Source organism: Anguilla anguilla, chromosome 16, assembly GCF_013347855.1.
Source record: "Anguilla anguilla isolate fAngAng1 chromosome 16, fAngAng1.pri, whole genome shotgun sequence".
Classification (NCBI taxonomy): Eukaryota; Metazoa; Chordata; class Actinopteri; order Anguilliformes; family Anguillidae; genus Anguilla; species Anguilla anguilla.
In genome coordinates, this window is record NC_049216.1 from 34,546,157 (window position 1) to 34,616,771 (window position 70,615).

At 50.4% G+C, this 70,615-nt stretch overlaps 2 protein-coding genes across 4 annotated transcripts in view; one reads left to right on the forward strand and one right to left on the reverse strand.

The window, feature by feature from the left end:
* The first annotated feature begins 28,752 nt into the window (after positions 1-28,752).
* Positions 28,753-59,625, forward strand: LOC118214945 (SITS-binding protein-like). Of its 2 annotated transcripts, XM_035395251.1 has the most exons (11): positions 28,753-29,115; positions 29,401-29,851; positions 31,299-31,470; positions 40,952-41,159; positions 41,480-41,630; positions 48,761-48,955; positions 49,328-49,596; positions 50,644-50,780; positions 52,141-52,262; positions 56,601-56,780; positions 58,386-59,625. In XM_035395251.1, the coding sequence occupies exons 1-11, from the start codon at positions 29,111-29,113 to the stop codon at positions 58,560-58,562; spliced, it is 2,067 nt and encodes a 688-aa protein (XP_035251142.1). In that variant the 5' UTR covers positions 28,753-29,110; the 3' UTR covers positions 58,563-59,625. The 2 variants fall into 2 exon arrangements, with proteins under 2 accessions (XP_035251142.1, XP_035251141.1); XM_035395250.1 differs by having other exon boundaries at positions 28,753-29,851.
* An 8,344-nt stretch (positions 59,626-67,969) lies between these two features.
* cpt1aa (carnitine palmitoyltransferase 1Aa (liver)) overlaps positions 67,970-70,615 on the reverse strand; it is a 28,964-nt gene continuing 26,318 nt past the window's right edge. For both annotated transcript variants that reach the window (XM_035395589.1, XM_035395588.1), the window contains exons 16-19: positions 69,928-70,080; positions 69,468-69,581; positions 69,139-69,231; positions 67,970-68,252 (exon numbers count right to left, since the gene is read on the reverse strand). In XM_035395589.1, the coding sequence (XP_035251480.1) occupies positions 68,166-68,252; positions 69,139-69,231; positions 69,468-69,581; positions 69,928-70,080 (447 nt within the window). In that variant the 3' untranslated portion in view covers positions 67,970-68,165. The remainder of the gene's footprint in view (positions 68,253-69,138; positions 69,232-69,467; positions 69,582-69,927; positions 70,081-70,615) is intronic.

Consider the following 70,615-nt stretch of genomic DNA (forward strand, 5'->3'; position numbering starts at 1 on the left):
AGCATCTGCTGCGTACAGGAAACAGATGCGTGCGCGCGCCCCGAGGGGGGGGGGGGGGCGGGGGCGGGGTTTAAGGTGAGCGATCTGCAGACCGCCATCGCGAGCGGCCAGGCCGCCGCCGCCACCGCCAGGCCACGAAAAGCAGAGCGGCTTCTGCCTTCAGGAGGCGGTGCGCTGGGTGGCCCCCGCGGCCCCCGCGGCCCCCCCGGCCCCCGCGGCCCCCCCCGCCACGGGTCAATATGAGTTCTGGAAAATTCCGCGGACGCTGGATCAGTGTGCGAAGAACGAGGATGCTGCCAGGCCTCATTCTTACGCCTCTTCTGATGAAATATCGCAGGGGATTGTGGGTAATATTCCTGAGCAACTTATTCGTGGGGGAGAAATCCGACTGATCTGGGGCGGGGGGGGGGGGGGGCCCCGGGAGGGGGCCAGTAAATTTAAAATAGCCAGGATGTGCCATGATTCCACTCAAAAAAAGCCACCCGTTCCCCCCCACCCCAAAAAAAACACCAAAACAACCGTTCTTATCCAAACCGACCGCCTCCCCCTCGAAACCCCTACCACAATCCCTACTGTCCTCCTGCAGGGGGGGGGCAGACCAGTGAAGTCCCGAAACAGGCGTTTAACTGCGCATCACTGTAATCTCCCCCGCATCACAGCCAAGACCAGCAGGCCTCAAACGCCGCTCTCAAAACCGTCCGCTACCAGCGGGGGCGCCAGGCCGAGGTCAAACCCGAGACGCCCCCCCCCACCCCCCGAGACAGCATAAACACGAGCAGCGCTGCAGATACGGACCCGGGGTCCGGGGGGGCCGGGGGGGGGGGGGACAGGACGCACGCAGACGCGCTCGTAAACAGCCGCTCTCGCCAGCAGCGCTGGGTGGTCCCGGCCCGGCTCCCGCAGCCTGCTCAGATCTGGCCAGCGTCAAACGTGCCACACCCCTCGTCTTCCTCCTCCCGCCCCCCGCCCCCCCCCCCCCCCCCCCCCCCCCCCCACAGAAAACACACCGAGCCAACGGGGCGGGAGCCACACGATGAAGAAGCACTTTAACAGGAGCGTTCTCAAACGGGGGCGGGGGTGAGGGGTGCGGACTGACCAATGCTCTTCTTGGATGAAAACTGAAGAGTTAAGATATGCATGCGCACACAGGAAGTGCATGGTGCGAGGGGTGAAAGGTCGTCGCTGAAGGGGAATATCATCAGGACCCATAGCGACCGTGACCCCGAGCTGCTCTTCACCGGGCTGTGACCCCGTGACCCCGAGCTGCTCTTCACCAGGCTGTGACCCCGAGCTGCTCTTCACCAGGCTATGACCCCGAGCTGCTCTTCACCAGGCTGTGACCCCGTGACCCCGAGCGAGCTGCTCTTCACCAGGCTGTGACCCCGTGACCCCGAGCGAGCTGCTCTTCACAGGGCTGTGACCCCGTGACCCCGAGCGAGCTGCTCTTCACAGGGCTGCGACCCCGAGCTGCTCTTCACCGGGCTGTGACCCCGAGCTGCTCTTCACCGGGCTGTGACCCCGTGACCCCGAGTGAGCTGCTCTTCACCGGGCTGTGACCCCGAGCTGCTCTTCACCGGGCTGTGACCCCGTGACCCCGAGTGAGCTGCTCTTCACCGGGCTGTGACCCCGTGACCCCGAGTGAGCTGCTCTTCACCGGGCTGTGACCCCGAGCTGCTCTTTACCGGGCTGTGACCCCGTGACCCCGAGTGAGCTGCTCTTCACCGGGCTGTGACCCCGAGCTGCTCTTCACCGGGCTGTGACCCCGAGCTGCTCTTCACCGGGCTGTGACCCCGAGCTGCTCTTCACTGGGCTGTGACCCCGAGCTGCTCTTCACCAGGCTGTGACCCCGTGACCCCGAGCTGCTCTTCACCGGGCTGTGACCCCGTGACCCCGAGCTGCTCTTCACCGGGCTGTGACCCCGTGACCCCGAGCTGCTCTTCACCGGGCTGTGACCCCAAGCTGCTCTTCACCAGGCTGTGACCCCGAGCTGCTCTTCACCAGGCTGCGACCCCGAGCTGCTCTTCACCGGGCTGCGACCCCGAGCTGCTCTTCACCGGGCTGTGACCCCGTGACCCCGAGCTGCTCTTCACCGGGCTGTGACCCCGAGCTCGTCCTGCCGGCGCGCTCAGCCACCAACGTCTGCATTCCATTTCCCCACCGCACCGCCATCAAAACAACTCGGCTTGTGTGTGTGTTTTGAGTGTGTGTGTGTGCGCGCGCACATATGTGCAGCATGTCTGCCTGAATGTACGTAAGGGTGTTTGTGTGTGTGCATGTGTGTGTGTGTGTGTGCCAGAGAGTGTGTGTGTGAGTGTGTGAGCGTGTGAGTGTGCATGTGTGTGCGAGTGTGTGTTTGTGTGTGTGTGCATGTCAGTGTGTGTTTGTAAGTGCGTGTGTGTGTATGCCGGTCCTCACAAAGCTGACTACCACAGCAGGCGGTTTGGGGAAGGTTCTGGAAGGTCTTATGGTGAAGCTCAGAGAGGATGGAGTCTTGCTCCGCAGAGCAGCTGTGGGACACACAGCCCCCCCACCCCCCACCCCACCCCACACACACACCCTCCCCCCCCTCCTCCCCACAGCCTTATTTACTTCTCTTCTGTTTGGTTTCTGAGTGCAGCTTCACCGTTTGGAGTCTGGAGGAATGTGAAAACTCAGATCCACTCGCTCCGCTTCTCCACTGCAGCAGAGGGCAGACGATGGACGGAGGGGGGCTTTGGGGGGGGGGGGGGGGCAGGGGCACCAGTGGTGTGTGTGCGCCATTCCGGGGATGTCATACCAGGGATATTAAGCCCCCCCCCCCCCCCCCCACAAAACCCACCCTGCACCTGGCAAGACGACAGTTCCTCATCTCCCCCCGCCCGATCATTTGTGAGCCACATTTTTAAGGATGATTCACACTGGGGGACGGGGATGGGCACCCCACACCCCCAACCTCAGGCAAGATGTTGCTCCTCATCAGACAGTTGGAGGCGGGGGGGGGGGGTAACAAATGCTTAATTCCCTAAATCGCCGCTAAAACCAGTACCCACACACCAGCTGCTGGCACCAAAATGCGTGTGGGGGGGGGGGGAAGGAGTGGCATTTTCAAGAAATGAAAAAGCATCAAGTTTCCTCAATGAAGAGAGACACAGGTCCCGCTCCCCACCCCACCCCACCCCACACCGCTGCTGTGAGCAGTTGGCTAGTATGGGGGGGTCGCCACTTGTTAAAGACATATGAGTGGGGGGGGGGGGGGGCTCAAGTCTGTTTTTAAGCCGCTGAGTCATTTGGCCCAGGGGTCTTGAGACAGACAGACAGAGAGACACAGAGAGAGAGAGAGAGAGAGAGAGAGACAGACAGACAGAGACACAGAGAGAGAGAGAGAGAGAGAGAGAGACAGACAGACAGAGACACAGAGAGAGAGAGAGAGAGAGAGAGAGACAGACAGACAGACAGACAGAGAGACAGAGAGAGAGAGAGAGAGACAGACAGACAGACAGACAGAGAGAGAGAGACAGACAGACAGACAGAGAGACAGAGAGAGAGAGAGAGACAGACAGACAGACAGACAGACCTGCCATTTGTCCCAGCGTGTCTGGTCCTCACCTCTATGTTTTGGTTCCTTTGGAAACTGGAACCTGGCAACTGAGGGCCTGAGGGTTGCACACAGCCCCCCCTGACACCCCGTTTCAAACCCCACAGCCCCGCCTGCAGCCCTGCAGCCCCGCAGCCCCGCATGCAGTGTTCCGGCTGCCCCTTCGCAACTCCTGCACACAGACCCTTCAGCGCCGCACGCTCATCAGCGAAGGTCGGATAGCTGGTGAGAGGTCAGAGAGCGTTTGTACAGGAGGTCAGAGGTCAGAGCGCGTTTGTACAAGAGGTCAGAGGTCAGAGAGCGTTCGTACAGGAGGTCAGAGCGCATTGGTACAGGAGGTCAGAGGTCAGAGAGCGTTCGTACAGGAGGTCAGAGCGCATTGGTACAGGAGGTCAGAGGTCAGAGCGCGTTCGTACAGGAGGTCAGAGGTCAGAGCGCGTTCGTACGGGAGGTCAGAGGTCAGGGCGCGTTCGTTTCGACCGCAGTGACTCGGCCAAAGGGATGCAGAGTCAGAAAAGAACGAGGGGGAAAAAAACGGTCCTCTGAGCTTCGCGTGAGGAAGTCAGGAAAAACAACAACGGCTGTAATCCAAATAGCGAGAAATAATAAAATTCCAGAGTGAAAGCAGGATTTCCAGAGCGACACAGAACCGGCTCAGTCAGCGCGAAGCACTCCAGTCCGCGGGGACACACCTTGGTTTGGCGGGCGGGTGGTGGAGTCCTTCCTGTCCGGGACAGGACAGGGACACTGTGACTTTTACTGACCCCCGTCACCCGACATTTCTTGAAAATTCCAAATCATGCAATAAAAATAGTGAGAAAAAAAATTTCAATTTAAAATAAAATACATGGAGCTGAGGTCCAAAGGTTAAATAAACTATAGCCAGCGGCACAGCAAAACACTGCCCCCTAGTGTCAGTCAGAAGGGGGGACTGCCTTCTGCACCAAGGTGTTAAACGTTGCCCGGGGCATCAGGGAGTAGAGAAAAGGAAACCGTTAAAAACGAGGAACAGTTTGTTTTCCCTCCCTTTAGGGTTAGCACGTTCTCCACCTCACGCTGAAACACCTCCGTCTGGTCCCGCCATCGACCTTCTTACGATCAGAGACCCAGAAACACAACACAGAGGCCCAGAAACACAACACAGAGATAGACTCAGGAAACGTGGCGACGGAAACCAAAACAAAAACAAGGAAAATGACCGCCCAATAATCAGAGTCACCTGAACAAACAGTGGCTGGCCAGAAGTTCAGTCCTCCTTCCCACAGGGGGCAGTATCATGGTTGTGTTTAGCCTCCAGACAGCAGTCTTACGCAAAAACCTCACCATATTGTGCCTTAAATATGTTTTCACATTATGGGGGTACATGGCACATGGGCAGTCTGTTCCAGTGACCTTCGGTGTGCACTTATTGTACGTCACTTTGGGTAAAAGCATCCGTCAAATAAAAAAAAAAAAAGAAGAGAGTTGGAGGATCTTTGAACTGGACTGGATTGCACAGTATATTTGGTAAAAAATAAATACCTGTTCTGCACATGACAGCACAGAGAGGATAGCTTCCAAGAGCATCACCAAAAACACCCCCCCCCCCCGCCGCCCCAGCCTGACTGTCTGCCCTATCCCCTGCCAGAACACGAGAAAAGGTGATGTCATCCCATGAGCTTCCGTGTCTGTACCTGGGGGGCCCCGCGTCAGCCATACAGTCGGTTAAGTTCCATTCTGGGGGGGGTGGGGGGGGGGGCAGGGGCAAGGGGGGTTGTGACAATGTGCGGCTCCGTTAAAACATTTCAAATACCCCCCCCACCCTGTTCTGTGGCAGAGTTCCATCATGCCCCCACTCACCCCTCTGCCCTCACCAATGCCACCCCACCCCGCCGCTCACCTCCACACGGCTGAAGGCCGATCCTGTGAAGTGTGTGGTCCATCAGAAGCCTGTGTTCCCCTCCTCACCGCTCCGGAGGACAAACTGCAGAGAAGGGAGGGGGGTGAACGAGGGGCGGGCGGGGGGGGGGGGGGGGGGTGCACAGGGGAACCGTGTTGGGCATCGGACCGCAGAACACTCCCCCACATGTGGTGTCAATTAGGAACAATCTTGTTTTTACCCACCGCGGAAAAGAAAGGTTTTGTTCTTTTTTTTTTTTTTTTTAACTCCTTCTCCGCAGAGCTGCCGAGGGGTAAAAAAAAAAAGCCGGAAATTCGATTTCATATCGACGCAGAAAAAAAAGAAAAAGGCAGCGTGCGGCTCCAACGTGCGGCTCCTGCTCCAGCGTGCGGCTCCTGCTCCAGCGTGCAGCTCCAGCGTAGCGTGCGGCTCCAGCGTGCGGCTCCAGCGTAGTGTGCGGCTCCAGCGTGCGGCTCCAGCGTAGCGTGCGGCTCCAGCGTAGCGTGCAGCTCCAGCGTGCGGCTCCAGTGTGCGGCTCCAGCGTGCGGCTCCAGCGTGCGGCTCCAGCGTAGTGTGCGGCTCCAGCGTGCGGCTCCAGCGTAGCGTGCGGCTCCAGCGTAGCGTGCAGCTCCAGCGTGCGGCTCCAGTGTGCGGCTCCAGCGTGCGGCTCCAGCGTGCGGCTCCAGCTCCAGCGTAGTGTGCGGCTCCAGCGTGCGGCTCCAGCTCCAGCGTAGCGTGCGGCTCCAGCGTAGTGTGCGGCTCCAGCGTGCGGCTCCAGCGTAGCGTGCGGCTCCAGCGTGCGGCTCCAGCTCCAGCGTGCGGCTCCAGCGTAGCGTGCGGCTCCAGTGTGCGGCTCCAGCGTGCGGCTCCAGAGTGCGGCTCCAGCTCCAGCGTGCGGCTCCAGCGTGCGGCTCCAGAGTGCGGCTCCAGCGTGCGGCTCCAGCGTGCGGCTCCAGAGTGCGGCTCCAGCGTAGCGTGCGGCTCCAGAGTGCGGCTCCAGCGTAGTGTGCGGCTCCAGCGTAGCGTGCGGCTCCAGCGTGCGGCTCCAGCGTGCGGCTCCAGTGTGCGGCTCCAGCGGGGCTATTCTCTGTGTCGGTTACTCGCACTTGAAACGAGCTTCAAAAAAAAAAAAAAAATTAAATAAAAAAATTTGGCACCACCGCACCGAGGTAATTCGCCCGATGACGCACACGGCACTAATAATTTGGGGGGATTTCTAGAAAGGATTTTCTGTTTGTGCTCTGTGTATACACACATGCACTTCAGCAGATGTGTGTGTGTGTGCGTGTGTGCGTGCGTGTTTACACATGCACGCCACCGCTCAGGCTAGAAAGCAAAAGGTCACTGCTTACAACACGGAGGAACTCCTTGAATTTCTATGAATTCAGGAAATACCACTTTTAAATATTAAACATCCAATTAAGCCTCATATTTCTTAGCGTCGTCCTTAAAAGGGGTTCAAGTTATCCATTTCCTTCAGAACGGTTCCCTGAGCACAAGCAAGCTTCAGTTCACCACTGTTCCACTTAAAGCAGAATCCTGCACCTGGATATATCTGCACTTTTATCTCACAAAAGATCAAAACTCTGAGAAAGAAGTTTTTGTGTTCCTTGTGATGTCATAATGGAAAGAGGAAATGCACGGCATCGGCAAGAGGGCAGCATGAAGCTGCAATTTTTATTCTTCTTCTGTGGTTATGTTCTGAAGTACAGTGGGGGTGGGGGGGGGGGTTAGACAGGTGTGAACCCTGGCGATCTGCTGCACAATGAGCCTTAATGTTCTGACACTCCATCGGCTCCAGAATGAGTGGGGGGAGGGGGGGGTGGTTTGCACAATGCCTGGGATAGGAACCATACCTCTTTTTAACATTGTAGTGTACTTCCTGTTTGTAAGTCTGCCCTGTCATTAAATACAGACCTCTGCCCCCACATCCCCCCCCCCCAAAGAAATGTACAGTGATTTATCTGAAGGCCAGAGAGAGAGACAGAGAGAGAGAGTGTGCGTGAGAGAGAGAACAGTGTGTTTGTGTTTGTGTGAGTGTGTGTGAGAAAGCAGGTAAACAAACAGAGCCAAGTCCCATGGGCAGCTGTGGGTGTGGGTGTGGGTGTGGGAGTGGGTGTGGGCTTTAGATCAAAGCCGCTGTACACCTGAGAGGCACTTCAAAGGAGCGCGACCTGCCCCAGCCAGCCTGTAGGAGGAGCCAAACACAAAAAGCTCTGTGTTCGCACTGCCAAACGCATCCTCTCCCCCCCCCCCTCCCCCAGGCCTCTTTTGGGTTTTGTCTAGCAACCCAAACTCAATTTAACACACGAGCGAATAGGACGCTGGTCGGTCCCTGGTGTGGAGGTGTGATGACAGACGTGCTGGAGCTCCGCCCACCTCGCCGTGTCGGCTTCTGCTCCCTGCGGGAAACGCGCGGTCCGATCCCGCCGCGGACGCTAACGAGAGAGCCCGCCGCGGACGCTAACGAGAGAGCCCGCCGCGGACGCTAACGAGGGCCGCGCGACCAGCGCTGGACCGCGGTCTGATCCCGCCGCGGACGCTAATGAGAGAGCCCGCCGCGGACGCTAACGAGAGAGCCCGCCGCGGACGCTAACGAGAGAGCCCGCCGCGGACGCTAACGAGAGAGCCCGCCGCGGACGCTAACGAGAGAGCCCGCCGCGGACGCTAACGAGAGAGCCCGCCGCGGACGCTAACGAGAGAGCCCGACGAGGACGCTAACGAGAGCCGCGCGAGCAGCGCTGTATCACGGTCTGATCCCGCCGCGGACGCTAACGAGAGATCCCGCCGCGGACGCTAACAGGACGAGCCCTTTCTGCGTCCAACGTGTCTGCGCTCCACACCCGAACAGGAAGCTGTCTTTTCTCTGCCAGGAAGAGAGGTGCATGATGGGAAACGGTGAGAGCAAGAGGGGACGATCGAGCAGGGAGAGAGACGGCTCCCGATCGTGTCCGAGACGGGCCAGGGAATGCAAAGCCACCGTACCAAAAGACATCTGTCCGAGTGTCAGCCTCACTATAACAAGAGAAAGAGAGAGAGAGAGAGAGAGGGAGGGAGGAAAAAAGGGGGGGAGAGAGAGGAAGGGGGAGGGAGAGGGAGAGAGAGGGAGGGAAAGATGGAGAGAGAGAGAGAGAGAGAGAAAAGATGAAACTCAGCTCCACAGGGAGACAGGGAGTCTCTGAGCTCCATAGCTCACAGGTCCTGACACATCTCTGGCCAGACTGGAGGCCTGCAGTCTGATGACTCCATTTATCAACCAGAGACCTTTAACACACAGGCCCACGGAAAAGCAGTCAACGCTCACACGCGTGTGCACAGTACATAACACGCATGTGCACAGTACATAACACGCGTGTGCACAGTACATAACACACGTGTCCACACTACAGTACATAACACGCGTGTGCACAGCACATAACACATGCGTGAGCTGCGTGTGCGCATATTTGCATGTTGCATCTCAACGCCCACACTATTCTTCTCTGATTTCCCTTTTTTTTGGTTCGTGGTTCATGTTCCTCGTTCCTGCTAATTATTTTTGGCTTAAACTCAGCACACAACAATGCGGGTTCACGCACTATCCTATTAGGAGGCATACATTTCCACAGCGATACGCGTTTGCAGCTGTAGTGAATGAGGGCTAATTACAGAATTAAAAACCGAAGCTGGAATTAATGCGTGGTAAAAGGTCGGCTTGACTTACGCAGCAGAGCCTCCCGACCCCCCCACTGCCCCCCCCCAGGGTAAGATATCCACGCTGCCCTTCCAGCAGCTGAGCTGAGCCTTCCGTGCAGCACATCCACACTCTACAGGCCCAAACCACAGGCCAGTGCGCGGAGAGCAGAGGAAATGAGCTTAAATGAAATAAAGAGTAATACAGCTCCAGGCATCCCACACTTTGGACAGCAGCATGCAGTGCGTGTGTGAGACAAAGTGAGAGAGAGAGGAGAGGGTGAGGGAGAGAGAGAGACAGAGAGGGAGAAGGAGAGGGTGAGAGAGAGAAAGCGAGAGCGGGAGTCTGAGACACAGAGAGAGAGAGAGAGAGGGAGAGGAGAGACAGAGAAAGAGAGGAAGAGAATGTGAGAGAGCAGAAGAGAGAGAGAGAGGAGAGGGTGAGGGAAAGAGGGAGCAGGAGAGAGAGAGACTGTGAGATGGGGCACCCCTCGTCCCAGGACGGACTGAAGCAGGGTAAGACTGAGGGTCCTGTAGGAGCCCGAATGGGGAGGGGGGGTTGTCTAGGTTACTACCGCCCTCTGCACCATGCTCATCACCCCGTCTGTGGACTCGCCCCCCTGCCCTCCGGTCGAGCGGGACGCGGGCACCCCAAACTGCACTCTGCCTGCCCCGGATGAGGTGGGGGACCCCCCGACTCTGAAGAAGGGTCTGTTTTGTCTTCACGACTCCCCGTAACCCCTCAAAGCCCCTGTTTCGGGTAGCGCTGGGAGCCAGTGCGTATCACGTTACAAATCCCACACCCAAGGGGTCGCCATGGAAACCTGCTTCAAAATACCCCCGTGTCTGGGGGAGCTGGGGGGGGGGGGGACAATGGGACCTCTTTTTCCTGAAGAGGTGCCGACGGTGGTTCCCCAGTTTCCTCCTGGGGCTCCAAACAAGTGGAACCTCTGACACACCACCACCACCACGGCTCCTACAGTACTGAATGTGTGTGCGAGTGTGAGTGTGTGTGCGTGCGTATGTGGGCGTGTGTGTGTGTGTGCGCGTGTGTGTGCATTTGTGTGTGTGTGTGTGTGCGCATTTGTGTGTGTGTGTGTGTGTGCGCATTTGTGTGTGTGTGTGTGTGCATTTGTGTGTGTGTGCGTGCATATGTGGGTGTGTGTGTGCGCACGTGTGTGCATTTGTGTGTGTGTGTGTGTGTGTGTGTAATTGCTTTTGTAAACTATTACTGTAGGAATGAATCATACGGCACAATCATTAGCCCCAGAAAAAGAGGCTTCCCCCCAACTAAACGCTTAATAACAGCCTCTAGGAAACCCCCCCCCCCACCCCCATGTCCCCCCCCATCCCTACCTACAGTCGCCCCCTTCAGCAGCGAGCAGAAGTCCCCTCATACAGAGAGCGCGGCGTTTCTGTGCCGTTTCTCTGTGCCGATTCTCTGTGCCGTTTCTCTGTGCCGATTCGCCGCGGCCTGTCCTTGCCTGTAAACCCCGTACGCTCTCCGGCGCAGACCCGGGGGGGGGGGGGGGCACGGAGTCCGTCTGGCCCGGTTACTCCGGAGTTTGGGGGTTACTTCACGGAGGGGGGGTCACGGAGGCCGTCTGGCCCGGTTACTGCGGAGTTTGGGGGTTACTTCACGGAGGGGGGGGGGGCAGTCCAGGACGGGGGCCACAGAATGCGCCGCCACCGCTGCGAATTCGGAGATAATGGAGCACGGCGAGGAAACCCGACCCCTTCTGCGAATTCTTTTTCTTCCCCTCTCTCAATCAGGTCTTTATTTCCTTTTTCTCTGCCACCAACCCCCCCCCCCCCCCCATTCAGAATTTAGAGTGAGTGTGTGCGAGTGTGTGTGTGTGAGGGTAAGTTTGTGTGTCGGTGGGTGTGTGTGTGTGCGCGCGTGAGGGTAAGTGTGTGTGTCGGTGTGTATGTGTGTCGGTGGGTGTGTCTGTGCATATGAAAATAAATAAAAGCGTGCTTGACTAGGGAAAGGCAGTAACAGACATGTCCCCAGGTGCGACGCGAGCATGTAAAAATGTTCAAACACCCTGATATTAGGAGGACCCCCCCCGCCCCCCCCCTCTTCATTTCTGTTTCTCTTGACTTCGATCAATCGATTCGTTAAAAAAAGTGAAACCATCATGTCCCCGTGGTTCTCCCTCTCTCCGAAACGAAGGGGCGAGCGAGAGAAAGCAGCGGTGGAGGAAGAGAGAGAGAGAGAGCAGCGACAGCAGATGACACACGCGTCACATTCCGCGGAAACAACCTGAAACACATAACCCAGGGGTGCAGCAGACCCTTATAAAAGGGGCATTTAACTGGGCCAGTAAACCTCCAGAGGAGTGAAGAGACCTTTCCCTGGGTTCTGGAGCACGGGAGCACAGGAGGACGAAGTCTGCATGCACATCAGGAAGTACTCCTTCACACAGGAAGTTGCCCGTGAGGATTAGAGCTTTCCAGGTCGAGGTAGAGGCCCACGAGGGGGGGGGGGGGGTGCAGTGATGTGTGCTCTCTTGTGCAGGTACATGGTAAGCCTCAATCGCTGCACGGCCTGCTCTCCTCGTTACCAGTTCTTGGGTTTCCAAACGCGCGTCGCCTCAGATGAACTCCGCAGGCGTCTGCTCCGGCTCTCCGAGGCGGCGGAAGCCGAGGCTCGCTCGAGTTCCAGGTGACCTCTGACCCCTGGCGCGGTGCATGGGCGGGGTGGGTGGGGGGGGGGGGAGGGGGGAGTGGGGTGCACTGGCCTCCTCTCTGGATTAAATCCACAACGGGAACAAAACAGCACAGCATCAGGAGAAACAAATACCTTTCAAAGTGAGAGTGTGTGTGTGTGTGTGTGTGTGTGTGTGTGTGTAACAGAGAGACAGAGTGTGTGTGTGTGTGTGTGTGTGTTACACAGAGACAGAGTGTGTGTGTGCCTGCAGGTATGTGTAAGAGAGACAGACAGAAGGTGTGTGTGTGTGTGTGTGTGTGTGTTAGAGAGAGACAGAGTGTGTGTGTGTGTGTGTGTGTGTGTGTGTATGTGAGCGTGTGTGTGTGTGTGTGTTAGAGAGACAGAGAGAGTGCGTGTGTGTGTTAGAGAGAGACAGAGTGTGAGCGTGTGTGTGAGTGTGTGCGGGGGGGTGGCGTCTTCGTCAAAGGACAAGGAATCCTCTCGAAAATAACACCCTTAAAATAAAGGGATTCAAACAAGACAAACACCCCTCTTTTAAACAAACTTCAGATTCTTTTTTTTTTTTTTTTCCTTTTTTAAACAAATCTCCTTAGAGACGCGGCAAACAGACGTGAATCCAAAAAAGCTCTGAGCGCCGTCAACATCCCCGTGAGTCCCCCCGCTTGACTCCGCGGCCCGGGGCCCGGGGCCCGACGGGCTTCATGGAGCGAGCCAGACGCACATTAGTCTGCAGTTTTGTTTAGAGCGAAAGAGCGAGCAAGATGGAGAGAGAGACGGAGAGACAGAGCGATTCCTAGAAAGCGAAAACTCCCTGCCAGCACGCGGAGTTCATAGCAGAACAATGTTTCTTCTGTGCTATTATGCTGGACGGAGAAGCTGATCCTAATTTAAAAACCAAACCCCCCGCCCCCGTACCCCAAGCCTCCCAAAATCGCCCACCCGCCAGCCCGGACTGCACTAACCCCCATCGAGCTGATGGAGTGGTTTACATCTGCAGGCCAAAGGAGGAAGCGGGGACCGGAGGTCAGGAGAAATGAAGAGGACAGCAGATCCAATCGGCTGCCCCGATCCATCACAGATCCATCACAGATCCAATCGGCTGCCCACGATCCATCACAGATCCATCACAGATCCAATCGGCTGCCCCGATCCATCACAGATCCAATCGGCTGCCCCGATCCATCACAGATCCAATCGGCTGCCCCGATCCATCACAGATCCAATCGGCTGCCCCGATCCATCACAGATCCAATCGGCTGTCCCGATCCATCACAGATCCATCACAGATCCAATCGGCTGCCCCGATCCATCACAGATCCAATCGGCTGTCCCGATCCATCACAGATCCATCACAGATCCAATCGGCTGCCCCGATCCATCACAGATCCATCACAGATGCAATCGGCTGCCCCGATCCATCACAGATCCAATCGGCTGCCCCGATCCATCACAGATCCAATCGGCTGCCCCGATCCATCACAGATCCAATCGGCTGTCCCGATCCATCACAGATGCAATCGGCTGCCCCGATCCATCATAGATCCATCACAGATCCAATCGGCTGTCCCGATCCATCACAGATCCAATTGGCTGCCCCGATCCATCACAGATCCAATTGGCTGTCCCGATCCATCACAGATCCATCACAGATCCAATCGGCTGTCCCGATCCATCACAGATCCAATCTGCTATCCCGATCCATCACAGAACCATCACAGATCCAATCTGCTATCCCAATACATCACAGATCCAATCGGCTGCCCCGATCCATCACAGATCCATCACAGATCCAATCGGCTGTCCTGATCCATCACAGATACAATCGGCTGTCCCGATCCATCACAGATCCAATTGGCTGTCCCGATCCATCACAGATCCATCACAGATCCAATTGGTTGTCCCGATCCATCACAGATCCAATCGGCTGTCCCGATCCATCACAGATCCAATCGGCTGTCCCGATCCATCACAGATCCAATTGGCTGTCCCGATCCATCACAGATCCATCACAGATCCAATCAGCGGTCCCGATCCATCACAGATCCAATCGGCTGTCCCGATCCATCACAGATCCAATCGGCTGTCCCGATCCATCACAGATCCAATCGGCTGTCCCGATCCATCACAGATCCATCACAGATCCAATCTGCTATCCCGATCCATCACAGATCCATCACAGATCCAATCTGCTATCCCAATCCATCACAGATCCAATCGGCTGTCCCGATCCATCACAGATCCATCACAGATCCCATTGGCTGTCCCGATCCATCACAGATCCAATCGGCTGGCCTGATCCATCACAGATCCAATCGGTTGTCCCGATCCATCACAGATCCAATCGGCTGTCCTGATTCATCACAGATCCAATCGGCTGCCCCGATCCATCACAGATCCAATCGGCTGTCCCGGTCCATCACCTTGTGCAGTTTGGCACCTCCTACCGCTCAGATACCTGCACAGAAAGGTCACCCCACTCTGCGCCACGTTTCCATGGCCCCTGCATTATGGTACCTTGTGTATGCTGGCCTCCTCCGGCGGTGGAAAGAACCTCTCACAGCAGTCAATAATCGGCCATTTCGCAACACTAAGACTAAAGGCCCAGGTGCTCGGACGAGGCCCCTCCCACCCACAGGATCCCCTCCCACCCACAGCACTGCTAAATGAAGCACCGATTCAGACCGGGGAGGTATTTTTAAACCCAGCGCTGTTCTGGGAAACCTCGCCCCCCCCCCCCCCCCCGCTGCCCGGGTACCTCAGGAGAATGAACTGGAGTCACTCCGGATAGATTAATGTCATGTGAAGCAGGGGATTATGTTGACTTATTGTTTGTGATAGCCAAATCGGACCGATTAATCACGGGGGGGGGATCGCGTCTGAAACGAGCCAACGGCGCGCTCGCCGCGGGTCACGTGACCTTGTGAAGCAGGCCGAGCCGCTGAGTGTAAACACACCGCGGCTGCGTTCTGCTTTCACTCAGGGAACAGAATACACTCCTGTCTCCTGCGAGCGCCAGGCGCAAATACATCACCACTGCAGGAGGGGACGCATTTAACCTCCAACGCACACACACTCAAATACACACACACACACATGCACACACACACACACACTTACCCCAACACTTACCCACACACACACACACACTTACCCCAACACACTCACACACACACACACACACACACACTTACCCCAACACACTCACACTCACACACACACACACACTCATACACACACACACACACACTTACCCCAACACACTCACACTCACACACACACACACACGCACACACACACACACACACACTCACACACTCACACACACACACACACACACACTTACCCACACACACACACACACACACACTTACCCCAACACACTCACACGCACACACACACACACACACACTTACCCCAACACACTCACACACACACACACACACACACACTTACCCCAACACACTCACACACACACACACACACTTACCCCAACACACTCGCACAAATTTACACACACACACACACACACACACACTTACCCCAACACACTCACACTTACCCCAACACACTCTCACACACACACATTTACACACTCACGCACATACACACACACTTACCCCAACACTTACCCACACACACACACTTACCCCAACACACTCACTCACACACACACACACACACACTTACCCCAACACACTCACACAAATTTACACACACACACATTTACACACTCACGCACATACACACACACTTACCCCAACACTTACCCACACACACACACACACTTACCCCAACACTTACCCACACACACACACACACTTACCCCTTACACACTTATTTTGCTATATACTTAAGGCACTTGGATTTGAGATCAGAAGATGAATATGGGGACTAAAGCAAAGCCGATCAGCTTTTCTCTCACAGTATTTACATGCGTATGATTTACCATTTTACATAAACAGCTGCTTTTCAGTGCTGAGTCCTCCACATCTTCCGCTGTGAATAAACCTTCGAAGGGCACTGTGTGTGTAATATATATACACACACCACATACCCTTAGATTGACAGAACAATAGATTTCTCAACAGCTTTCAACACAAAACAAATCGGGAGGAAACCTGACACTCCACAGAGCGCTGGCAGCGTTCTCAGTCCTTTTGAGTCAGCCTCTGGAGGAGAGGGCAGGACGGGTAAAGTTACGAGCAGGACGGGATCCGATCCGTCAGGTGTCATCCCGATAGCACAGGAACTCACCCGCAGAAACGGCCGTTTACCTGTCTATCAGGTATCGCCAAGCGGAAACCACGCGAGATCACAGCGGACCCGACCCTGGCACCCTCAACCCCCGAATTATGGCACTGAGTAAACAACGGAACCCTCAAACTGTCAAACACGTATCCGGTGATCAGCAGCCTCCCCCCTGCCCCCCATCCCCACCCCCTGGCTGCACTGCTGTAGAGCAGAGCCCCCCCCCCACACACCCCCCCCCCCCACCCCCCCACCCCTCAGGGATTGTGGCTTCCTGGCAATCGGACTCCTCTCGCCTATTCTGCCCAAGTACATCCGAGTGGCGGAGAGCCGTGCCAGAGAAGCGAGAGCGGATTGCCGCTAACCCGCCGCCGATTTGAAAAGAGCGATTGTGCAAAAGCGCCTGTCTGCACCTGCGCTGGCACCCTCAGCCAGCACCTCGCCACCTCCCCCACCTCCCCACCTCGCCCGCCTCACCACCACACCACCACACCACCTCACCACCTCACCACCACACCACCACACCACCTCACCACCACACCACCACACCACCTCCCCACCTCACCACCTCCCCACCCCCCCACCTCCCCCCCCTCGCCACCTCCCCTCCTCGCCCCCCCCCCCCCCCCCCCCCCCCCCCCCCCCCGAGGACGGAACGACCCCCGCGCACCGGCTCCGTTCTGCGCCAGAGACGCGCAGAGGAAGCGAGCACCTGCACTTCTGCTTTCAGCATTATCAACTTCCTGTCCCCACAGGCTGCAGGTCCTGCTCCATCACCACCCACCCTCTATCTCAGCACACACACACACACACACACACACATAAATACAGTCTCACACACACACACACACACTCACCCTTTAGCCACACCTTTCACCCAGACACACGCGCACACACACACACACACACTCATCCACCCGCACACACTCATTCACTCACACACACACTATACACACAAACACATCTACACAGTAAAGTGCAGAATTTCTCTACTTTGACAGAAATGCTACACACAGATACACACACACACACACTCCTCCTTCACCCACACGCATGCACACACACATGCACACATATTCACCCTTCACCCACCCACATGCAAACAAACACAGACACACACACACGCACAGAGACACGAACACACATGCACAGACACACACAGACATGCACAGACACACACACACATTTGTGTGCATGCACACACAGCTCCCACATTCAGAAATACGGCTCTGCAGGACGCTGAAAAGAACGAAACGCGAGAGTGTTGTTGTCTGGGATGAAAGACGTAAGGAAGCCACCTGCATTGTTTGTCTGTGCGTCACGGCCCTCGTCGTGTGACGAGATCACAACGACTCTTTGATTAAAGGCGGGCGCGACAGACAAAGCGCGCGCTGAGAATCTTCAGCTAAATGACAACAAGCACCGGGCAAGGGACCAGCTACCGCGTTCTCACAAGGGAACGCGATTTGAAAACGCGCACATTCAGACAAAACAGGTTACGGAAGAAAAAAAAAAAGAAAAACGGGGAAGAAAATAGACAATAAATCTTCAAAACCATTACCGAGAAGCTATCCATTACCACCTCCTTTACATGCCGAGAATCTAAGGGCAGGAAGATCCGAATTAAAGGGGTTTGGAAATGACCTCGAAGTGATCCCACTTCTCTATAGAAAACAGCTGTTTCCATAGGGTCCGACGCACCGCGCTGTAAAGAACCGCGAGAAAACACCGGGGCCGGAGGGGGGGGGCAAAACACACACCCCAACACTGTTTACCTCTCTTTTAGGGCCGGGGTTACCCTCCTACAACCGTCCTCTTTGGGGCTCGTTAGGCGGAGTCATGCGAGAAAAAAAAAACAGGCCGCCTCGATAAGTTAAATGTACACTTTGCATTTTTACTGAAAAAAAAAAAACAAACCAAAAAATCCCCGGTGCAAAAAAAAAAAAGAGCACGCGGAATAACTCCCTAGACTGCATTAGCACAGCGCCAAACAAACTGGAAACGCTGACCTAAATTGAGGCCGAAGACAAACCCCCCTGACCCAGAGAAATGCCAAGGGAGGCATACATCAAAACGGCCCTTCCTAACAAATTAGCCCACCTACAGTAGGCCTACTACTTGATACGGGACAGCGGTCATAAATCAAGTAATCTGACGATGCCTCCAGAAGAGAAGGAGACACCGGACAATAAATCCGTGAACAATAAGAAAATTGCAACAAATAGGAGCAGCCGAAAAGTATTTCCGAAAATGACAATGCACTTCATAAACAAAAGCAAAAAAAAAAGAAAAAGAAAAACCCTTACAGGTAAACATGATAGCCTGCCGACTTGCGCCGCCGTCTCCTTTCAAGTTTACCGCAAAGGTAAGATTAAAAACCAAGACAGCCTCTGGCCTTCCTGGCGTGTGAAAACATCCGCCTCCGCATCAGCTGAACTCCCCGTGCACGATGTCTCGCTTTTACTAAGCTATAATGATTGTTTTATTTTGTGTTCGGTAGCTAATTTACTGTGTCACGTACAAATAATTAAACAACAAAGAAACTCTAATAGGCTACCGTGCGAGGTTGCGATCGATGCGGAGGAGTCTAATTCAGTAGCGTGTCATATCGTCTATGGGAAGTGCAGTCACCTTACCAATCTAGGCCTACTAACCAGGCCGGTCATGATCAGTACAAGAATGATAAAGTAAAAATAGTAAAGAAATCTAATGGAGAGATAGAATACATTACACCAAGTCACAGGCAAGTCAAAGCAAGACTGAAAGCCGTTTGGTTTCGGTATGAAGATGCAGGTGCCGTTGTGATTGTTGTAACTGCTTGTTGCATCTATCGATCGGTGCATTTTATCGGCGGATTTTATTTTTTATCTACCAATGACTTTTCCTAAGCACAACTTCGACGCTCGATTGCAATGCCCTCCTCCACCAAAAATTCCAGACATTCATTTGCATTTCTAAACCTTGCACACAACATCAATGAATTCCAAATGTGAAGGTTGCTGTATATGCTGACCTGTTCAAAAACGTCCGTCCCCCTCCTGAGGAATTAAATTTTAATCTTGGCGTTAGTCTTCCATCTCGTGGCCAAGACGCGGAATTACATGCGTACAATTAATCCACGTGTTTAATTAGTTGGTCCTGCGGCAGGTGTAAATGGGCAGTTAGCCGGCTGTTCAGACCGAACGCGATGGCCTTCGAAACTGTCGCGAGTCACCAATGTCGACTGAACTACTGTTACACTGTTCCTGACAATACACGTGACGCGTCAGCTAATAATTAGCTGTCTGCTAAATGAAAATAATTAACTACACGTCAGCTCGCGAAATTATTTAGTCTAACTTGGCATGAAATCCTGCGATGGATCGGCCCTTGTTGTGCACCAGTGAATTGGAATGTCATATAGAAAAGCAAGCTTGCGATAAAGCAGTGGTTCTGAACCCAGTTCCGGGTTTTCACTCCAACCCTAATTTAGCAGACCTGATTCTACTAATCAGCAGCACAACAAGATCTCTTGCCGTTGAACGAGGTGCGCTTTGTTAGGGTTGGAGTGAAAACATACAGGACGGACGATCTTCAGAAACCACTGCAATAAAAGTACATCGGTCCCGAGTGGCGTTGTAAGAATATATATTTGAAAAGCATTAGTTAATTCATCGAAGTTATTCATTTGTTTTGACAGAAGGAGCCCGATTAAGGGGAGTAATTTCCAGGACCTCATTGTTCCTACTTTAATACTATATTTCTTGTAAATTTAAGAAACTTTTTATTTATATTTGATGCAAATCATAACTGAACCAACTAGACCAACCGCAGAAAAACGTGGCTAAATCAACCCTTATTGATCTAATCCAAATCAATAGACCTGACAAAATTAGTCCAAGTGGTGTGTTTGACTGAGGTGTTAGTGATCACGGTCCCATGTTTGACAGAGGCACTGAAATGGGGGAAAACATGGCCTCAGACAGTAAATGAGAAACAGGAATTGTAATCAACAAGCCTTTGTAATCGATCTTGATCAAAGTAATCATATTGTTCAAATGCTGAATTAGCATTAAGCCTGTTATAACCAAGTACATTTAACGCCTGGGTTACAACAGGGTTGAGGTCAATTCGTGAATAAACTCATCGAATCTGATTTAACTGAGGAATTGTAATTAGAGGCCCAAGCAGCGAAGCTGCAGGAACTCTATTTTTATTTTATTTATTTTTTTTGCTGATATAATTATGTCTTCTGCACCCTGACCCAAAGTTAACCTCAAGTTTCTCTGAAAATATCCTAAATGAATGCAGTGTATTTAACGTGACCACATAACATCACACTGGTTTATCTCATCTCTGTAAATATCTGTTTTGCATGCCTGAAGTGTTTATAATGATTTTTTAAACCTGAAGTTCCCCTGGGAAAATGAAGTTATTCTATTGTACAGTATTGCTAGCAGCTGCTTTGCTTGTAGCGCACTGAATATGTTGCAGTAGCAGTGTGCTAACAGCAGGCGGCAGCACCGCTCCACATGTAAAGCTCTGTGGCAGGTGCTCCCATTGAACCCAGTTTGGTGCAGCTTTTATATCCTTTTGAAATATTCCCACAAACGTCTGTAAAAAAAAAATTTTTTAAAGGTTGGAATGCTTCGACAACCAAAGGGGTTTAAATAATCACCAGAGCTCAAATATGTACATACACAAAACAAAAATCAGGCTATGAAAGATTTAGGTTCAATCCAACCTCATTCTGTCCAGTCCCAAGGCTAAGGGGGGGCGGGCGGTGGTGGTGGTGGGGGGGTGGGGGCTCAGCTTGCTTTGTGGCTCCTTCCATTTACTCCAGCTTTTCACTCTCCTTCCTTCAAAACCAAATAAATCTACAGCTGCCACCTCCTCTTCCCTGTCCTGCACATCTCCAGAGATCCATTTTGTTCAACCAATCATGTGTCCCAAGGCAGTAGTCCTTGACCAATCGTGTGACCTGAGGCAGTATTCCTTGACCAATCGCGTCTCCTGAGGTAGTATACAACCCTGCAGCAGTGGGTCTTCACTCAACATAATACCAGGTCTCTGCGGGAGTCTCTGTGCTGGGGAGGTGGGGGGGGGGGGGGGGGGGTGATTGAGGGATGGGAGCTCGAGGGGGGTGGGGGGCAGTGCGAGGTCTTGGGTTAGGGTGGCACATCTGATTGGCTCCTAATGTACAGCTGCAGGGTGTGAAGATGACTAACAGTCATGTGAACGCAACACTGGCTCTGCCTCATCTTCCCACAGCTCTCTGTGGGGCGATAGCTTTACCCCCGTCCCGCCACATGCCAAAAACCTGTTCCATGTGGGGAGGGGGGAGGGGGGCTCCTGGCCATGCGCAGCCAAAATGCTATGACCACTGCACTCAACCAGCTCCTGGGTTAGAAAAATGCCCAGAATGATGAGTCAAAAAAAAGAACAAATCAACCTTCAGGGCAACGCACACACTGTGGAATGAATGAGGATGAGGCAGGTGGAGAACTGCAGGAGGGAGGAAGACCAGGAAAGATGAAGATGGGTAATGAGGAAGAGCAGCAGAAACCTCAGCACCTGTGTCAGAATGTGGGTGACTTTGGGGGGGGCGGGGGTTCTTGGTTCATATATTGATTAGCAAACCCAGTACTGGTGTTGGCAGGCAGCGTTCAGTACTGGGGTTCACAGGCAGTGCTCAGTACTGGGGTTGGCAGGCAGTGTTCAGTAATGGGGATTGGCAGGCAGTGCTCAGTAATGGGGTTGGGCAGGGAGTGTTCAGTAATGGGGTTCACATGCAGTGTTCAGTAATGAGGTTAGCAGGCAGTGTTCAGTACTGGAGTTGGCAGGCCGTGCTCAGTAATGGGGTTGGCAGGCAGTGCTCAGTACTGGTGCAGGCAGGCAGTGCTCAGCAACAGTGCTAGCAGCCAGTGCTCAGTACTGGGGTTGGCAGGCAGTGCTCAGTAATGGAGTTGGCAGGCAGCGTTCAGTGAGATGTGTGGGCTGCGCTCCTGTGAAACTCGAGCCAAAGGTCTGCTCACACACTGCCGTCCAGTTCTGCCATTTATAGGTCCAGCTGGTCACCCTGTGTGTGTGTGTGTGTGTGTGAGAGTGAGAGAAAGTGTGTGTGTGTGAGAAAGTGTGAGTGTGAGAGTGAATGTGTGTGAGTGTGTGTGTGAGTGAGAGAAAGTGGGTGCGAGTTTGTGTGTGTGCATGTGTGTGTGTTTGAGCGTGTGAATGTGTGTGTGCGTTTGTGTGTGTGTGAGTGTGTGCTTCTGTGTTTGTGCTTCTGTGCGTGTGTGTGTGCGTGTGTGTTTGCGTGCGCATGTGTGTGTGTGTGTCCCTGGCACTCCACCATCCCCTCAATATACAGGGGATGCTCATAACAATGAAATCACTGGTGTTAATTCACGTGGTGAGTCACTGAACGAGGAGCTTTTCACTGAGCAGTAATCCGACGCTGGACTCCGCCCACACAGCTATCTGAACAGTTTCAAATGTCACCAATGAAAGTGAAATAACAAGCCAATGTTATTGGGTTTTAATGACTCCTCTAAACCGGACGCCTGCATGTACACACAAACACACGCCGCACGCGTGCACGTACACACACACACACATACATACGCACTGCACGCACACACACACACACACAAACACGCACTGCACGTACACACACTCACACACGGCACACATGCACACACACACACACACATATGCACTGCACGTATACACACACACACACACACACGCACTGCACGTACACACAAACACACGCCGCACGCGTGCACATACACACACACACACACACACACACATACGCACTGCACGTATACACACACACACACACACGCACTGCACGTACACACAAACACACGCCGCACGCGTGCACGTACACACACACACACATACGCACTGCACGTACACACACACACGCACGCTTGCACGTACACACACACGCACATACACACACTGCACACATGCATGTACACACACACTAACACACTGCACACACACACACGTACATGCACAGCACTCCAGTCACACTTTCGCTTCCCAAACTTCCTTTCTCTCGTAATCTCTCCAGAGAGGGTGTTTGTCCGTTTGCTGTTGTCCTCGGGAAGGAGCCCGTTCGGGACGGGGAGCGTGACTGACCCCCTCCCCCGGGGAGATTCTGGCCTGGCGTTCTGGGGGTTTGGCGACGCAGAAGCGGAGACCACACAGGAACCAAGCGCGCTGCCAGGACAATTCCGCCGGGTCTTCGGAGCCGAGGATTCTGGGACGCTATCGTGAGAGACGCTTCCGGACAGAACAGGCATGACATCACCTCTCCGGTTAAAAACAGAGAGGATCATGGAGTGCGTTTGTTAGCAGCAAATTAATCAAGTTTGACGGGGGCGGCTGGATGTTTTGTAGTTTTGGGATCCCGGAGGAAATTACCAGGAAGCGTCCAGAAAGCTTCCAGAAATAGAAAGGTAACGTTCTGCTGGTCGTTACCAACGTGCAGGACTGGACCGACACGGACCAATGGGGCATGTGTAGCAGGGAGGAGGGGGGTGCGGGCAGGGGGGAGGAAGGTGATGGGGGAGTTGAAGGCTGAGGGCACTTGGAGATACAGGTGTGGGTGGGACAGGTGTGCGGTATGGGTTCAGGTGTGAGGTATGGGTTCAGGTATGGGTGGGACAAGTGTGGTGTGCAGGTTCAGGTGCAGCTGAGGGTAGGGGGTAATGGGGGTGCAGGTCTGGGTGGAGCAGGGTCTGGGCAGTGACTCAGGGATGGATGGGGGGGGGGGGGACAGTAGGACCCTGTCGTTTGGGGCGGGGGGGGGGCAGTAGGACCCTGTCGTTTGGGGCGGGGGGGGGCAGTAGGACCCTGTCGTTTGGGGCGGGGGGGGGCAGTAGGACCCTGTTGTTTGGGGTGATGCCGTGCCACACAGTTTTTACGGCACTTCAGGGCCGAGAAGCACGAGTTTGAAGCGGGACCCCGCGGCCAAGGAGCCACGGAAAGTTCCCCTCGTCTGCGGCCTCCCGAAGCAGGCCGGTATTAAATGTCTGGGAGGGAGGAGGCCGGGAAAATGGAGGATCCAGATGGGAAGATGGAAACATTTCGCCGCTCGAGCGAGCAGTCTCGCATGTGAGGGTCTTTGAGCCCAACAGCTCTGTTCTGATGGGGGTTTTATTTTATTTTAATTTTCCACCACACGCACATTTACCGCGCCGAGCAGGATAGCATATTACAGATACAGAACCCATCAGAGCACCACCCACACATCTACCCATTCAACGGTTAGACCAAAGCTAACAGGAAGGCCACAAATTCTCAATTAACTGTTTACAACAGTGATGTGCAGAAGGTCATCTCTGAATGCACCAGGTCACAAAGCACACATCATCTCCAGCTGGTTCCATGAATGGGACAGTGACTGCAGCTCACTCCAGTGGCCTGCAGGGTCCCTAGATCTCAGTCCAATAGAGCATCTGTGGGATGAGGTGGGACGGGAAGTTCACAGTATGAACGTGTGGCTGAAAACTCAGCCGGAACTGCATGATACCACCAAGTCATTGTGGACCAAAATCCCTAAGGAATGTTTCCAGCAGGAATTCAAGCTGTTCTGGAGGCAAAAGGGGGTTGTACCCGGTACTATAACCGTGTACCTAATAAAGTGGCCACCGAGTATACAAATACCATTAAAATGAACTTTACAGGATAACTTGATAATTACTTCATCAGTAAACATGAGGTAGTGTACGATTCTACCACTCTGCGTGTGTGATTATTTCATGGACAACTATAGTTGGAATGACTGCCAGCTCGATACATAAACCTCATTAAATATATCCGAAACTGCGTAAAGGAATTTGTGCCAGGCGGAAAGACTCTCGCTGCTCGTCATGTTTGTGCGTGCGTGAGGTCTGCTGGGGGGTGCTTCCCGGTCGCGTCTCTCTCCCCCGCCCCCCCCGCCCCCCGACAGAGGAACCGCGTGCGGTGCCTCAGCTCAGTGCGAGAGGCCGAAATATTTCACGCAATTATGTTTTCTGGCTTCCGCTAACAAAACTGTTTTCGTTTTCGTTTTTTTTTTTTTTTTTTTCGTCGTGACAATCCGTAGCAGATGTTTTACTGGCAGAGACGGGCGCGCCCGCGATTTATAGCCCGAGTCTGTTTTTTTCGGCGGACGGGGAGGCGCGGAGAGGTCACTGCTGATGCGCGCGGGTTCGCAGACTTCTGGTAAGAGCTCTGGGAATTTCTCTAGATCCGTTTTCGATTTTACTGGGGGTTTTTTTGGGGGGGGGGGGGGGGGCGGGTTGTATCCGAAAGGACGGGGGACCTGACTTCCCTCAAATTTCGTGTGACGTCTCCGCCTCTCGGTCGGCCTCCGCGCTCTCGCGTGCGCCGAGTTTGCGGTCCCCGGGAAGGCGCGCTGCCCACCAAACAGCCGAAGCCTTTATTTATAGGTTCTGAATGGAATGAGGACAACTGGGGCGTGGGGTAAATTTAGCGCCTGCGCCCCGGGTGACGCAGCCCCGTCCCGCGAGCTTCCGCACAGGGTCGCCTCTGACCTGCTGCTGAACTTGGAAGGGCTGAGGAGCTACACACACACACCTATACACACACACACACACGCGCACATGTACACACACACACACACACACATACACGCACGCACACGCACGCGCACACACACACTCACGTGTCACGTGCTGGTGCTGGGTGCTGCGGCCACTCGGCTGGTAGCGGGGTAGCGGGATTTTGAGGAAGAGGGGGATTGGAAGGCTGAATTCCCACAGCCTTACCCTGTAACACCCCCCCTGCCAGTGGTGTGGTGTGGGACAGGGGGGCTAACACACAGGTAGCCCATCCTGCAGGCCTTTAACAGCTCCTCTCCTAATAATTCACTTCCCAATTAGTTCTTTGTGGGGGGTCTATTTGTGATTGCTTTTCAAGTGAGGGGGGATGATGTCAGACAGAGGGAGCAGGTGTTAAAATGTGTGTGTTTAAATGAGTGTGTGTTTAAATGAGCTCTTAAAGGGAAGTCATTCTAGCATATTAATGAGCTCTTAAATGGAACGGTCATTCCAGATTTCTTACATACACTCAGGGACACAACTACTGTAAGATCTGCTGCCAATCCAAAGGAGCTTACAGTAGTGTGTGTGTGTTTGTGTGTGTGTGTGTATGTGTGTGCGTGTGTGTGCATGAGTGCGTGTGTGTGTGTGTGTGTGTGTGTGTGCGCGTGTGTGTGTTTGTGTATCTGTGTGTGTGTGGGGGTGTGTGTGTGTGTATGTGTGCATGAGTGCGTGTGTGTGTATCTGTGTATGTGTGTATGTGTGCGTGTGTGTGTGCGCGCATATGTGTTTGTGTGTGTGTGTTTGTGTATCTGTGTTTGTGGGTGTGTGCATGAGTGCGTGTGTGTGTGTGTGTGTGTGTGTGTGTGTGTGTGTGTGTGTGCGTGTGTGTGTGTGTGTGTGTGTGCGTGTGCGTGCGCGCGTATGTGTGCAGGCCGGAGCATCAGTAATTCAGTAATGATCAGGCCCAGCTGTTACTCTCAGTCTCCCTCCTCACACTGCCATAAACCCCCCACCTGCCGCCCCCCTCCCCCCCCCATCACCCCTGAGAGAAGAGAGTCCCACAATTTGGGGGCCCACTGACCTTCTACCTACCTGTGTCCTTACACAGACTCCCTACCTGACTCTGAACCTGCCCAATGTGATCACCCCCCCCCCCCCCCCCAGGTTAACTGGGCTGATGAGTGCTTATTATTATAATTATTATTAGGAGAATATTAATGAGGAGCCAGGAGACTAAGTAATCTCGCCATGGACAAATCTGCTGGTCAGCAGTGGGGCCCACAGGCCGTGCTCCAGAACTACTGCATTTGCCCAGCGCAGTCAGAAGGGCCTTAAGGTTTATCATTAATGCACACTGCACTGACTTTTTGCAATAATACAATGCTGACATGCTTAAACACATTTCATGTATCCCTTGGTAGAACAATTTGAGTCTGGGATAGTTTGGATAATGAAAATTAGTAGTTAAATGTGTCAGACAATCTACATATAAACTTAAAACCAGTACAGTGGTTTGTCTGGTTACTGTAATTGTCTATGGGAGGGTCAAAAACATGTTTACATCTGAAATGGACCCACCTCAATATTTTACCGCAGTGTCCCAACCCACTGAATACCCACCAGAGGTTGGTTTTCCTCTGCCGAGGTTGGCAAAGAAACCAACCACTTTTCAGCATTGTGAATCTCGACACCGCTGCTGACGAATAGCACACCAACGTATTCTCCCGCCTCCTGCGTCCTCAATGCTGATGATGCGGCACCCAGTCGTAAACAACATTCTTTCTCTCTACAGCGAGCGATTCATACCTTAGCACTTTCCATTATGCTTTCCAATCAGATCCTACGGCTGCGATGACGGACAGGCAGAATGAGGCGCGCCAGTGACCTCGGACAGCAGTCGGCGAGTAAATCTGCAAGTTGACTTCTGCGTGGTCTATTTGGATTGGTTATTTCCGTTATTCTTATCGTGTAGATACTAAAAGGAGGGACATAAGATAATGGCATCACCGGTTCTCCCTTCTTTGACTGGAATGATGGAAAAATGCTTTGCAAAAACTGCAATAGTCAAATGCATTTCAGATGAGCGTGGGCCAGTACAACAACAATTGTCTCGCGCGGCTGTTGCAAACAAATAACAAAGGCCGTTAAATTCAATGTCAATAGGGCGCATAGCCTCAAATAAGTTTTGCGACCATTATAACCGCTCTGTGCTCGCGAGGGCTAAATAACGAGATTAAATATAGCGCCATTACCTTGGATACATACGCAGGAGCGCGACTATACACGTGTATGCACACGAGACAGCGCGAATCTCAGGTTTCCAATTTGGAAAAATCTGGGGGGAAAAAACACATTTAATAATAGGCTAATAATAATAATAATTGTAATATTTTTAATGTACAGACGAATCTGCAACATAAAAGTGCAACAGAAAATAAGGTTTTACGAGGTTTTCTGACATACTCAAGAGAACTAAAAAACAGAGAACCGTTTTGCGGTTGGAAAACTTTCCCGAAAGCCCAGATTCACTTGGCGTCCCTAATAACCGGAATCCCTAAAGTTTCCATGTTGTTAAATGTCTTTGTTTTATTCATTAACGGCGCAATCAATTGAAAAAATTTAGATGCGCTTTGATTATATTTATTTATAAGGCTTCCTGTCCTTAGTAAGGTTCAATTTAAAGACCCAGCCCCTTAAAATTAAAAAGAAAATTCAAATCTGAACCAAAAATTGGCAGGCACGTGGTAACTCCTTCCTGACACGACACTGATTAAAATATATTAAATCTACAATTATTATTATTATTATTATTATTATTATTATTATAATATAACAAACCATGAGGCGTATTTTATTTACGGATGTCTTCCATTTCTGCAATTACATTTTGCGCATTTGAATCGTTTCAAGTGGAAGTTTGTTTAATATTATCATAAGCGATAAGGAAGTTTTCAGTATTTAAAAAAATTGCCTCAATTATCTAATTTCTCAACAACTTAAAGGGTAATGAATTTAACTCATGTTGGCAATGCAATATGTGTTTCGCAATGCAGCCGTCGTTTTCTATTGGATCGAAATGTTATTGGTTGTCGACCTGTTGAACGACTGTTTTAGTTCGAGGAGCAGTGTCTTATTTCATATTTTTCATTCCTTTCAAGACTGACAACCCGAGTTGGACAGTGAAAGCAATCTGGCCGGGTGACAAAAACGTCTGTTACCGAAGGGTAACGAAGTCATGCTGTGTGCGCGTAGAGCGGGGGAGCAGTGGACGTTCCCTTCCCGCCGCTGGTGGCCCGCTCGCCCTAACCTGCGGCGCGAGATCCGCGAAGCGGGTCCGCGTCCCAATCGCCCTCGCGTCTCCTTTTCGAACGGCGGTCTGGGGGTTACGTCAGACACGAGCGGAAAAGTGCAGGGCAAGCAAATAAGCTTCTAAGGAGCTATTCGCAGGCATTACTGCCGAACCCCGGTAAGACCGCTCACGGCTCAACGATCAATGCCATTACAAAGCAAACCTATAAAGCAACATGTGGTAAGTCATCTCTTTTACTGCAAATTTCGGCAATGGGGATGCCACCGCTCTAGCTGACACGGCTGCTTTCAGTAGTTGCCATAAATGCGCATGAATAACGGATGCATACGCTACTAACTTTTCTCACAGGTGAAGTAACGTGACATGGTGAAACATTTACGATTTTTGGCTTTTTTAGTTCTTTTTTTTTTTCTTCTTCTTCGTTTTTGATTAAATTTTGTTTTGTATTTTTTATTTTATTTTTTTATTTTCATTTGAAAACAATATGCCACATGCGCGAAACAGGAACCCGAGCCCCATCCCAGAAGTAACATGGGACACGGGACTGAAGGAAATGAACGAAACTTGGAAGGGGGCGATCGCTTGTCTCGGCGTTGCCATCTTCTTCGTTATGACCATCGGGATCATCTATTGGCAAGTGGTGGATCAGCCCAATAAAAACTGGATCCTGAGAGGGGGTTTCAGCGGACTGATATGGGAGAGACGGACACATTCTCTGGTCATACAGACACTGACCGAAGACAAAACCTTTGTGGAGATTGACGTGGGGAACGTGGAAACGTCCGACACGGAGGTTCCCTTCGTGAGAAACCTTTGCTGGCTTAACAAGACCGAGTTCTGTTACACATGGGATTCGATGGCAGACGTAAAGATAGCTCTGGAATCGGATGACACGTCGGAGACGGAGTGCTATACCATAGTATGGACAGCCCTCCATTGTCAAGTGGATCTGAAGGTAAGCGCGCGCGCTGTTCGTTTGCCATTAGAATTTCATAAGGTAACCTGTTGCACCAGCTGTCTCTATAAGTAAGTTATAAGTGATCGGCGGGCAACGTAGCACCTTTAAAAAGTAGTTTTAGTGCCATAAATGTTATGCAAATTGCCATTAACTCTTGTTTTGTGACAATGTAATAGGCTACTCGATATTTGATATTTAGTTCATGGGGAGATTTGCGCACCTTAATTAAATCTCCCCCAAATCTCTCTCAATATTTCCGATGTTCCGAAACAAATCCTTCAATTTGTACATTCCTGGATTAAATCTATCACGTGCTCATTTAAAACTGCAGTCTAAAACTGAGCTGAATAGAAAATCCTGGCGCTGTTTTTTTTTTTCAGGTGACAGTCTCGCTCTGCGACGGGGAGTAGGCCCACATATCAAAAAAAGACGCAAATTAAACAGCACGAATCAATAAATCTGTCTATCAAAAGCCTCTTGCCAATAAAAAATAAAACAAAATCTTTTTTTGCAATTTAACCAATTTGTAAATTTAGATATATATGAATGAACGTGAATTCACGGCGGTGAGCGTAATTAAGACAATTTTCAGAATATGCTGTAAAATAGCATGAAGCGTATCGCTGTTCAACTACTTGAGGGGCGGTTTGTCTTTGCAGACAAAGTCACAGACATTCCGGTGACTTAAGACAATTGTGTAGCGATTTGCAGCCTATCTTATGTCTATTTTTCCGTTTCCCTCAGCTAAATTGGCTCCATGTTGGCATGGGTCAAAATCTTTCTGCCAAATGTCGCTTTTAATAAAGAAAGAAAAATTCCCGCAAATCACAACGGAATGGTAACATTCAGGAGTATATTAAAATTTAAAACTTTGTGACCGAGAATTCCTGAGACGTCTTCTGCGGCCACGGTAGACTGGTTTCTCACAGGTGTTATAGATATCCGTTATGATTAAATGGAAAGCTTTTCGAGTTTCCTTTCCGTCCCCGGGTATGTACCATACTGCTCAAGAAGTACCGAATTTCACTCTGCGAATGAAGCACGCGCATCACTGACGGCGTGTGGTTATCTACATCAAATTCTGTTCAAACTCACCACAATTGTAAAAGTATCGCATGCGCACTGGACATCACTATGATCACGTTTATTGTGGGTGACGGTTTAGTTTGCCGGTTAGGTAAATCGGCAGGTAACTCAAGAGATCGAAGGTTCTTTTCACTGGCGGAGCACACAGTCCTCTTGAGTGAGTTGCGTAACCGGAATCGATTCAGCTGTGTGAACGGGTAGAATCGGAGAATGTAAACTGTGCACGCGGCTCTGAATAGGGATACCTTCTAACCTAATAAAACATTAATTTTGTGACAGTAAATAAGGCAATTTTGTGAAAAAAGCACAGTACGCACGGGTAACGTGCCGACCCACAGCTGATCTCTCTCTCTCTCAGGACTGCTTCTCCATGACCAACGTGTCCTGGTACGGCGGCGCGAGCCTTCACGCGCAGAGCTGGCCCATCAACGGCGCCAACACGTCCATGCAGCCCTTCACCGTCAGCGACCTGCGGGAGAACCCCACCGGGTACGGGTCCGTCCTGGAGCGCTACTTCCTGGGCTCGTCAGGTGAGAAGCCACGCCCCCAAGAATACTTTAGGAAACTGGATTTATAAAAGCAGGGGTTGCAGGTTTGAGTCCCATGGTGGGGCGCTGCGGTTGTACTCTTGAGTGAAGGTATACTGGATTGCTTCAGTGAATGAACAGGGCTGTATTAACGGATCGCAGTGAAGGCACTGTAACAGCTCTTGGGACCTAAGGTTCACAGAGCCGCCATTGGAGGAGGCAGTCATGTGATCGGACAGCATAGGCCTGGATTGGCCAGCGGAGGTCTGTCCCTCCTGTGGGTGCCCCAAAGCCTGACTCAAATGCGGGGGTTTGGGCTGTTCTTTTGGCTCCAAGCGTGTTCCATTACACCCACCCACCCCACCCACCCCACCCACCCCACCCACCCCACCCACCCCACTCACCCCACCCACCCCACTCACCCTACTCACCCCACCCACCACACCCACCCCACCCATCCCACTCACCCCATCCACCCCACTCACCCCAAACTCACCCCACCCATCCCACCCACCCCACTCACCCCTCTCACCCCACCCACCACACCCACCCCACCCATCCCACTCACCCCATCCACCCCACTCACCCCAAACTCACCCCACTCACACACGGACCGGTGCAACTAGTAGACCGGGTGAGAGCGCACAGAGGAGACAACGGCAACGCCACAGAAGATACGCGCTAGCATTAGCCCCCTGCAGCTGCAGATGTGCACTTCACTTCAGGCCCCAGAATATTCCTTACATTACACCACATTGTGTTCGTTAAGCAGATGATCTTACAGGCTGGCTGACTCAACTAATGTAAATAGGCATGTCGCCACAGGAGCAGGAGGACTCTGGGACAGCTGGGTAAAAAGGCAGTTTAACCCTTGTAGGCGTACGATCACAAACACACGATTAGAATCTTCTTAACTGAACATTCCAATGCTGATGTCACAATCGCTACTGGTAACTGAAGGCAACGGAGTTCTAGTTCTTTAATCCTTGATAAAAATCATTTTGCGAATTATCAGATGGGGTGGAGATGGGAGTTCTCAAAATATACGATAAGGCAGGCACCTTATACAGAGAAAAGAGGAGCACGCGTCATCACAAAAAAATCCAGGGGCCGGGGAAGTATGAAGCAGACTCAATGACCTGTACTAAATGTCCTCAAACAACATTTCTACCTGCTAAGGTATTTGGCTGGGATCCAATCCACAGGTGTCCGTAACTTTAACATACACTTAAAAGAAATAATTATTGTTTTTCTTTTTCATAAACAAGTTAGTGTTCACTAAAACTGACAAATCAAAGTGAAGCACAAATTTGGACAGTACACCAGCCTTGGTCACTTCATCAGGTGGGCCTGGATGATAAACAGCTACACCTGCTGAAGGCCTCTGCAGGTAGAGACATTGTTTGCGCCATTAAACCTGTTTGGGGGCATCTTACAGCCTGTGTGTTTATCTCCGTTTCCTCAAGAACGGTGTGTGTGGCATCGCCCGGCTCTACTCTACCTCTAGACCACTGCGAGCGGCAGTTTAACTGCTTTAATTCTGATTTCCTGTAGTCTGCGGTCCGTACGCACACACGTTCGCATGCACACGCACATCCCCCTTCCCGTTGAATGCATTTAATACACGCTTTCACGTGCACACACACATGCCCCTTCCCGCTGAATGCGTTTAAAACACACTTTCACGTGCACACACACACGCTCCCTCTCAATTCTGGTGATACTCTTGGACTCATAATCAACTAAGCCTTATAAATGAACTGTAGTATTAGACGCCTTATTAAGCTTTATGAACTGTAGTATTAGATGCTTTATTAATATTAAGCTGTATGAACTGTATTATTGGTGAAATATTGTAAACAATCTTTCAGTATCTAGTGTTGGCTATGATTCTAAAGGTAGATGGGATAAGTGAATTTAGAAATAATGTATTAAAAAATAAATAAATTTAAATTTAAAAAAACCCTTAGAAGAAATAAAGAAACTTAATTGGCAGCACGCTCTGCAAAAGAGTTTTTGAAATTTCGAAATCTCCAAGCACACATCTCAACAGTGAGCCGGTTACGGATGAAAAAATAAAAACAGCGCTCTTACTTCTTAACGCTTTATGTAAGCGCTGAGCCGATGAGAGCTGCTCATATTTCTCTGCTAACGGGACGGTCCACCGTTCGCAGGACTCCTGGCCTAAGCGACATGTCCCAGAGCGCACCTTACCTCGCCAAAACCTGGAAGCGTCTTGGTGACGCAACAGGTTTCACCCCCGAGACTTAACGCAGAAGAGGTTGTTCACAGAGGTGAAGCCGACACGATGGAAACCTGCTTCAGAATTATGCTACCCACCACCGTGCGCCAACGTACGCCAGCATTGCGCCATCCAACACCATCCACTAACATCCCGCCATCTGCCACCAACTGCCGCCAACCGCCACCAACTGCCGCCAACCGCCACCATCGCACCGTCCGGCACCATTAGCCACCACCGTCCGCCACCGCGTGGCAGAGATATAAATCTGGTGCTTCTGGTATTAACCCCCCCCTCTCCTCCCCCCCCCCCCCTCCCCCACCCCCCCCCAACAGCTGCTCAGAGACAGATTACAGGCGGGGGGGGGGGGGGGGGGGGGGGTCATGACATGAGCTAATGAGCATAATGACCATCATGTGACGAAAGCACACAGAGCGGTACTGTGATTTCCCAGACGATTGTTTGGGCAGGCATTATGATTTATGTAACACTGGCGACAGGTTTTGGCAGAGAGAGCTGAGGCTCTTACGCAAGCCTCCTCCAATAGGACGGCCTCAAGCGCGGCCAATGCCCCCCAATCCACCACCCCCCCCCACCACCACCCGTCCTCTGTCCCCCCCCCCCCTCTGTCGAAAATAAATAACATGCTGTACACTACTTCAAAACAAAAAAAAAAAAAAAAGTTTTTTAACGTTGCCAAGTAACCCCAAGCAGACAAGGCATAGCTCCAAAAATAGCAGCAGGAGACAATGTTAGCATGACGATGTGTGCGGCATTAGGCATACAGTAAGTGTTAGGTAATACAATTCGTGTGCGGGAGACTTTCTGACCAGCTGTTGTGAGCCCAGCGAGATGACTGAGATAACGGCTAGCTTGCCGGGTCACCTCTGATCTCTGGTTACGTTTTTCTGCTTGTTTGTTTGTTTGTTTTTTGGAAGAAGTCAGTTGTTTCCAATAGTGTAGCATTAGCAGGTGTAAAAAAGGCTTTGGTCATCTTCCCTCCTCTGCCCCTACTGACAGTCCTTAAATAGGCTGAGCCAATCAATTGCACCTGGTTTCAGTTGCCTCAAATTAATGAATTAAATTCAATTAAACAATTAAATTGAATCAATTAAACAGTTGGCAAGCTAGTGAAGGGCCACTCCTTCACATCGGGCATAGGGGTTCCACAAGAGGTGCACCCTAAATCTGTACCTGTCAGGACAGGGGTGGTCTGCTGGTTTTCATTCTCACACTGAAGTCAGCAGCCAATGCACACCTGAGAAAGCAGGTGAGGGTCAGCTTACAGGGTAATAAACGGCTCCAAGAGACCATGACCCCAGTAACCAGGGACACCAGCAAGCCATGAGGTAGCAGCTGCAGGTCCCTGATCTACGAGGTTTTGCAGTTTCCCTCCATGGTGTGATATTTAAATGTTCACCTACTATTAGCTTTCCTTCCAGACTACGGAGGTCTGGCTTTGTTAAGAGTTCAGGCGATTAGCCATTTGGTTGCAAGGACACAATGTTCAGCATTTAGTATGAGAAGCTGATCTGAGCCATCTTGATACTGTAATCTGTGGCCTAACCTCTGATGACACCGTGTTCATGATCCCGATACTGCAGCCTTCGGCTTGGTTGAACAGATCTCTCCCTGCAGTAGTTCTTGCAGTAAATTCTGTGCAATAAAGGTCTTTTGTGCAAGCATAAGCCTTCCGTTGAACCACTGATAACTCCTGGTGAAGATAACCATGCAGGCTACTGTACATGCTGTTCTGTATCTTAGAACCCTCTTTGGTCCAACCTTTGATCACTTCTTGGGGTCCTATCTGTAAGTTAAATTAACTGAGGCAAGGTCTATTTTTTTTTTTTTTACACATGACAGAACTTATTAGCTATTCAATGGAATAGCGTCTGAGCGAACATCAGTCTTATAACGGGCCCAGTTCAGCCTGAAATTATACGCTGTTAAATCTGGACGCTGAGAGTCTCCGTAAAGTTCATTGAGTGCAGCGTGACAAGTTTCTTATGAGACAGCAATTAAGTAGAATTATGAAGTCGGCGCTAAAACTCGATTCGTGAGCGATCGGGGGCTTTTTCCATCCCCTTGTTTTTCCTACGAACTTACGGTTGAAGACAAAGGCTTTCTTTGAAAACCCAGCGCGCTGACGGAGCTAAATTAGACGGCCTGTTTGGCATCCAGCAAAACAGCTTCCCTCCCTCGCCTATCCTTACAAATATGGCCTGGAAAGATTTTGCCTCCTTCTGTTGTTTTTACAGTGATCATTTGTAAAGCACGGCCTGTTCGGTGCGCTAAAGAGATTACCTGTCTTTGGGAAAAGTCTGGAACCAATAATGCAAAAAATATGGGCTGCATCAGATTTATGGATTTTTCTTTTTTCTTTTTTTTTTTTCTTTTTTTTCTTTTCTGTAACTACAATCGGGTCCAAATGATTTGTTCTGAAAGAATAAATAAGGAATAAGGACCTGAAAGAGACACCTCCTACTTACCGGCAACAGAAAAATAATATTCTGTCAGTGATGTATTTTTGTGAGGTGGGCTGCCAGAGCCAGCACACGCAGGTTTCAGTCAGGAGCAGGGCTGGGGGAAGCCGTGGCGGCCGCAGAACGAGCTTCCTCCCGCGACCCCCGTCAGCGTCCCTCGGGCGCGAACCGGACGCCGCCGCAGTTCGTTTGCTCGCTCAGGGGGTCTTCGTTCGTTCACTTCCTGTCGTCCCGGGACGTGCTCAGTATCCGTCTCCGCGCGGGACCACCTCAGAAGCAGCCCTTCTTTGAAGTTTTTATTTTATTTTATTTTATTTTTATTTTGCACAATGTTTAGCGGTGTAAGTCACTGGCCACACGGAATGTTTTCGGTTTGGAGCTCTTGTAGATGACAGGCACGGGACAGCCGCCCAGGTCGTGTAGCAGAGGCAGAGACCATCGGGGTATTCAAGCCATTGACTGTAGAAAAATATGGACCAAGTCACTGTGACGTCACCCACTGACTCTCCATGGTCTCGATGAAAAGCGCTTTGAAGCCTGGGAAGTGTAGTTTGCGGGTGCCGCCATGTTGTACAAATTGGAGTCAGAGACTGCAGTAGTAGGGACATTCAGTTGTTCAGTTGTTCACCGAGAGCATGAGGCACAATGACTTGGCAGTGACGCAGACTGTCCCTGAATCGTCCACAAGATTAATTTAGCACCAGCCCGGGGTGCCAGGAAAAAGGAGGCATTGAGCACTGCTTATGCGTGTCCCATCACAACACCTCTCACAATATTAATCCTTCTCTGTGGTCCAGGGAAGTATGAAAAGTGTGCTGACTCCGCAGATCCTCCTCGCTTGGAGAGGTGAGACATTCGGGCCTCTGAATGCCCGCACGCGCGTGTGTGTGCAGCTGGTGTCACGGAAACCACGATCAATCTGACGATGAGTCATTAGAATACATCTCCGCCCCTCAGTAGCTCTGAATGCACCTCTAGTTAAAAGCTTTGGCGGGATTGTTTCCGAGTGGCTTTCCGCTGATCGTTAACCAATTCACAAAGATAAAAAGTACAGGATCAGGAGCCAGACAGGCTGGTCTCAGTACCTTCCGGAAGCCCGAAGACCTGCTGCTGTATAACGGCTATTGTGTGTAACAGCGTGGAGAGCACTGCATAAATGTGCCAGAGGCAAGCAGCACTGATCAGAGCAGAGTCCCCACTTCTCCTAACAAGTCCCCATAAACACCCATAAGAGCAACCACACACACACACACACACATGCACACACACACGCACACGCACACGCACGCACACGCACACGCACACACTTCCTCTCAAAGCAGAGTCAATGTTGACTTTTAAACATGCACATTTTAAAAAGTGTCAAATGAAACCAAATTGAGGTATATTCGTTATACAGTTTGTATTTACCACAGGTCTGAAATATGATTTCTTGTCATTGAGCGACTGCCTTTGTTACATTAACAAGGTATATCCTGTATGTCTTCGCTATTCCTCCCCCCTGTGTGTACGACCCCCTGCTTCGTCCCCTTCAGTAAACCTGCAGAATACTGGTCTGTAAGAGGCTGTGGACCAGAGCAGCTAAATGACGGTACAGTAAGTCAGTCGGTGTGCTGTGGACCAGAGCAGCTAAATGACGGTACAGTAAGTCAGTCAGTGTGCTGTGGACCAGAGCAGCTAAATGACGGTACAGTAAGTCAGTCAGTGTGCTGTGGACCAGAGCAGCTAAATGACGGTACAGTAAGTCAGTCGGTGTGCTGTGGACCAGAGCAGCTAAATGACGGTACAGTAAGTCAGTCGGTGTGCTGTGGACCAGAGCAGCTAAATGACGGTACAGTAAGTCAGTCGGTGTGCTGTGGACCAGAGCAGCTAAATGACGGTACAGTAAGTCAGTCGGTGTGCTGTGGACCAGAGCAGCTAAAGGACGGTACAGTAAGTAAGTCGGTGTCGGGTCAGGGTGGAGCGGAGAGCCGCGAGTCCGTTAAAGCAGAGCTTCCAGGGTTCAGGCGAACGCGCGAGGACACGCAGCCCAGGGAGCGAAGCAGCGGACTGCCGTCACACCGCCAAAACGGCCTCACAGACGGTGGGGGGGGGGGAGAGCCGGGGGGGGGGGAGGGGGGGGGGAGAGCCGGGAGCGAGGGGGGGGGCAGGTTGGCACAGTAGGGGAAACCGGAGAACTGAGAGGAATTCTTGTGAGGGCAGCCACATCTGCGGACACAATCATCTGGTTCACATAATCTCACCGCCACCTCACCAGAGACGCAGGGAAGGGACAGCGCGAAGACGAACAGAGCAGCAGCAGAGAGAGAGAGAGAGCAAGCAGAAAGAGAGAGCAGAGAGAGAGAGAGCAGAGAGAGGCTGCACTGCCTGACCCTCCCTCACACGCGTGCAATTACACTTACATTTACACAGTTAACAGGTACCCTCACCTTTACACATTTAACAAGTACACGTATATTTAACATTTAACAGGTAAAAGATGGCTCTCGCAAAAACCTGCCACCAGAAATCATCCCCAGATTTAATTGGCTGAAAAATGTTCTCTCCCTCTCCACCTTCACTAATGTGTGGAGAGCTTTCTGGCGCAAAATGGCTGCCGTGCATCACCCAGGTGGGTGCTACACATTGGTGGTGGGTGAGGCGAGTTCCCCTTCACTGTAAAGCACTTTGAGCATTCGGAAAAGTGCTACATAAATGCAAAGATATACGACCAATCAGGTGAGGCAAATACCTGATACCATCGCCTGAGGAGTCTGCTGTGACATCACAACAGCAGTTTGCATGTCTGTGTGCTTTTTGAGCTGCTTTTTCTGAGCTGCTTGGCATTTTAAAAAAAGGTCAACTGAAGAGCTTTTGGTGCCAAAGCCACAAAATACCCGACAAGCCTCCAGGACAAATACACTGTTCAAACCTCCACATCGCAGGATTATAGCAGCCGCATAGCATGCTGAGATAAAGCGATGCTAATGCTGCCATGCTACCGTTAGGACCTTAAGGGAACCTTTTTTTCCTCTGTGTACATTTTTTACTTTGTATTTGGCAGACGCTTCTGTCCAAAGCAACGTACAGTAATACCAAAGGTCATTGGAACAACTACGGACCACAGGTGCCCCGATAAGGTACAATACTCATTATGTAACAGGTATCCATAGCCGTGAACATCAAGTCCAGTTTAAGCAGTAAGTCAGTAGTAAGGGCAAGTCAAACCAGAAGGCACGATTGCAAGAGATATGATATAGAGCTATAATAACATCAAGATGATACGACAAGTGCAACGAGTGCTAGATGAAGATACAAGTGTAACATGAAAGTGCCATGTCAGCTGGTAAACATGTAGAACAGCTGAGTTTCCCTGGGCTTTGTGAGTAGATAACTCTCAATAAAGTGAGAGTAGAAATGTCAGGTTATTTTACAAACTGTCTGGGGAATATAAAATATTAAATCAAAAAAAGAGTTTGACAAAAGGTGTGGTGAGGTTTGAAGACGTGGGGATCTGGAAGCAGTTGGTGTCAGATATGGGTCAGATACTTCATTTAAAATATTTAACCTTTTTGACACCAGTAACATTCCTTCAGATTACTGACATAATTTCATTGCCCATATTTATTTAGGACAAAAATCTCCACTCCTGATAACATACAAGTTTGTCAGTAATACGTTTCCTTGAAAAGTTTTCTGGAGACAGTAGGGATCGAAGTTTTAAACATTTTTTTTTTACCAGCATTTAATAAAGTTGAATAATTTAAAGTACTTATTTGACTTATGATCGGGGGGCTCAAGGGTACAGGTGACTCTGGAGTGAAAACCCAAAACCGCCAGACCAATGTTCCTCCTCATTGGCTGCTCTCGCCTTGACCCCAACAGCCAACGAGAGGTCAAAGGGCGCATGTCCGTTTTGTCGACTACGGCGAAACAATGATGACCCCACGGAAGGGGGGAGGCTAAAGCTATCGAGCTATCCCTGGAAACCCGCGGCTGAGGTGCCAGCGAAGACGCCGGGCACGTCTATTAATACAAACCTCCGCACGTACGCGTTTGAGCAGCTCGGAACGCGCTCGTCTGTGCCAACGTAGATCCCAGGCTCCCCGTGTCTCTACGTTAACTGTGCCACTTTCAATTTCCCTCCCATTTTTACGGCTCATCTCTGAACGTGGTCCTGTAGTTCATCTTTTACTTATCATCTCGTCATTATGCCACACTGAAAAAATGAGACGGCGTGGATATGTTTCATGGCCGGTGATATTTTTTTTGCGCGAAATTCCCTCGGGTATGAATGATTTAATTAATTACTCCAGAGATGAACATGAATTTAACTTACCAAAAATGAATATCAGGCTTGGCTTGTAATGTCACGAATGGTGTAGGTTAAGCCCCTCTGGATAGAAGCTTCTGCTAAAAGAAAGTAATGTTTGGTAAATGTGGCTTTTCACAGTGATTATAGTCAGTAATCAGACACACATCACGTGTGCAGCATGTTCTAGGGTCGCCTGCTGACTGATTGGGATGTGACATGTATGTCTCTGTCAGACCTGGGTCAAATATGTATTTGTTTTGGATTCGAATACTTTTCTCTGCTTTACTGATCTTGTCTGCTGTACTGGAACCAATGAAATACCCTCAAAAAAGCACAAACCTCGCCTTCTGGTCATATTAGCAAGTTTCAGTTACACCAGGCAAGATCAATGGAGCACAGAAGAGTATTTTCGAATCCGAAACGAATGCGTATTTGACCCAGGTGTGGTCTCTCACCTGTGCACAGGTGTAGCGGTGCTGGTGGACCCGGCGGTGCCCCTGCAGGTGGGGTTCGAGAGCCGCACGCAGTTCTGCCTGCGGGCGGGGCCGGGCATGGTGCGGCAGCCCCTGCGCTACACGGTGTGCGTGGGGCGGGACCTCCGGGCCGTCCATCAGGAGGTGGGGAGCAAGCTCCACCCCCACAGGCGCGCGCTGCCCAACCTCAGCATTTTACGGTAAGCGGCAGTAGAGGGGGTTTGGAGCATCGAGATGTACAAGAACTGGAGACAGCTTCCGTTTACCGGTCCCATGGATTCCTATGGGGGCTGGAGTTTCTCCATTATGGTCTTATGGGGAAATCGAGATCTGCGGTGTACTGGACGCCATATTGGTTTCTGCAACTTCTGACCTCTCCTGCCTCTCCAGTTCTTATATATGCTCTGTGCTCCGGACCAGGGGATCAGGGATTGCCATTCTCCGTGAAGCTCATGAACAGAATGTAATGGAATATACTTGGAATGTACAGTGACTCACTGTGTGGCATAACCTGCCTCAGGCTGCCCTTCTGGAAGCTCCTCACAAAGGTGGACTCGGGTGCGAAGGTGGAGAGGGAGCTGAGGACCTTCTCCAACCGTCTGAAGAGGCACCAGCTGGGGGACGGAGTCATCAGCCTGAACGAACATTCCACATCCCTCCTGTCCCACACGGTCAGTTACTCCCCATCCCTCCTGTCCCACACGGTCAGTTACTCCACATCCCTCCTGTCCCACACGGTCAGTTACTCCACATCCCTCCTGTCCCACACGGTCAGTTACTCCACATCCCTGCTGTCCCACACGGTCAGTTACTCCACATCCCTCCTGTCCCACACGGTCAGTTACTCCACATCCCTCCTGTCCCACACGGTCAGTTACTCCACATCCCTCCTGTCCCACACGGTCAGTTACTCCACATCCCTCCTGTCCCACACGGTCAGTTACTCCACATCCCTCCTGTCCCACACGGGCAGTTACTCCACATCCCTCCTGTCCGACACGGTCAGTTACTCCACATCCCTCCTGTCCCACACGGTCAGTTACTCCACATCCCTCCTGTCCCACACGGTCAGTTACTCCCCATCCCTCCTGTCCCACACGGTCAATTACTCCACATCCGTCCTGTCCCACACGGTCAGTTACTCCACATCCCTCATGTCCCACACGGTCAGTTATTCCCCATCCCTGCTGTCCCACACGGTCAGTTACTCCACATCCCTCCTGTCCCACAAGGTCAGTTACTCCACATCCCTCCTGTTCTACACGGTCAGTTACTCCACATCCCCTCCTGTCCCATACAGTCAGTTACTCCACATCCCTCCTGTCCCACACGGTCAGTTACTCCACGTCCCTCCTGTCCCACACGGTCAGTTACTCCACATCCCTCCTGTCCCACACGGTCAGTTACTCCACATCCCTCCTGTCCCACACGGTCAGTTATTCCCCATCCCTGCTGTCCCACACGGTCAGTTATTCCCCATCCCTGCTGTCCCACACGGTCAGTTGCTCCACATCCCTCCTGTCCTACACGGTCAGTTATTCCCCATCCCTGCTGTCCCACACGGTCAGTTACTCCACATCCCTCCTGTCCTACACGGTCAGTTACTCCACATCCCTCCTGTCCTACACGGTCAGTTACTCCACATCCCTCCTGTCCTACACGGTCAGTTACTCCACATCCCTCCTGTCCCACACGGTCAGTTACTCCACATCCCTCCTGTCCTACACGGTCAGTTACTCCACATCCCTCATGTCCTACACGGTCAGTTACTCCACATCCCTCCTGTCCAACACGGTCAGTTACTCCACATCCCTCATGTCCTACACGGTCAGTTACTCCACATCCCTCATGTCCTACACGGTCAGTTACTCCACATCCCTCATGTCCTACACGGTCAGTTACTCCACATCCCTCATGTCCTACACGGTCAGTTACTCCACATCCCTCATGTCCCACACGGTCAGTTACTCCACATCCCTCATGTCCCACACGGTCAGTTACTCCACATCCCTCATGTCCCACACGGTCAGTTACTCCACATCCCTCATGTCCCACACGGTCAGTTACTCCACATCCCTCCTGTCCCACACGGTCAGTTATTCCCCATCCCTGCTGTCCCACACGGTCAGTTACTCCACATCCCTCCTGTCCTACACGGTCAGTTATTCCCCATCCCTGCTGTCCCACACGGTCAGTTACTCCACATCCCTCCTGTCCTACACGGTCAGTTACTCCACATCCCTCCTGTCCTACACGGTCAGTTACTCCACATCCCTCCTGTCCTACACGGTCAGTTACTCCACATCCCTCCTGTCCTACACGGTCAGTTACTCCACATCCCTCCTGTCCCACACGGTCAGTTACTCCACATCCCTCCTGTCCTACACGGTCAGTTACTCCACATCCCTCATGTCCTACACGGTCAGTTACTCCACATCCCTCCTGTCCAACACGGTCAGTTACTCCACATCCCTCATGTCCTACACGGTCAGTTACTCCACATCCCTCATGTCCTACACGGTCAGTTACTCCACATCCCTCATGTCCTACACGGTCAGTTACTCCACATCCCTCATGTCCTACACGGTCAGTTACTCCACATCCCTCATGTCCCACACGGTCAGTTACTCCACATCCCTCATGTCCCACACGGTCAGTTACTCCACATCCCTCCTGTCCCACACGGTCAGTTACTCCACATCCCTCATGTCCCACACGGTCAGTTACTCCACATCCCTCCTGTCCCACACGGTCAGTTACTCCACATCCCTCATGTCCCACACGGTCAGTTATTCCCCATCCCTCCTGTCCCACACGGTCAGTTACTCCACATCCCTGCTGTCCCACACGGTCAGTTACTCCACATCCCTCCTGTCCCACACGGTCAGTTACTCCACATCCCTCCTGTCCCACACGGTCAGTTACTCCACATCCCTCCTGTCCCACACGGTCAGTTACTCCACATCCCTCGTGTCCCACACGGTCAGTTACTCCACATCCCTCCTGTTCTACACGGTCAGTTACTCCACATCCCTCATGTCCCACACGGTCACTCCTCCATTCACCTCCTGTTCCCTCTGTCGTTCCTTTAAAGATAATTTTTAACAGCATTACACTTTCATGTTTTCCTTTGTTCTTACTGTAGTATAAACACTATTATATGTACATATTGTAGATGTAAGAATTGTTCAGGCTAAAAATACATACTGCATTTTTTCTTCTATCTTCAAAGATTCTAAATCTCTGCCTTACAGTCTGGGAGCAATCAGGTAGTGGGGAAAAAATAATGATTAATTTCTCCAACTTGTTCAAAATGAAACTGAATATTGATGCCGTCATTGCAATGTAAAGAGATAAATTCCTCTAGGAGAACCATATGTATCTTCCATGACTCACTTTTCCCAGTGAGATCATTTGTTAAAACACACTTAATTTGCGGGACCAGGCCTAGGCTGCCATGAAATGCGATCTGGGGATTTTTTCTCCTTCTCGTGTACAGATTGTGTAAAGACGGACAAAACATCAAATTAAGCTTTGAGTAAAATTTGACCCTAGTTATTTTGCGCTTCCAATTTTTTTTTTTGCGCTTTTCAAGGAGGATTTCTTGATGTTTTAACCGTAGAACATTTGATCTAACTGGCTTCAAACTGGCACAGGAATGCCTTAAAACAATTATACGTGGAGCTGAAGGTGGAACTACTGTCTGTCATAGCCGCCGAATGATGAACGGGTCGCACGGGGCGCAGTGAAGGGTAATTGCGCGTCGCTGGGTTATAAATTTAATTCGAAAATGACCGTTGGCGAAGAGGGAGGCGCGTGTGTCGGCGGGACGAGACCGGCGGTGGCGGGTTTTCCTTTTCGGCGAGCCCCGCGCTTCGTTATCTGACCTTCAGCCGGGGCCTCGCTCGCGCTGTCCCGCTCGGGGCAGATTAAATCTGGCCTCCCGTCACCGCGTCCGGAGCCAGAGCGCTCGCACACCTGTCGCGGACACCTCAAGACCGTCAGCTGGGCGTGGGACTGGGACCTGAGCCCCGGTAGCCTACTGCAGCTCACCAGGCTAACGGGCTTCGGCGCTAAAGGGGCAGGGGAATTAGCCACTGGACAGAGACGTGGGGAAATCACACGCACGTTAATCGCTGTCCGTTATGCACCCCTGAAAACCAAGCGTACTGTTTTGGAAAAGAGGTTGCTTTTACGATTTGATATCAGGAGGGGAAAGGTCCACAGGCGCGTAACTCAATTAGTGAGCGAACGGTTAACGGATAAATATGTAGCCTACGCTGCGGACCGTCAAACGTTCAACAACTCACATTTTAATGTATTTTTTAAAGCGAATGTAAAAATACAGACAGCTGCCATAGGATTGAGAATCAATTATCTAAACCCGCTTTTGACTGACACTGCTGTCTTCTTGGCCGTCTCATAACCTGTCAGATATATAGCCTACGCCGCGGAAGTGCACTTGTAGTCACGGATAGGCAAAAATATGCTATGATGCACCTCACAACCACATTTATATACAAGCTAAAATGGTGGTGGGAGTTAGGTTGTTTGACAGTTGCTACTAAATAAAAGTCTTGTTTGGCAGTTGGTAGCCTACTAAATAGGAGTCAGACAAATGAATGAAAAACATTCATGCGTAATACCTATTCCAAATGCATGGATTTGAAATACTGTCCATTCCTGGCCGTAGTGAGCGTTTATAACTGGATTCTTTGGCTTCGAGTTCTGGTTTAAACGCCAGGTGAGGCACTGCTGTCTGTACTCTTTTGCAAGCACGTCGGTTTTAAACTGGCGTGTACTGCCCAGCTGCGCAAATGGTCGGCATGTATGCGCTGCATTAATCTGCAGTGTGTGCTCTGATAATTACGCCATCGGCAAAGCAAACAGCGAAAGCGATGTTTTACGATATCGGGTTACCCTGTGGCACAAAAGAAAGACAATGCAGCTCATTCATTCTCTGAAGTCTTCCAACACAACCCGCCTCATAAAACCTTTTGTGGTTTTAGATTATATTCATTGTCTTCAAAAACGTCCCTATCAACAACCGCCATTTCATACTCAATCTTTTTTTTTTTTTTTTTTTTTTTTTGCACTTTCGGTTTTTTTGTCTCTGTTATTAGTGTATTTGAAGTATTGTTGAGCGCTGATCATGAACTCTTAACTGAAATGAAACTCCCCCTCACATTTACGGGCTCTGTCCTCTTGTGTGTTCTGAGGTGTCACGCAGGATTACTCACTGAGCAAAAGGGTTTAATGCCTAATTCCAAGAAAGAGATTTCTGAAACCTGAAATTGATTTAGCTTTGATGACTTGAAAACGTACCAGGGAGGGTAACCCAGGGAACTTTTTAACTGTCTTGTGTGTCAGAATATAAATATTGCATAATTCAAACCCTTTGAAGAGTAGACTAAGTTTTTTTGGAATTAAAAAAAAGAATTCTAGAATTCTAGAACACTGGTTTCATTTACCAGTAGTGATTGTTACATCAGCATTAGAATGTTCAGTTAAGAACATTCCAATAAAAAATTTGTGATCTCACACATGAAAGGGTTAAAAGCCAAAAAAAAAAAAAAAGAGTTTGAGGTGCTGACATGAAAGGGATTAAAGAGGTGGTGTGTGGGGGGGGGGGAGAGAACAGCCAGACTTAAAGTTCACTAAAATATCACAATGTTGAGTCAGATGTACATTTTTCATGTGCTTAAGCAGTTTACCAAAATGTTCCCCTGGGATTCAATCAAGGAAGACTTTTGGTTGTTCATGCATTGTTTTTATGTTTAAATAGCCTTTGGGGAAACTAACAGACATCATTTTTTTAGATGTCTGTTAGTTTCCTCAGTTTGGAATTGCCTGATCATAATTAAAGGCAGACGAGGCAGATGAGACTGGATCACCTGCTGACTGAAAGATTCCAGCAGGACCCCCAACCAGGTAGCTCAGGCATAGTCAGGATTTACCTTTTATCTGAGGCATTTAGCAGACACATTCACCCTGACAGGTTTACACTGTTTACGCAATTTAACTTACAGTACATTTATACAGCAGGATTCTGACTGCTGGGTACCTTGCTCGGAGCTGCAGTCAGTCAGCTGGGAATCGAACTTGCAACCTCTGAGTTGTTGGCCGTTATAGCGCATTGCAGTCCGCGATTACTGCAGCTCCACAGGAGCCATCAGCACGCTGCTGAGACATTACATTACATTACATTACAGGCATTTGGCAGACGCTCTTATCCAGAGCGACGACAAAGCAGATCAACGCTAAACCTAAATGCTGTAAATGCCCAAACATTTTTACCTTGGGTGTCAAGATGTGTGACTCTGAAGGAAATCTTTTTAAAAATTTGGGTCGATACATTGATTTGTGGGAGGAAGAAAAAACTTTAAAAAAAGGAATACACTTTACTGAGAAGGGGTGGTGGGTGTTTTACTTAAAGCCCCCAAAATGTTAAAAAAAAATACTATGTTACATGGTAAGTATTATCATTTCAATGTTATTATAGTATTACTATTACTTACCATGTTATATACGTCAATATAGAGAAGAAACAAAATCGCTGTACATCAGGCAACCTGCTGGGTGCGCAAAACGAATCGCATCTGTGTTACGCGACCGACAAAAAAAACGGATCTCCTGAACAGCAGAGAAAACATCTGAATGGACCCACACAGAGAGGGCAGGGCAGGCGTGCCAAAGTAAACTACTGCAGGTGAATCCGATCCCGACGTGACGCTGTAATCCAGCCGTATTCCTGGGACGCAAGTCGGGGGGGGGGGGGGTTCACCGCATATTATTTTAAATGGGCTGTCTGTTACATTAGAGGAGATTAAGCTTTTTCCATTCTCTTCCATTCCTAAAGCTAGATTAACATTATATTTACAGAGAGAGAGAGAGAGAGAGAGAGAAAGGGACAGACCTGTTTTACTTGGCTTGACAAAGTACTTTCTGCGGTAACCGATTTTAAATTTTGCCCAAATTTAAAACCGTAAACATGACTAATGGGCGAAAGAAGGGCCTCGTTGGGGGAGTTTTTCCGTGCAGTACGAAATCACGATGAAATCCGTGGCATTCGGTCCGTTACGTTGTAAGAACTCTTCATAAATTGTCGGTCACGCTACGGTTTTTCTCCTCATTATTCCCCATTAGTCCCGTCCATTGCAGTCACGAACTGGAACAACAAGTTAGCGTAAAGTACGGTACGACCGTGAAAAGGCTTGCCAGATTTATAAATGTAGTTTTTTTTTTTCTTAAACACTAAAATCTATAACAGGCCAAAAATAGGTCTTATAAATCATTGCATGATCCCCCGGTTTTGTAATAATGTTTTGTTTGGACAACTGGAGTGCAGTCGGAATCACTCAAAGTGGTGCTGGGCGGCTCATCTTGTTAAGGGAACGGCTATTTAACAAGATTAGCCTGGCTCAGCTAAAGACCAGTTGTCTCCTGCTAAGGCAACTGAAGACACTGTCATTGGTTGTCCGGAGGATGACATCACAATCTGTAGAAGACATTAACCCTTTGAAGAGTAGTTTTTTTTATTTTAAATGGTTTTCTTTTGTAAAGTCAGTGTTCTCGAACTCCACTGCTTTCAGTTAGCAGCAGTAGTTGTTACATCATCATATTAGAATGTTCAGTGAGGAACATTCCAATCACGTATTTGTGATCTCACACCTCAAAGTGGTTGATGTACAAATGTAGAATTCTGACGTGTACTAGATTAGCATTGAGATAATTCCTGTCCTCCTGGCCCACACTAAAACACGTGCTCCTTTTTTCTCTCTCTCTGTCGTCCGGCTGGCAGGACCATGAATATGTCTCTGGCAGGAGGAGGACCTCTAAGAGGCAGGCCAGGACCCTGCCGATGGTGCGGCTTCTGAACATTTCCGTCACGCTGTCCCCGTACCTGAGCGTGGACTCCCGGCAGTTCCAGACCTCCCTGCAGGACGGCACGGAGGCGTACTGGCTGAGCGTGCCTACAGCGCCCCACGGACACCCGGTGAGCCCCCCCCCAAACCTGTCCCCCCCCCTCCATTTCCATAGGGCGAGAGCCTTTCCAAAACTCTGACCTGTGTTATTAAGAGATGCACTTCCATAGGACGATAGCTTTTCCGAAAACACAGCCTGTGTTATTAAGAGATGCACTTCCATAGGGTAAGAACCTTACAAGAGCCTGGAATTCCAGGTGTTTAGAATAACCTGCAAATGAAACAAAAATCTGCAGAAAAATCTGCAGACGCTGCAGGCCTCCGGGACCGAGACAGTTTGAGATCTCTGTTGCGGCACCTCCCGTGCGTCAACAAAGCGGTATATATCCGCCCACCCCCCCACTCACCCCGCCCTTCTCCACCCCACCCCCCGCCCCCCGCAGGTTCCGCTGTTGACCCAGTGGGAGGGGAAGTTCTGCGTGAAACTGAACCTCTCCAACGCAGCGGCGGTCAGCTGGCTCCTGGACCGGGTGGAGGGCCTGCAGTCCCAGCTGGACGCGGAGTACGTGATTCTGGAGGGCGGGGAGGGGGCCCCCTCACCGGAGCGGGGCCCGCGCCTCCCCAAAGCCGCGGCCGGAGACCAGTACATCCGGCTCCTGGCGGCCGTGGCGGCCAAGATGGGGGCCTCCACCGTGGTTACCGCGGGAACAAGGTGAGCGCACCGCGGCGGCGGCGGCGGCGCTATCGCCGCGCTCTTTCTGCCGTGAATCCTGCCGCCTGGCGGATCGCCACGGCAACCGAACTCGCTCCCAGTAACCAGAAACAGCCGTCTGCCAAACACCCCGTCAACGTTCACACCGCCCCACCCCGCCCCCCCCACCCCTCGCACCCCTCCCCACCCCAACCACACAGTGGAGTTCAGCCAAACACCCCGTCAACGTTCACACCCCCTCACCCCTCGCACCCCACCCCACCCACAGAGCGTTGTGGGAACTTTAATGTGACAATCTAATCCCTTTAATAAAATTCTCCAACAATTTATGGGGCAATTTAATCTTCCGTCTTTGGCCCCGTGTTTGCCTGAGAATGACGTTGATTTGGATTTAATGCCGGCGTTCAAAAAAAAGAAAAGTTGGCAACTTCTTTTACAGAGAAACTGAAGCTCTTTCCAGTCGGCCACGTTCAACAGCCAAAACGACCCCCGTTAAATGGATGTCACTCCGTAACCTGATAGGAGCTACAAAGCTTTTGACGGATATCATCTTTTCCTGCGCTTAAATATAAACATTATCATATTAACCTGCTCCTCTCCTGCTTTTGTTGTCATGGAGCAGGACAGCCCCCTGCCAAAGGTTTTCAGATTCACCAGCCCAAACTTGCAAAAGGGCACTGAAGTGGCCAAAACAAATTTGGTAGTTGTTGTCAAATGCATGTGCACACACACAGACACACATACGCACACACTGTCTTGCACACGCACACACACACACACACACACCTACATATACACACACCTACATATTCACACACACAGACACACACACACACACGCACACACACACATACACACACACACACACACACACACACACACACACACACACATACACACAGACACACGCACACACACACACTATCTTGCGCATGCGCACACACACACACACACACGCACACACACACACACACACACACGCACACCCCAGCGGGTTTCTGAAAGAGCGCAGGTGTGGACACGGTTCCCTGTCCTCCCGACCTCCAGGTCCAGCGACGTCCCGCTCTTTATCCGAATGACCCCGCTGCGGGACGACTGGACCTACTCCGGCCTGAAAGGGTTAATCCCGTCTGTCCTGCACTACAGCCTGATGGGGTACAGCTTCTTCCTGCCTGATGCAGTAGGTAATACAGTTACCCCTCGCACCCCCATTCCCCCACCCCCACCCCCCAAAAATGCCTGAAAGAAAGTCTATATTAATTTACTCTTATTAAATTGTAACAACATTGTAATTACCTAAGAATGAGTGTGTAATAACACGTTGTTAAATAACAGTCACACACAATGGTTGTGGAACAGAGCTGTTTGGGATTGTAAAAGTGTGATTGCAGGCATGGTTTTATTCTATATTCTGTTAGTTGTTATTATATGGCAGTGTACCGTTAGGCCGGTGTAAGTGTAGATAAAGTGCTATTCAGTGTCTCTGTAGAGATATAGCTGCTTTTTCCTTAAGTCTCGGACCCCTTCCAATATTTCACTAGCCTCGTGCTTCTCATATCTATGCAGCTCAAACTCACAAAATCCTCTTCAAAATACCTAAAAAAACTCTACACCTAAAACTGAAAATGTTCTATAAGGTAGTCCAGTGGCTCATACAATGATCAAATGATTGCTGCAGCTTTTTAGAGAAGTGTTTTGGCCGAAATGAAAGCAGAAGATAAGGTATAATTCTATTTGTTTTAGTAAGTTTTTTTTGTTGTTGATGGTAGCAGTTGACCCAAGATCTCAGGACAGTCTGACCGCGTTCTGACCATTTTTTTTTCCCCTCCCAAAGGTGCGCACATCCTCGGGGGTTTTTGGCAAAAAATCGTCTTATTTCTTAAATATTCCGAATTCCGACAGCGGAGCGCACAAAAAAAGAGCGAGCCCGGGTCCAGACAGGAATTCACTTTGATGTGGAGAGAACAGAAAGTTGTCAGAGTTCAGGAAATAAATCGCTGGAATCGGTGGCGTTTCGCCGCGGGAAAGAGGTTCGCCTGTCCTCCTGCTGACGCCGAGTCAGCTCGTCCATCGGTCATCTCAAATTTTTACTTTTCTTTTCTTTTTCTTTTTTTTGCTTTTCATTCAGAGTCACCTAAGCATATATACCCGTCAGCAAGAATATGAGAAGTCAGCACACACGTCCGTTTCATACCACACACCCGCCCTGTCCTGTTTTTACGCTCATTTGAATCGTTTGAATTCAGCCACAGATCGTTTATGCTGCAGACCCACCCAGATATGCAACTCCACGCTGAAAGTTCTGTCTCCCAGCTGTTAAAGTAAAAACGTTACAATTTGATGCATCGCGTGCGAATGAAATTCAAGGCCCGTGTCCGTATGATTTGCTGTGGGCGGTGGGTGGTCTGTGCTGCAATAACAGCATCGTTCCCAGCCTGTTCCTCCCGTAGTCAGGAAGTGGAGAGGACGGAAAGGTGCGCCGGGGCTGGTTATCTGGTGCGACTGCAGCGTCTGTGGTACACGTTCTCTCCCTGGTCTCTGCAGGGGGCTCGCTGAGCAGCGACTTCGTCAGCGATGAGGAGCTGTTCGTCCGCTGGCTGGAGATCGCCTCCTTCCTGCCCGTCGTCACCTTCCACACGCCGCCGTGGGTGTGCGGCGAGGACCGGGTACGTAGCCGCCGGAACCGCCACCGAGCCGCCCGCCAAACTCTCACACCAGACCCGCCCGCCAACACTCACACCAGACCCGCCCGCCAACGCTCACACACCTGAGCCAAACGCTCACACACCTGAGCCAAACGCTCACACCAGACCCGCCCGCCAACACTCACACCAGACCCGCCCGCCAACACTCACACCAGACCCGCCCGCCAACGCTCACACCAGACCCGCCCGCCAACACTCACACCAGACCCGCCCGCCAACGCTGACACGTCACTGACCTGGTCGCATAGCAACCCGCCGCCGAGCCCTGCCTTTCACCACCACCGTTCTTACCCACAACCCCCTTTGCACCACGGTTCTGGGGTTGTGATGCGTTTGTCAGTCGTCACGCTGAAAAACAGACAACAGCCAGCCCTTCACAAATCCATGATCCTCAGATCTGGAGCACACTTTAACTGTTTAAACAGCAGCAAAATGGAGATATATTTAACATATACATTAACATTCTGTGCCCTCTCCCCTCTATGGTAGAGCGGAGAGAGAGGCCACTGTTTCAATGGTAGAGCAGAGAGAGACCCAGTCTCTCCCCTATGGTAGAGCAGAGAGAGACCCAGTCTCTCCCCTATGGTAGAGCAGAGAGAGACCACTCTCTCCCCTATGATAGAGCAGAAAGAGAGACCCACTCTCTCCTATATGGTAGAGCAGACAGAGAGACTGCTCTCTCCTTTGTGGTAGAGCAGGAAGAGAAACCGCTTTCTCCTCTATGGTAGAGCAGGAAGATCGCAGCATGGCAAGGCAACAGGTTTTCTGCCCTGGTGGGGGGGGGGGGGGTGGATTCTGTGCCCCCTGTGGGGGGGGGGGGGGGGTGGTTCTGTGCCCTGGGGGGTACTCGAAATATGCAGTGGGAAAAAATAAAGAAAATGGATGCTCGTGAGAATTAGAAGAAGAACGTACCTACTTGTCAGATATCGATACGTTTGACTTTATGGAAGCCGGCTCCGGTTTCTGAGTGAAAGATCTAGTGCTGGGTGAAATGGGGGGCAGGCAGGCGGGGAGGTGGGGGGGGGTGCTGGGTGAAATGGGGGGCAGGCAGGCGGGGGGTGGGGTGGGGGGGATGTTGGCGGGCAGGCAGGGGGGTGGTGGGGGGGAAGTTTGCCCAGTCTCACCTGTGGTTACGCTCCCATACGGTCCGCATTAGATTTTGTTTCAAATTTACGATCGTCAATCTTCAGAATGAGGACAGCAGTAGCGGCGGCGGTGGTGGTGGAGGTGGTGGGGGTGGTGGTGGAGGTGGTGGTGGGGCAGGATCCTGATCTGGAGGGTTCGCCTGGAGCGGTAAATCAGCGGTGTGCCCTGGTTCAGACCGGAGAGAGGAAGCCGGGTCAGAGGGGATCCATCTTTTCACAATAAAAGCGCTACTATGAGGGGAAGAAGGAAAGTGGCAGTTAGGATATCCGGGTTGTGTGTTAATGAGAGAGAAGTTCCGGAAGAGACGATGAGAAGAGCACTACTAATGCTTGAAAAACTCAAATGAAGTGAGAAGTCATTTTAAAGCAAAAGGGAAAAAATCACTGGAAATACGAGGGGTGGGGTGGGGGGGTAATTATGTGTAATGTGATGAATAAATTTACGCACTTCTGACTGACTTTGTGGAATTGTTAGAAAAACACCTCGGACAACCCCGTTTCCGTTTGGCTGATTTTTTGCCATTCAGACGTTCGGTTGGATCCGGATCCGAAAAGCCGTGGCCCGATTGGTGCGTGCGACACCCTTCCTCCCGGGCCTGTTAAATCCATGCGCTGCCCGGGTCCAAATAAGAACAGGAACCAGAGCCAGAACCACAAGTCTGTTTTCTCAATTAAACATCGTGTATAACGGGCCTTTCTTCCTTCCAGAATTCATTCCATAATATCGTTCCCCCCCCCCCCCCTCCCTCCCCTCCCCTCCCCCTCTCTCTTCAAAGCACATTTCCACAAATGTGGTTAAACTCTGTTTCCATTGGTGGAGACCGCGAAGGACACAAACTTAGCGATCCGGCCTGTTTTGGTTTTTTTTCGGTAATGTCAGGCACATTCCTCGGTGGCCGTAAAGGTGAAGGTGAACGTTGCCAAAACCGCAGTCTGGAATGTCTGCCCGCGTGTTGGTTTTTGGGTTTGTTTTGTTATTTTGTGCGGATAATGAAAAATGTCCTTCATTTCCACCAGCCAAAGGGCCCACCTACTGCTGAGATGGACTTTATAAAACAATATGTAACTATAAAAAATATTTTGAGACAAACCACAACGAAAGTACGCAAATGCGCCAACTTAATGAAACGTTTTTTGCGAGTTGAATTCGAGGGTCTGACGCGATAAGGTTAAACCGACCCTTAAATCTCCGAAAACCAGGTGTGTGGAGTCGTGGTTACTGGGAGTCGTGGTCACAGGGAGTCGGGGTTACTGGAAGTCGTGGTTACTGGGAGTCGTGGTTGCAGGGAGTCGTGGTCACAGGGAGTCATGGTTACTGGAAGTCGTGGTTACAGGGAGTCGTGGTCACAGGGAGTCGTGGTTACAGGGAGCCATGGTTACTGGGAGTCATAGTTACAGGGAGTCGTGGTTACAGGGAGTCATGGTTACTGGAAGTCGTGGTTACAGGGAGTCGTGGTCACAGGGAGTCATGGTCACTGGGAGTCGTGGTTACTGGGAGTCGTGGTTACAGGGAGTCGTGGTTACAGGGAAACTTAGCGCTTATAACCGGACAGGTGTGTTCCCAGGTGAGCTCTCGCGTTTCTCTCCTGGAGTAAAGCACTAGACCACACTGGGCCCGGCCACCTTCTCACCTGCACTCAATGATAATGCAGAAGGTACCCGAGCCAGGCAGCTGAATGGCGGTTTGCGAGGGGTCACCTGTAGTACTGCACACACCTGGGGGGGGGGGGGGGGGGGGCAAAGTCAGGCCCATGCAGAGGGAATTTGGGGTCCCCCCTGTACCCCGTTAACCAAGCAGGGGGGCGCAGGGCACCCGGGGGCTGACCCCTCTGCACAGGGCCCCCGTTTCTATTTCCAGTAAGCGGGTGTGCTTGGAAACGCACGGCTATTTTTGCAACGACAGCTCATGTGACAGAGGTGTCCCAAACGCGCCCCCCCCCCTGCCACCCCCCACGGCCCCCCCTGGCTTCTGTATGCATAGCCCCTGTGAGGAGGGTTTGGAGAACAAAGCCCGAGGGGTTTTAGGACAAGAAGAATAACCCCCCCACCCCCACCCTCACCCCACCCTCCCCTCCAACAGTAAAGGGACCCCTCCCTTAAGGGCAGATGCACACAAAGCAATCATTCCCATGGAAACCAAGAAAAAATCTCATCAAACCAAGTGATTCAGGAGCGGTCTGCACAGACAGTGTCTCCATCTACAGCCTCTGACCTTGCAGAGTGTGTGTGTGGGTGCAGAGAGTGCATGTGCAGAGAGAGTGTGTGAGTGTAGAGAGTGTGTGTGCAGAGAGTGCGTGTGCAGAGGGAGAGTGTGTGTGAGGGAGTGTGTGAGTGTAGAGAGTGTGTGTTTGAGGGTGTGTGTGTGAGGGTGCAGAGAGAGTGTGTGTGTGTGTGTGTGCAGAGAGCGTGTGCAGAGAGTGTGTGTGTGTGTGTGTGAGGGTGCAGAATGTGTGTGTGTGCGGGTGCAGAGAGCAGTGTGTTCCATTGTTGGAATAATATAAGTCCTGTGTGCAGTTTCTGGGACAGGACTGTTAGTATTTGCCTCGTAAACGGTGTGGTGTGACTCCTCTGCAGGGCTGACGTCCGTCGTCAACAAGCAACAAGAAACCTTGTTACACTGTCTGTCTGCGGGGACACAACCTGCGGGGGGGTGGGGGGGGGGGTGGTGAGTGGGGGGTTGGTGGGGGCTCGGGACATAACGAGGAGTTCCCACGCCTGGCAGTTTGTCCGTTCTCTGGGTGAAGGGCTTAATTTGGGCGAGGTACTCTCAGTGGGTGGCACATTAAGAGGACTGCCAGTGCCCTCTGGATGCCCCCTGACTCTCTCTCTCTCTCACCAAAGCCAGGATGTGTGCTTCAGGATTGCACCCTAACCCTGCAGGAGCGCACCCTAACCCTGCAGGAGCGCACTGGGGCTGCCACCCCCGAAGGGCAGCACGTGATTGGCCAGTGCATGTCCCTCCCAGCAGTCCACCGTCCCCCCAGTCAATCGGGTGCCTACAGGCTGGCAGAGCTGCATATTATATGAGGGGGGGCACACTAGGGCCTTTTTGAAAGGGCTTGTGGTGTGACCTCCGTTACCGTTAGCAACCCAGACGTTCCGTTTCTTGCTCGGTTGCTTTTCATTGCTATACTGTTGTTTACTTTGGCTGCAGGTGCTGAACCTGACGCGATTCTACATAGCCAAGCACCAGGACTTTGTGGTTCCGCTCATAGTGAAGTACGCCACCCAGTGGCAGGAGGACCGAAGTCCCATATACCGGCCCCTGTGGTGGCTCAGTCCCGACGACCCCTTCACCCACACCATCGACGACCAGTTCCTGATCGGAGATGAAGTAAGCTTGCCCCTCTTCATTTGCACAAACCTCATCCACACACACACACACACACACACACGTACACATACACACACACACACGTACACATGCACACACACGCATGCACATACACAAACACACACACACGCACACACACACACACTCAGCTAATACAGGAATGCCTTAGCCTTCCCGCTGCTGGGTTACACCTCGGGCCTTCCCGCTGCTGGGTTACACCACAGGCCTTCCACTGTTGGGTTACACCACAGGCCTTCCCGCTGCTGGGTTACACCGCGGGCCTTCCCGCTGCTGGGTTACACCGCGGGCCTTCCCTGCTGCTGGGTTAACCCAGGAATGGCACAGATTCAGTTTCAGGCACGGCAGGTTTTCCAGGGGTGGGCCCCTGGAAAAATTGGGCCCACTTGCCAGGGGAGGGCGGTTTGTCCTGGGAACCCCTCCCTCCCCCCCCCCCTCCACCCCTGTGGCTCCCTGACCAAACAGATTCACAGCACCCAGCTCCTGACACATCCCATCTCTGTCACAGCAGCAGTTATGAAAACAGACTAATTTCCCTCCCTGTGAACTCCAGGGAACGCGTAAGAAGCTTAAAGGATAACAAGGAAAAAAAGGATAAAAGCTCAAAGTTCACAACCCTGATATATCAGTTTAACACATTCCTCTGGGCCTTTTTCACATCAATCATTCATACCGCACTGCTGTTGGTATTCCTAAATGCGCATTAGTACGTTTTTATATAAAATAATTGCCCCTGCCTGTGTAGCCACGTGCTATCTTAATGTGAAGAAAGTCAAGTCTCTCTCCCGCTAGCATTTAATTGAGGGTGAGAGACAGTAGTTTTGTTGGCTCCTATGGTGGAAGAAAGTCAAGGTTTGGTTTGTCATCATTTGCCTTCAGTTTTCCTCATCGCATTGTGGAAATACATTGAAGCTCTTAACCCTTTGAAGAGTAGGTTTTTTTTTTGGAATGTTAGTTTTCAAAATTTCAAAAGTCCGTGTTCTAGAACTTCGTCGCTTTCAGTTACATCAGCGTTAGAATGTTCAGCTGCAGTAAGAACATTCTATTCACACGATCTCACAGCTTAAAGGGTTAAAGGGGAACTTTGAAAGAGAGCATGAAGCTTCTGTGCTGAACTCTAAACAGGGAGGGACTGACAGATCTTCAGTCTCAGTAAAAGCTGAACCTGGGGGATTTTCACTCAGGTTTTTAGTGGATTAACAAGGTTTAATGCAGAGGCCAGTTCACAGTCATTCTTGGAATCAAACCAGGTGACGGTAGCAGAAGTCAAAAGTAAGTTGTACACAATGAAGACATTTCTCACAGAGAACTACTGTAGTAACGCATGGAAGAACTTGGCAAGATTTGCGGCTGAAACTAAGACCAGTCAAGACCCAATTCGGTACAGTGGTGATAATTCACTTTTTAAATGCAAATTACACGCTAAGATTTTACAGTGAAGGATTCATTCTATACAGGCAAATGACGAGCTGGATTTTACATTAATGGATTGATTGGCCCAGGCAGTTCGGTCTACAATGAATGCTATTTAAGATACCTACGGAAAGAGACGTACCCCGTTAAGGTTCCTTCCTCTGTGGTTTTCAGGTGCTCGTCGCGCCCGTGACTGAGAGGGGGGCGCTCCAGAGGGACATCTATCTCCCGGGAGACGGGCTGCAGTGGCAGGACGCCCGCGACGGTCGAGTGTTCGACGGGGGGACGCTCCTGGAGGACTACCCGGTCGGCCTCGACGAAGTGCCCGTTTTCACCAGGAGGGAGTCCTGAACCCCGGGAGGGCTACAGCGTACTCTTCTCTCCTTTTTTAAAATTTTTTCCATCCTTCCATTCGCGCTGTTCCTCGAAAGAGTTGCACTTTCCTCAAAGACCACTTGACCGTGACTTGAGATGTGATCTCGAGAATTTGTAGTTTTGAGAACATTTTTTTTATACTTGCACTTTACGATTGAAAATGATTTCTATACATTTTTTTTCTTTTTTAAAAATCTTTTCATCTGTTTCACCACTCGCTTATCCATGCAGTTTTTTTTTTGTTTTTTTTTGCATTTACAGTCACAACGAAACGCCTGTGTGTTTACATTAGATTAATCTTACAGCCTTTAAACGTTTAAACATCACTGGTTCCCATCCAATGGAGTAACAAGGTATAGCCTTTTATTTTCTTAAAAATCGTTTTTTGTTTTTTTTTTCTTTAAAGAAGACCAAATGAGAAGGAAAAGAAGGACTGAGACAGAGCCTGAAGGACAAACGAACGCCAAGCCGCCGTTTCCTGGGAAACGTGAGCTTCCTGGCGAGCCGGCTGTGTTTCAGGACACGGGTTTTACTTGAAGCGCACGGGCCACGCCTCCACCGCACCTCAGATTCAGAGTCACGCCATCTCACAAACCTGTCCACTCTCACCATCTCACAAACCTGTCCACTCTCACCATCGCACAAACCTGTCCACCCTCACCATCTCACAAACCTGTCCACTCTCACCATCTCACAAACCTGTCCACTCTCACCATCTCACAAACCTGTCCACTCTCACCATCTCACAAACCTGTCCACTCTCACCATCTCACAAACCTGTCCACCCTCACCATCTCACAAACCTGTCCACTCTCACCATCTCACAAACCTGTCCACTCTCACCATCTCACAAACCTGTCCACCCTCACCATCTCACAAACCTGTCCACTCTCACCATCTCACAAACCTGTCCACTCTCACCATCTCACAAACCTGTCCACTCTCACCATCTCACAAACCTGTCCACTCTCACCATCTCACAAACCTGTCCACTCTCACCGAACCGCTTCCCGCCACAACGTCTCTCACCGAAACCGTCTGTCACCAAACCGCCTCTCACCGACCCGTCTCTCACAGCAGCTCCTGTAAGCACTTATTAACCCGAGCCCTGACTGCCCCATGCAGGACAGAGACTGTTTGAACAGGAAGTTGTCACGCTCCACGGCTGCGTGAAGAATCAAACCGCCGCCTCTTCCTGTTCTCAGCCATCGGCTTCACTCTCAACTGCTTTCGTCTGGAGAACGAGCACGGAGACAAACAGGAGTGTCATTGCATTTTCAGCTTATGTGAAAAACCTCTTTGTAGCTCGAACCATGTGGAGGTTTGAGACCTTATTGTCTCATCTCTCTCTCCCACTCTCACACACACACACAACGTTTAATGGTAACACACAAGGAGACAGTATGGAATCCCAGCAGTTAATCTGCAGCATCGGAACTGGTCACATATATCTGGAATAAACTCCTGTGACTCTCCAGGGGTCACGGGGTCAGAGATCATGTGGTGCAAGCACGGAGCACGTGCATGCCGTCAGAGCTCTTATAATGGATGCCGAAGAAAACCAGCAACAAAACACTGTGGACTGTGGAACTGTGGGTGTGTCAAACCAGGAGCTTTCTAACACAGTATATTTCAACAGTGTTTGATCGTAAGAAGTCCTTTCATGTAAATATCTTTGTTGTATGTACACTGCTGTCGTATGATGATCTTGTCATGTGTGGCATATTTTTCTGCAGTAGCTCGAGGTATAGAAGCGATATTTCAGCACATACCAACTAGCCGTTTTAATAGTAGAATCATTTATAATAATTTTCTCCCTAATTTTGGAAATGGCGAATGTTGCTTGTGAGCCACCATGAGCCACTGCTCACATGGGCATTAGCCGGAGGAAGACATTTCATGTGCAAAGGTCAGGCTTGTGGCCGCCTAATTGGGCCAGTGGGGGTCGTCCCGGAAACCAAAACAATCCCTGAGCCAATTGTGTGCCACTCTGTGAGGCTGCAAACCACAGCTGGCACTGGTACAGTCTGGATCTGACCGGGCTGTGGGGCACATCCACACACTACAACAGAGCCTTAACAGATACCAGACCATGGGGCCCATCCACACACTACAACAGAGCCTTAACAGACACCAGACCATGGGGCCCATCCACACACTGGAACAGAGCCTTAACAGATACCAGACCATGGGGCCCATCCACACACTGGAACAGAGCCTTAACAGATACCAGACCATGGGGCCCATCCACACACTGGAACAGAGCCTTAACAGATACTAAACCATGGAGCCCATCCACACACTACAACAGAGCCTTAACAGATACCAGATGGTGGGGCCCATCTACACACTGGAACAGAGCCTTAACAGATACCAGATGGTGGGGCCCATCCACACACTGGAACAGAGCCTTAACAGATACCAGACTGTGGGGCCCATCCACACACTACAACAGAGCCTTAACAGATACCAGACCAGGGGGCCCATCCACACACTGGAACAGAGCCTTAACAGATACCAGACCATGGGGCCCATCCACACACTGGAACAGGGCCTTAACAGATACCAGACCATGGGGCCCATCCACACACTGGCACAGTGCTGAACAGATACCAGACTGTGCCTATCCATAACCGTAGAACAATAACCCCTGACAGAATAAGATAACACACTGCCCTGCCCCCACCCCCCACGGGACCTGAACTACACTATGTCATTTGAGCGTTTATTTTAAGCATTTACTGTGTTATAAAACTCTCAGGTCTTGTAAAGATTTCATGGGAAACACACACATAGACACACACACACACAGACATGTCTTAGCGAAACATCTTATATACACTAATGTCTTAATCTCTTGCGGGAAATGCACGTCTGAACCCTAACGACCCGACTGCCTCTGTCAAACGCTTTTTTTTGTCTAAGATGGAGGTATATTGCTTCCTGCTTTTGTGTTCTTAACTGCCACAGTATCACAGACAGGAAGTGATCATGTCTCAGATATCTCTGCTGTGATTGGAGCAGCTGTGTTCAGTGACATCACCCAGCAGTGGAGACTGGGACCGTACACCGGGAGCTGACACACTTTCGTACATCTGCCATTACGTTTTTCTTTTTTTTTCTTCTTTTTTTCTGCAAATTGTTAGAGAAATGAAATTGACAAACTGCAATTAAAGTTTACATTTTCTTAGTACAGAAATATTTACATTTGTGCGTCTGGTGTGGAGGTTGATATGAGAGTATTTTGTTGTTTTTTTTTTGTCTTATGAGAATCTGCACACAGCATCACTGGCACCACCGAGAGGCTTTTTAGAAACTGGGCAGTGTCAACCAGGTGACTGACACAGTATGACCAGCCAATCTAAAGTTTGTTTAAATGTGATAAAACCATCTGATAAAACCATCTGATAAAACGTTACAGGGACAAATAGTTTGGAATGCATCTTGTGACTGATGTGTGTTTTGCGAGTGGCGAACTGCGATAATTCACGTGGATATAATTCCTTCCCCATTTTTAGAGGCATTCCAGTTCGCTGTGATGCCCCTCTTTAAGCACACAATACCGAGGTTCATCTGGATCAAGGCGGTTCACGGTTTCCTAAGCATACTCCTCATTACCCCTTGTGTTCATGCCAACAATTTGTCCTCAACGGACCCCAACATCTTGTCCTGAAGGGACCCGGTGCTTTGTCCTGTTCAGACCAGAGTCAAATATGTTTCTGAAATAATTGAGCTCTTTAGAAGCCAGCGAAACTTCTGCAGATCTGAGAATTTTAAATGAAACATGCTACAAAGCAAAATTTCATAGTCATATGAAAATTATTTTGTTCTGAACTCTGGTGAAACAAAAGGTTTCTTTTAAATGCGACATTAAATGACAAATTTTACTGGTGCCTAAAAGGTTTAAGCATTATGTTACCCGACCCAGGTCTGCTTCTGAACTGAAATGTGTGCCTGACTGTCTGTCTACAACCATATCTGGGGAGCAGCAGGTGACCAATATATCCACTAATTACACCTAAAAAAATAGGGTAATTAGTTATCTACTATGCTATTGTTTTATAAGTTGTTATTAGCTGAAATGTGTATGGGGAAGGTAAATCAGAAGGGAATTATACCGGCACGGACTAAAACAGCACAACTTCACCTGTCACTTCTCTGATTGACAAGTTGTCACCTCTTCTGACTGACAGGTTGTCACTTCTCTGACTGACAGGCACAGAACTAAAGCAATGGTGTGAGAGCAGGGAAATTCCTTAAGTATTTTTAAAACCTTGGTTTTCAAAAATATTTCAGTTTTAGCGTATGTTGTCAATTCTCCCAGAGAGTTTTTGTGTGATATACTTCAGATAAAGTACACTTTAGATTTCCAGAAGCTTCTTTCGACCAGCTAGCTTAACAATGGCTGGTCTATACAGCTGGCTTTGATCCAGGGACCCCCACCCAGGATCAAAGGGGACCCCCCCATGCAAAGGTGACCCTGCGTGCACACAAACATTATGAACCAATGTTCTGTTCTACTACTGACGAAAACATAACTCCAGTTTTCGTGGCATAAAAATAGAATCAGTCAAATGGAAGATTCTGAAGCTATCGCTCCTATTTTCTATTTTCTGACCTGTCAGGCAGACAATGATACAAAATCCCCCCCCCCCCCCCCCCAAAAAAAAAAAAACAAAACAAAAGAAACTCCCACAGAATTATTCCCGTTCCTGTTGTGAAGAGGTGAGCTGCACTAATTACACGCTGCACTGGAGCGGTCGTGGAGTTCCACTGCAGGCTACTTTTAGAAAGTGCAAGTCAAGGTTTAAGGTTTCAGTGTCGGCAACAGGAAGCGCTTTCTCCCAGGCAGGGAATTAGAAAGGGAACTAACAGTACACTTCAGAGAGATCCCAAACAATAGCAAACACAGGGCCAGGGAGACACAACCACCACGCATCTGTATGGAAAAGTCACGGCAGAGTGTATTTGTTTGTGCGCGTGTGTGTGTGTGTGTGTGTGTGTGTGTATACGCAACAGCCTTTGGTCTGTATCATCACATCCATCGTGTCAGGTGTTCAGGTGTGCAGGCTAGGCAGAACTAATACGCTGCATGTATGTATTTTGAGAATAATTTACTTTTTAACAAGATGCTGAACAGCAGGATGGACGTCTGGTTTGAACCTTAGACCTGTAAGCGAGGGGGAAAGGACAGGAGGGCACGTCCCCAAATGTGCAGTTGGGTAAGACTGGGGGGGCCATGGGGGGGGGGGGGTTCTTGTATGGAATCACTTCCTGATTGCCTTCAAAACAATCTGTCACCCCGCTGAAGCTTAAAACATGTTCCGCTTTTATTTAAGTGCTTGGGGCGTGCGGGGGGGCACCGTTTTAACACACAAAATACCGGAGTTTATTTTTAAGCTTTGTGACGGAACTGTCTCCACGGTGGCAACCATTTAAGTCAGGACAGGGGGGAGGGGGGCAGGGGGGAGGTGGGTGCTTCTTGCGGAAGATGGTGGCTTCAGGTGGGGGGGGACGTTTGGGGGGGGGGGGGGGGGGAGACGACGACGACAGATGAGTCACATCAAGGAGACAATTCCCGCACTGCGTTTCCTGTATTAGCGACAGACACACGCTGTGGCTGCCTCCTGACTGACCTCATCAGTTTACCCATTTCAGATTTAGCCCTTTTATTATAAGCAACACTTTCCAATGACTTTCCAGTAAATATGGACATCTGTCAATGTACTGGGTAAAGGCTACAGCATTATACTACATTTGTTTTTTTATTTTTTATAATTTATTCCTTTTTTTGGGGGGGGGGGGGGTGGATTTTTGAAGAATCAAATTCTAAATTTTTAATATTTAAAAAAACACATAATGTAGCGTATGTTTCTTACTTACCTATATTACATTTATGATTCATTTATACAAGGGAAATAAACTGTTCTCACGACTGCTGGTTCAAATATGGTGTCACTGCAAAACTGACCAGGCTAAACTCTTTGGCCAGAATCTTCAGCCATTTCTCCTAATCCATTATCACTGGATGCCACTTTGACCTTTGAGATCACCGCACGGGACCAGTGAGCTGTCCAGTTAGCTTGCCTTATCAATCAAGTGCTTTTGCAAGATTTGAGGTCAAGCCTGTCATTTTTAGAGCTTGAGCCATGTTTCCTGAATTTCCAAGGTGATATATTAATTATACAATTTATATTATATATAATATTGCCTCACTTTCATGACTTTCCAGGATTTTTCCCAAGGATTTTAAAAATGATTATAAATGACAGGTGGAAGGGTCCATTAGGTACAGCAGTAGCTGTAATGTCTCACTCCGAACGAATCAGCAAATACCCAGAATTCCCCCAGCTGTTTTACATCTGAAACTGAATCTCCTTGGAGCGAGTCATTTTAAATTTATAAAATCATTCTTTTACTGTGTCTGTTTAGATAATATATTTTCCAGTCACCCCCCCACCCCACACGTACAAATAAAACCTTGAAATATAATCCTTTCAGGCTAACATCCTTCAATACAATCTGAAATACGGGGACATTATATTCAGCCAATATGCTTGCTCACGAGTGCCTTTCAGTTTTAGTTTTCAGTCTACCCCCTTGTATTGGACAGCGCCCTCTGGTGCATCTCTGTAGTCAGTACAACTAACACTTGAGGCGGTCCTGATACTTGATTGAACCAGTACTAGAATATTACAATTTTACCATCACAAATAACTGCACGTTTTGTTTTAAACTTAGAATTTAAAGATAATATCTAGAAGTGACGAATTAGACGGACTTTAAGTAAACCACTTTTAATGTAACCAAATTTATATTTGCATTCATTTTCAATGATGTTTTTCAAGTATAATTGTATGATGTGTGTTTTTAAGTGTTAAGTATCTTTACAGAGACACATTTGTGTTTATGGCAACAAACCAGTGATCTGTCTAGTTGATTTCAGCAATATTATAGTGATACTTCACAAATATTACAAGCACACTGACATGCCAACATAAGAAGTTCCATTAAGGTTTTTTTTCCAGTTTTCCAGGCTTCCAGGCTTCTCAAGTGCACTGAACTTTTTCCACAACTTTTCCACAAGCTTCCAGGATGAAAATATTTCAAGGATTTCCAAGGATTGTGGGCAAGTCTGAAAACACTTCAGTGGTGATTGTAAAGCCAGTTTATGCGCCACCAAACACACTTGATCACAAAAGCAGAACAGAGTGACTGCTGACATTCACTTTTATTGTGTTAAAATGCTTGTTTTGGTTCTGCAGCTGCGTCTTTATTTTCCTTAAAATTATAATTAAGCCACCATGTACAGCCTGAGACAAAACACCATGCAAACGATGTAAACGTGAAATCTACAGTGGAAAATGTCATACAAATATAGTTTAAAAGCAAAAAAAGTCTGGAATACCTTCCTCCATTCTGGCTCAAAAACAACCTTTCTTCTTAATGATAAAATACAATATTATGCAACGTTATGTCAACTTCACTGTTCAGCCCACCAAGAACTCAAAACTCAGGCTCTTCAACCCATCCTCGCCCACCCACCGCCCCCGCCCCCTCCCCAACACACACAACTTTCACTGAACCCTTTTGTCCGAAAAACTCAGAACTCCTGCACAGTTCATTAGGAAACACACAGTAACGTCTTGGTAAATGTCTGTTAAATAAGTGGCTAAAAGTAGAACGAGCCGAAGTGTTGTACGGTGATGGTGGGATAGGGTGGGGAGGGGGGGTGGGGGTGGGGGGGGGGATGGTGGGGTGCCATGGAAAAGCTCATTTCTTCATATGCAGCCCCCGAGGAGGTTCTCCTCGTACCCGGGCCTGTGTACGAGGCGGAGAGACTAGTGCTGGACGAGCCACGCGTTCACACCGCGCGTTTCCACATCGCGTCGGCGTCAGAACGGAACCGTCCCGAAAAACGTGCAAGCAAACCCCTCTACCCCTCTCCCCCCGTCCCCCGTCCCCAAACAGACCCTCGCCCCTGCAGTCCCATACGTCACCGAACCGTCCCCAGGAACCGGTGGGCCCAGGGGGACGAGAGCTGGCGGACTGGAGGAGACAGGACCGCTGCTGATTTAGGACCTATTCAGGACCGATTCAGGACTGATTTAGGACCTATTCAGGACCGATTCAGGACCGATTCAGGACCGATTCAGGACAGATTTAGGACCGATTTTGGACCTGTCCACCCTGACCAATCCACAGCCCGTCAGCCAAGCGCCACGCCCCCACTGGAAAAGCGTGGTCCCACGGGGCCCTACGGGAAGAAGGGTGACCCCCCCCAGGTCCCTGTCGGTGGCTGCAGCTCACCACGCTAACCTGCTAGCGGAGCGCCCTGGTGCAGCTCATAACCGCTGTGCATTCTGGGAGCCGTTTCCGTCCGGGGCCACACACACAAAGTGCCCAAAAATCTGCAAGAGCGCCTCCCACAGGCTTGGATGCCTGCAGCTATCCCCTCTAAAACCAAACCCCCCGCCCCCAACCCTCCCAAACCCCACCGCCCCCTCCCCCTAAACATTCCCACCCTACACAAGCCAAAGTGCCCTTTCAGTGGCATTTACACTAGCACGTCTAAAACCTGAGCATGAGAAACAAACACAAAGATCAAAATGCATTACTTGATGTCATAAGAGCAACTAAAAGAAAAAAAATTATAATAAAATAATAATAACAACAATTATTCATCACTGTACACACATTACAGTGACAGAGCAGGAGGCTCTATAGACTATCACTGCTGCCACCTGTCTACTGGCCACACCCCTTCCTGTCACATTCCCCGCCCCCCTCTACACCATTAGGAGATAAGGTCGTTAACTGGCCACACCCTTTCCTGTCATATTCCCCACCCCCCCCCCCATGCCCCATTAGACCATTAGGAGATAAGGTTGTTAACTGGCCACACCCCTTCCTGTTATATTCCACACCCCCACTCTCACTATTAGATGAGCTCATTAATTAGCCACACCCCTTCCTGTCAAACTGCCCACCCCCTCACTCACCATTAGAATACAGGGTCATTAACTGGCCACACCCCTTCCTGTCATATTCCCCGCCCCCCTCACTCACCATTAGAAGACTGGGTCATTAACTGGCCACACCCCTTCCTGTCATATTCCCCGCTCCCCTCACTCACCATTAGAAGACGGGTCATTAACTGGCCACACCCCTTCCACTCGCTCCCCCCCCCCCCCCCCCGCCCATACTAGCCATAGGAACATGAGGCGATTAAGGCACCAGCGTATGTAATCTCACAGAGTGCGTCTGGGTATCTCTCCCTGCCAAAAAACACTAAAACAATAACTTCTCACCCACATCCCACACTTCCCTATTACCAACGCAACTTCTTCATAAAATCTTCAACCGTTTTCTTTTTGTAACCAGTTTTCTTTTTTCCTATTTTTTTTTTTTTTTAAAACAATTTTTTTAAAACATATCATTTTTTTTGATTTCATCCCACAAAAGCAGGCCGAGGGAAGATGATATTCGTTGGTTTTTGAGGGCCTTGTTTTCTCCTGCTAAAACGCATTTCCTTTTACGGGTTTTTTAAAATGTATTTTTTTGCGAGGAGCGCAGCGATCACTTCTTGGCGATGTTGTTGAGCTGAAAGAGCTCCAGGATGTCCAGCATGGCCTGTTTGATGTTTTCTCCAAAGCGCTGCGAGTCCTGGGGGGGGGGAGGGGGGGGGTGAGAAAGAACAAGAGAGTTAGCAAGATCTGAGCTTGGGGGGGGTGGGGGGGGGGGGGGGGGGGGGGGGGGCAGTATGGTGACCAGGGTCCAGGACCATGTGACGGGGAGATTTAGTGGCACAGAGAGGTACTCTTGAGCAAGGTCCTCAGTGTACATTATTATATAACATAACGCATAAGCCAAGCAAGCCGCCTTGTGTAAGACCTGCCTGCTTATCAAACAGCTCATGTTATGCAATCTACAGCCGATAATCTACAGTTATCAGAAATAACCAGAAGTCAATAAACACTGAGTGACTTGCGATGGCTGCCTGATCTGTATGTGTGTTTGCCATGGGTATGTCGCAGGTATACTGCATGTTTTGTCTACACGAATGTCGCTCTAGATAACAGTGCCTGCAAAATTAATAAATATCGATGTAAATCTACACACAGTATTTCCACCCAGTGCATGTACCTACATGACTATATACTGTGTGCTCTTCTCTCTCTCTTACCATAGGTCTGGTCTTTGAAACATGGAATAAATTCAGGCGTGCCAGTGTAGTAGAACTGGGCTTGTAACTGAGTGGGTTGCAGGTTCAATTCTTAAGAAGTGACACAGCCATTGCGCCCTCCAGCCCTTAAGTACTTAACAGAGCTGCTTTGGGGAATACCTGGCTGTAAGTTACCGTGTGTGGGTGTGTGCGCGTGTTTACGTGTGTGCGTGTTTGCACGTTTGTGTGCATGCGTGTGTCTGTTTGTGTGTGTGTGCGTGCGTACACGAGTGTGTGTATATGTGCGCGTGTGTGTAAGCAGGGCTGCCGTTTCCTAGGCGACCAGGCCTTGTGGGAAAGGTAGGGGTGTTCCTGTTCTCTCCTCACCGTCTCTGGGCTGGACAGCTTACTGGAGATGTGGAAGTTTATCAGGTTTTCTCCCAGGATGATGTAAGACACTCCGTAGCCATCATCAGCCACCTGACCAAAATGGACCAATGAAACATCAGCATGAAAAACAAATTCATTGAGCACCTTCATCTGAACACTGGCCTGCTCAGTCTCCTCCACCAGGCTACTTCTACACAAAGCTACACAAACATAAACGGGGACGTGATCTTTCCATCCACACACTAATGAGTGAGAGCCATCGGGAGGAGGAAAAGGACGAGGAGGAGGAGGAGGATGATGAGGAAGAGGAGGGCACTGTGACTCACCGGGCCGAAGCCGCCCCCGCTGGACACAAGCTCAGGGTGCTTCACCAGGTCGAACAGCTCCACCTGCTGGAGGGGGGTCTGGCTGGTGGACAGCCTCCAGGGCTCCGACAGGACCTGCGGGGACACGGCAGAGTCATGCATATTCATGAGCTGCGCGCCGCGGCCACGCCTCCAGATCTCCGTTTCCACGACAACAGGGACGCGCACACGACAGAGCCTTAAAATCGAACTGCAAACTGAGACTCCACTCTTTTCTGGGGCTTTCTTTCTGCCGGCAGCCATGTTGGGCCTTGGAAACCATGAGGCTACAGTATTTGGCCATTCAGGTACATGAAGCATTTAAGAGACTGAAATCAACAATCAGATCCCATCTAACTCGCCCGGCCTGGACTCATGGATACGGTGAAGTGACAGAGTCAGGGAGATTCCGCGGCAGGACGAGGCGGGGAGGGCTCCTCACCTCTTTGAGGAAGGGCGAGTCCACCCCCAGGTATTTGGACACCACGTACAGGCAGAAGAGGTGGCGGTCGATGCCCTTCCCCGTCATCGCCAGCCGGTACAGCTGCTGGTGCTTCTCTGCCGCAGCCTTGAACAGCTTCATCCTGCTCTCTCTCTGAGGGAGGGAGGGAGAGAGGGAGGGAGAAGAGAGAGACAGAGGGAGAGAGAGGGAGAAAGAGGGGAGAGAGGGAGAGAAAGAGAGAGGGGGATGGAGACAGAGAGGGAGAGAGAAAGAGAGGGAGGGAGAGAGTATTTTTACATTTATCACATTCTCCTGCTCTCCCGGAATCAAAGGATCAGCCATGTGATGAGCTTTCTGTTTGGGGGGGTCATGGAGTTCCCAGAATTCCATCCCCTGAGTACAGTACACCACGCGGTGGTGAAGATACCCACAGCCAATACTGCTGGGGGGCAGTGGGGGGGCTGACACAAAGACCGGAGGGGTGGGGGGGTTGTTAAGTGCAACCTAATTAACGTGATACGCTTCAGCCAATGTTGGTTATTTAACAAATTCATTATGTTTGCATTACATACAGAGTGACCATGTGGCATATTCACCACAGCATGTTATAATGGACAAAGGACGCCCCCTGGAGGATAAACCATGCTAACGCAGGACAGACAGCAGCGTCGGCGTGCTGCGCAGAGCG

What these genes read in the sequence shown, in the direction of transcription:
- LOC118214945 (XM_035395250.1), top strand. Translation starts at nt 29,381, where the DNA reads ATGCCACATGCGCGAAACAGGAACCCGAGCCCCATCCCAGAAGTAACA. An exon ending in CTACTTCCTGGGCTCGTCAG is followed by an intron (nt 31,471 to 40,951) that starts GTGAGAAGCCAC and finishes ACCTGTGCACAG; the next exon opens with GTGTAGCGGTGCTGGTGGAC. An exon ending in GGGTGTGCGGCGAGGACCGG is followed by an intron (nt 52,263 to 56,600) that starts GTACGTAGCCGC and finishes CTTTGGCTGCAG; the next exon opens with GTGCTGAACCTGACGCGATT.